This window comes from Eretmochelys imbricata, chromosome 2 (genome assembly GCF_965152235.1).
Source record: "Eretmochelys imbricata isolate rEreImb1 chromosome 2, rEreImb1.hap1, whole genome shotgun sequence".
NCBI lineage: Eukaryota > Metazoa > Chordata > Testudines > Cheloniidae > Eretmochelys > Eretmochelys imbricata.
The window spans coordinates 208096393-208168236 of NC_135573.1; the positions used below are offsets into that span (position 1 = coordinate 208096393).

A 71844-nucleotide genomic window follows, 5' to 3' on the forward strand; every position below is an offset into this window, starting at 1 on the left:
AATAGGTCCTGGGGGTCCCTGTGAGTGTTGGGGGGTTCCCCAGGAACAATAGGGCCTTGGGCAAATCCTGTGAGTGTTGGGGGGTTCCCCATAGAGAACAGAACCTTGGGGGAAACCTGTGAGTGTTAAAGGATTCCTTATAGACAATAGGACCGGGGGGGGGGTCCCTGTGACTGTTGGGGGGTTCCCCAGGAACAGTAGGGCCTTGGGAAATCCTGTGAGTGTTGGGTGGTTCCCTAAGGTGACCACCTTTCCAAAAGGCAAAAGCAAGATACATGCAGCAGCCCCTCTGTGTCCCCATCCCCTGTCCCTCCTCTTCCCCCAAAGTCCTGTCCCGAGGCCAGGCTGAAAGATGGAGCCAGGCTACGCTAAGAGCTGCTCAGGGAGCCAAGGCTGCTGTGTGGAGTCCCAGACCCTCCACCTGTCCTGGGTGGGAGGCCAGGGTGCCCAAGAACAGCCCCCAGCCTGTGTCCCCAGCCCCCAGGGCGCACCACCCAGGGCAGATGGAGAATATGGGAATCGGCACAGTTGCCCTGGCTCCCTGGTCAGCTCTCACTACTGCCCAGCTCCAGTTTCTGGCTGGGTTAGGGTTGGGGTCTTGGAGGGAAGAGAAGGAGCATGGGTGGGGCCTCACAGCAAGGGGGGGCTAAGGCCCACCTCATTTCCCACCCCCACCAGGAAGAAGCTGGCACCACCCCTGAGCCTCAAGCACATGTGGAGTGGCGCTGCAGGGAACCCGGGACAAATGCTGTCCTGGAGAGTCATTCAGCCCAGAACCAGGACTTGAAATGTACCTTTCGGGTCTGTCCCGCCTAATTAGGGACGGGTGGTCATCCCAGGGTTCCCCCGGGACAACAGGACCTTGGGGGGATCCTGTGAGTGTTGGGGGTTCCCCAGGGACAATAGGGCCTTCGGGGGACACTGAGTGTTTGGGGGGTTCCCCAGGGACAATAGGGCCTTGGGGGGGATCCTGTGAGTGTTGGGGGGTTCCCCAGGGACAACAGGGCCTTGGGGGGACACTGAGTGTTTGGGGGGTTCCCCAGGGACAATAGGGCCTTGGGGGGGATCCTGTGAGTGTTGGGGGGGTTCCCCAGGGAAAACAGGGCCTTGGTGGACTGAGTGTTGGGTTCCCCAGGCACAATAGGGGCTTGAACGGACACTGTGAGTGCTGTTGGCTTCCCTGGGGACAATAAGACCTTGGGGGGTGCCGGCTGCCCTGCTGAGGTTGGATTTCCCATGGACAATGGGAGCTGGAGGGGTCGGACTGGGGATTCCCCTGTGTGGGCGTGAGCGGGATGCTAATTCCATCGTGCCCTATTATTGAGGCCTCCCCAGAGTACTGGCCCCGCCCCCCGACAGGGCGGTGTGAACAAGTGACATGTGGACTGACTACCAGCTTCGACCCCTGCCTCCGCATTCCTTGCCTGCCCGTCAATAACAAATCTTCGATTCTGATTGGCCGTGGTGGCTTACGGAGCTGAAATCCGATTGGATTCTTCCACTAGGGAAGGCGGATCCAGTTTCCCAGGAAACGAGAGTTGCGTGGGTGGGGCGGCTGGGCGGGCCACGACGCGCGTGAGCCAAAGGGGCTCCAGGATGATGCGCCACAGGGGGCGCTGCCGAGGTTTTTAGCCCACCACATGGAGGGGGCAGGTCCCCAGCGGGCTGGGTGCTATGGGCTGTTGCTGTGGGACTGGCTGTCCGTCGTGGAGCCCAGGCTGAGTGCAGTGTGGGGTGGGGCATGGAAGCACGAGCCTGGGTATAGTGAGCTTGTGACCAGTCTTCACAATGGGGAGAAGTGAGCAAGTGGTAGCTTCCTGCATAGCACAGAAGTACCCTTCACACAGTTCCCCAGAAAGGACATGAGGGTTGGACACATTGGGTGGTTCAGCTAGGGTCCATTTCTGGTAAGTGGGGACTGGATTTTTCCCCCAGTGGGAATCCAGACTCATGAACTTTTATATGATCATTACAGACTTGTTGCACCAGTATCACTAGGAGGAGAATCAGGCCTCTATTTCTTATCTCTTTGCAAATTTCAAACCCACAAGTTGTTGGCAACAGCTATGATCATTGGTTCCTTTGCAAGGTGGTAGTGACTGAATCTCACGCTTCAGTATGGGGTCACAGTAGTGGTCAAGTAGGTCCTCATGCATGAATACCAGACAAGTACACACACCAAATCAGTATGCATACCAAGCATTCCCCATGTGTGTTACAGGAGAGTTTTTTGCTTTTCTTTGAAGATTACCATATCCACTACCATCTGAGGAAAGATATCAAACTATGAATCTGATCTGGCAGTTCCTACACTATGTTCCTAGTCCATAAGGCAGACAAAAATAATATATTGTAAAAGTTGTATAGATACAAGAGAAGCACTAATGTTTTTCACAAAGAAGAGTGAAATATTTGGTTCTTATTAACTTGCAGTAATGCTGAAATGAGAGAGGGCAGTTCAATAAAAATAAACCACACAATAACCCTGGTTAAATTGAAGTTAAGGTTGTAGGCATATGTCTGTGGTGTGAATGCATATTGCTTTTCAAGAACATTCGTGTTAAAACCCCTCAAAGAGTAGAAATCAGAATGCAGTTAAAATTGTACCTCTCAAAACAGGCATCCTAACTGCCCCTTAACAATGCCACTTTACCATATTCCCTGCGTTACATATAGAGTATCAAACATGGGGGCCATAGAACACAGGCTTAGTAATTCATGTCACACACACGTCTCAGTAAGCATGATGATTTGAGCACTAACTGTTACTCTTTCCTGTATGTTCTCTGATAGTATTGTTTGGGCAGAGACAGCTAGCTCTGTGTCTAGTGACACTTGGGTAATTGGTTACCATATGGAGTCAGAACCTAATCCTGTCAGATACTCAGTGCCTTCAGCAGCTCAGAAGAATTGGCCCTTAATGAAGGATGATTGATGGTTGCCTTGAGAACCCTGTTTGCCTAATTTGTGAAAATCTTGTATGTGTACTGTGTAGTCATAACATCAGAGCAGGGAGCAAAGGTTAGGGGATATCTTCCCCTCACACTTCTTTGTGAATTCCTGATATCTGAGTTGGGGAGCCCTACTAATGTACGCTTCCTTAGGAGAGCAGCCCATCTCCTGTGAAGCTTAGGAGGTGCGCAAGAATCTGGCTTTGCCTGGATAAGTGCCTCTGCTGAGCCTTCTAACATTTCCAGGAACCCCACAAAGTCTCCTTGGGGTCTTATGCTTGTCCCGTGAGCCTGAGAGAGAACATTGATGGGGTAGAAAGAGCAGAGTTGACAAGCTGAGGAGCAGCATAGTGCTGCTGGAGAAGGTGGGGAAGCAGCACATAGTTGGCTTATGTAACATGCAAAGCTCCTGCTGTATTCAGCAGCAGAAGTTCCCTCTGACAAACAATGGGAGATTTGTCGGGTGGAGAAGGTGAAGAAACTCTAATGCTTTCCAACCCCCATGTCCTCTCCACCCCTGCCTGAGCTGCTCCTTTCCAGCCTGGATCCCTTTGCTCCCCAGAGTTCCCCCATTCCTCATAGCAAGAAACACCCACTTCCCCTCATGTCTGCCACAGCCCCAACTCCTCTGATCCCTACCTACGGACATGGTCTCCTTCAAGTTCTCACATGCTGCATATCTCCTCTCTCTTCCCCATGTCCCGTTTCAGATGCCTTCTTCCCTTGTGAACTGTACACCCAGTGGTTGGGGGGTTTCCAAGAGCGTGCAGATGGGGAAAGGGTGTGCAGAAGGTGGAAGAGGGGAAACACTAGTGTCTTCCAGCCTTCTGCACCCAATGAATCTTCTGTTGTTAGTTGGAGAGAGTCCTGCTAATGTAAACCAGAGGAGGGCTCATCAGATGTAGAAGGGAGGGAATGCTAGAGCTAACCCCATCTTGTCCTTTTGAACTTCTGCTGAGTGCCTCCACCCTGGCATTGGACTTGGGGTAAAGGGCATGGGAACATCAGGGGAGTGGGGATCTTTTGAGAGGCATGAGGGTTCTGCCAGGAGCAGTAGAGTTCAGGTAGGGAGAGGGCACTCATGTAGTTTATGATGCAGAAGGAGGGGGGGAAGGACTTGTGGCTTCTCAGAGGGGATTCCTGTGCTGTGAGCCAGAGGAGCTTCATTGGGTGGAGAAGGGAAGCAGAGGTGCTTACTCCCTGCCATCTTCTCCTGCATGCTTGAGTCGCTCCTTTGAAATCAGTGTTGTAGCACTTTACTCTCTGTAAATGACTGCACATGGTTCCAGGCAGTGGAGAATCCTGTATTAATTCTGTTACATCACCTTTCATCCCAAAATGCTTTCCACGCTCTATAGTCTACACAGTATGCACAGCATCACTGAAATGCAGGGTGCAAAATGCCTTCCACCCAGCACACTGAACAAAAGTGGGAGGAGGAAAAGCTTGGCAAGGGAGCACACTCTTTCTGTTGTGAAATGTGTCATGTGATCATTAATGTCTATACAGAGCAAGCAAGACTTTGGATTTTAAGGGTAAATCTGAAAAATAACGAGTGAATCTTTTCAGAGTCCATATTCCATGGGAAGATTTTCTTTTCCCTGCCATTTGGTTAAAATGTATTTCTAGCTATTGTTCATTAGTTGAATAAAGCCATGGTGCTATACTTCTGTCTCTAAACAATCTTTTTGTTCTTGTTTTACATTGTAATCTGATACAAGGGATCAGTTGCAGTATCAAAGTGGCCACTGTTTCCTCTGCTGAACGGTATCAAAGTTCAGCAGAAGCTACCCATGTTACTTGCTCAGACTGTATCCAGATGCACTGTCTGATTCTTTTGATGATTTAATCTTTTATCTATGTAGCTTCCCTGCAGGCCTCAACGTGCAAATATGAAGCATGGAGCTGTTACATGGCCTGCCATACTACTATAGAGAAAGGGAGGGAACAGACATATTATCGAAAACCTTAGAGTCTAATGAGACACTGACTCCACTGCAAATTCCTTCACGCCCAACTGTGTCCCAGGATAGGTAAGAAATAGCTACTAAAGGAAAATGTGTTTTGCTGAAAATTTTAAAGTATTGGTGCCAAACTCTGCTCCCACTTACACTAGTGCAACCCCATTGCTTTCAATGAAATTACAAAATTTGGCCTTAAGTATCTGTATCTATAAAATAGATTGCATAGGTTGAATTTTTGTGGCTTGCCATAAATTCTATAACACAAAACTGTCTTACCTCAGTCAATAATTTACAGAGACAAATTATGGGGCAAATTATACCCTTAGTTGGGGTGCCACACAAGACAGAATTTGGGTTTATAATTCTAGAAAATCATACATCTCAGCTGCTCATTATTTAGGACAGTGATCCTTTTTGGATCCACATTTCTCACCTTTATACATACAGTAGACCTGTAGTGGTCCTCATGTTCTCCACTGTTCCTCTACATAATATTTTATCTACAGAAATAGGAAACTAAATTATAGTTCCCATATCACTTAGAGCTTTGTGTTTTACTAGTTTTCATTGATTTTGTCCTTTGAAGGCTAGCATCCCATATTGAGTCTTCAGCAGGAGCATATCTGATGTAATTGGATCTGTCAGACTGTATGCTGAGTCACCTGATTGAGGTATCTTCCCTAGTCAAGGTGCTGGCTGTTTCACTATCATCGTGGCTTGCGTTGTGAACGTATAAAGTTATAGAAGGTTAGATGAATCTGCATATGAAATGTTATAATGGCTGATGACTTAAAATCTAGGAGAATTATAGGCCTTATCCAAATCCCATTGCACTCAGAGGAAAGACCCTCATTGATTGGACAGTGCCCCACAATAGGATGAGTTGGCTGGGCACAAAGGCCAAAAACTAAGGGCACAAAACACTATAAAAGCAAGTAACATTTACTGTTAAAAATAAGCACCATTTTTAGGCCCTTTCTGCAATACAAAACATTACAATGCTGAAGCATAGAAAAGAAACATGATCGTGACCCCAGCCATGTCATAATATGTCTTTTTCTGTGGATAGAGAAATGTTAGTGTTATGTCCTCACTAAGGGACCATGAGCCAAATTCTCTGTCGAGATAAATGTGCAGACTTCACTGAACTCAGTAGAGCTACACCCATTATATCAGAAAAGAAGTTGGCACCAGGTCTTAGCCTAGATATCAATCAGGGTTATAATACAGGGTTTTTTAAAATGATGCAAATAGGTATTTTATGACAAGGAAAAAAATCTTAGAAAATGGTTGTTCTCAACTATTTTAAATAATACATAATAAATAATCTGAACTTTAATCATTATTAGAAATCTGCACTCTTTACTGGGTTGAACTTCATGTATATCAATATATCTACTAAACGTCTATTGCAGCTGACAGGTTTCAGAGTAACAGCCGTGTTAGTCTGTATTCGCAAAAAGAAAAGGAGGACTTGTGGCACCTTAGAGACTAACCAATTTATTTGAGCATGAGCTTTCGTGAGCTAGAGCTCACTTCATGATGAAGTGAGCTGTAGCTCACGAAAGCTCATGCTCAAATAAATTGGTTAGTCTCTAAGGTGCCACAAGTCCTCCTTTTCTTATTGTAGCTGAGTAGTTTTAGTGTACTGTTATTTAAGGTTAATGTTTGTCACCAGTATTTGGGTTAATAAGCTGCCTCTAAATACTCTAAGGCTGTGTTTGTATGTTTACAGTAACTAATGGACAATTCATATAACCCTGGAAACCAGAGCCTGAAGATTTCCTTTTGTCGTCAAATAATCAGTTTCAGTAATGGTGTACTGGGCATTCAATAGGGTTAATTCCGTGTTGTTGTATAAATTCAGTGGATAGGTGGACACAAAGCAGGTCTTTATAGGCAGCGTGGCAGTGCTGTCTATAGTTAAGGTTGGCTGACACTTGCCATTGTAAGACCCTGTTCTCCAGTTGTTTATATCGTTGTCAAACTTGAACCATTTGGTCTAAAATGTTCCATGCCGAGGTGTCTTCCTCAGGCTGAATTTTTTTTGGGGGGGGGGGTCCAAATAAGGAAAAAATATGATGTTTTTCCCATGTTAAAATAATTATTTCAGCTACTTAATTGAGAAGCTCTATCACAGCCATGTTTTGGAGCAGGAACTTGAAATTTGGTAGGAGGGGTCACCCTGGTCCCGGAGATATGCCATTTGCTGTTACTATGGGGGGGAAAACACCAAATTTGGCCAAGTTATAAGCCTTTGAAAAGTTTTACTTTGCACATGCTCAGTAAAGACTTATTATAGGATGGCAGCTGAATTCTTGGAAGATTCTCTCTGTACTGGGCATGCTCTACCCTAGAGCAGTGGGGGCAGAGCAGGACTTTCCTGACAATTGCTCCTTCCAGCTGATGCAGGCTGCTGAGGTGTTGGGCATTGGAACTGAGAGCATCTCCTCTCTCCTTCTCCCCCTCCCTCTGGCACCATATTAGCCTGCATATTCAGATGCAGAGGAGACCAGGGGAGGTGGAAGGGTAACACAGCAGAGGGAGAAGAAATGGGCTGGGAGCTGCATGGGGCAAGGAAGACATGGAGCTGAGGGAAGGGAGACAGTGACTGACAGCCCATGAGGGGGGAACAGGGACTGGTAACCAGTGTGGAGTGGGGAAGACTGAAATTGGATGAGGAGGTGGGGCCATGTGTTGAGACTGGGAAAAGGAGTGTGGGACTGGGAGCATGGGAAAGACTGAAACTGGATGAGGAGATTGAAATTGGCTGGGCAAGGTGCCTGGGCGAGGAGCTGGGATAAGGAGTCTTTACTTACATGTTCACATACTATTTCTTCCACAGGATGCCTACTACTTTATTCCACCCTCCTTGGGTCCCGCACTGAGCACAGCTCGCTGACCCCCAAAGTCAGGCCCTGTGGATTTGCAATGGGCGTGTTGGACCTGGTGCAGGCATAAAAGTGTGGGGTCTCTGATTGCTCTTATGTACGCCTCTTGATTTTCATATTATAGCACAAACTGTATCCTGACGCGTATGCCCCTCATATGCCACTCAGTGTGTAAGTTATACTAGTTTTGCACACCCACTGGGACTGATTCTCCACTCCCTTTCACCAGTGTAAATTGGACGTAAAAGGCTGTCATTCTGATTTACACTGGGGTAAATGATGATGCAAGGCATACAGCACCGGAGAAGCATGCCCACTGAATTAGAAATCAATGTGAGTGACACCCAGGGCCAAGCCCCTAATCCTGCCTCAGACAGACTCACCACCAATACAGCTTCCTGCAGCATTTTTGTTTCCCTTGGAGATCTCAGTTTCAAGTTCTGATCAAGTCAGAACCTGTTTTGTTTATGAGATCTGATGAGCTCACATCCTATGGCCCAATATTCATAAACTGTTGGCATGAACGCCAGAAAACAAGAAAATTTTGCAGGCAAAAATATAGTTTAAATAAAGGATGCACTAGTAAACAGATGGCTGACTTGGCAACTTCATGTGATCAAAAGCAAGGAAAGTAGTTTTTAGTTCTAAGTATTATTCTTCCAGAACTTGACAATCAGAATTTAATATAATTCTAGAATCATGGAAGTTAAGGAGGGAAAATCCCTCTTAAGCTATCTAGTTCATTTCTCTGCTGGTGCAGGATTGTTTCCTACTCTACATCTTTTTAACAGTTTGTCCAGTATAGTTTTAGTTTGATATTCTCTTGCAGAGACACAGTTTTGTTTGTGTCCTTGAAAACCATAAATCCCATTGGATTGATATTGACTACAACTGTTCCTTTGTGTGAAAGATTGTAAACATTAGAAGCTTAACAAAGCCCTGTTAGGTCTTGGTGGGCAGTGAGATTCATGTACCATTGTGTGTGATGTTTGTCTTTTCTGTCTCGGGTTAAGTGGTTGTTCCACATCTTCGTAACAGGTAGATAGAAATCAGCATTTTCATGATTCATTAATGTTTCCTTGGGGTTCAGTTTACCACTTACTGATACAGCCAGCATACACAATGATTCGATATCTGGCTTCAAACCTTCAGGGGAAAAACAAAATCTTAAACAGAGCTGTTCAAAAATTAGATGCTAACATTCATTCAGCTATTAAATATAGAAAAATGTTCTGATAACCCACAGGGTTCTGATAAGCCCAGAGGGTTATTTTAATTTGTCCTGCAAGACAAACTCATTGCCTCATGAAGTTGCATCATGTTGTGACACAATGTCATGAAGGGATGACTTAGTATTGCAACACCATTATGGCATGACACAGATGAGAAATGCTGGGAAATAAGCGATGCTACAGAGCTGGGTTGCCAGGGAATGATGTGGGGTGAAGACCAAAGTACACGTTCTCTGTACTGATGGCCCTGGTCTCCCCCATCCCCACCCCTCCGGCAGGATCTATATGGATGCCTAGGAATCTTCCAGGTTTACAGTCAGCATCCCGTGGCCTTTCCTAATTGGATGATTTGAGAGAATTTCTGCAAGGCAATCCTTACAGAGATTTTTCTCCCTCAAAGCCTTCTTCCAGTTTAAATGTGCAAGAGGACAATTTGGCCCTTATATTACAAGGTACCATACACCCTACTGAACTTTCTGTGATTTCACTGTGATCCTGTGTACTTTGGGAAGAATATCAGTTCCCCTTAGAAAGCACTTTACATTTCAGATAAAATTTGAAGGAAGTTCTGTACAAACCATTCTCTATTTGGGAGTGCTGAGCTGTTTAAAAACTCTTTGCATGTATTTCCCACGTCTGTGAAGCACTGCTTGCTTTTTACTCATCCTGTGTTTATGTATTTTATTCCATCAACAAATAATAATACTGTGTTCTTATTACTTCTATAATAGTCTTGATCAGAATATTTCAATATAATTTATAAATAACCTCTGAGTTAAATCAGGATTATTATTACATGTTTTACAGGTGGATAAACCAAGGCACATAAAGATTAAGTGAGGTGCCTGTCATTCGCACTGGTGTAACTCCAGTGATTTTAGTGAAGTTATTTCTGAATCATACTGGTTTACGGCCAGGTCCACACTAGGAGCGCTTTGCTGGGGTACTGTTCCAATATATTATATCAGCAAAGTGCTGCTAGGGTGGACTCAGTTTATGCCAGCATAGTTTATTCCAGCTCCCTCCCACAACACCTCCCCCAGTGAAATAAGCTCTCCTGGCAAATGGGCAGTTTTGCCAGTATAACTGCATCTATGCTAAGGGCTTTTGTCAGCACGGCGACGTTGGTCACAATCAGGGTGGATAAAAATCAATTATTTTTCTTGAAAAAAACCCAAACATTTTAAACATCAGATTTTTAATTTAAATGGTTTTTTATTTAGTTATTTATATTATAAGAAGTTTTTCTTTTGAAAAAATAAACCTACTTAAAATGGCATCTGAATTTAACACAAAATATGTTAAGGCCTAAACTTATTCTAATCTCTTAAAACATTTAAATAAAAAATAAATATGCTGAATCTATACGCCTCTGTTCACAACTTTGATCTGAAGACTGCCTTTCTACATAAAGAAAGAATCAGGGGGAAAACATCTAACCTTTGAGATCAAGTTTTATTAATATGGCACAATAGGACAGCCTAAGTAACTTATGAAACTGTCTCATGGTCCAGAGACGTAGGGTACATCTACACTGCAATAACAGATCTATGGCATGGCTGCAGCTGGCCTGGGTCAGCTGACTCAGATGGGGTTTGGGCTGCACAGCCGAAAATTTGTAGTGTAGACGTTCAGGCTCAGGCTGGAGCCCAGGCTCTGAAACCCTGTGCGTGTGGTAGGTCTCTCAGAACCCGGGCTCCAGTCTGAGCCTGAACATCTACACTGCAGTGTCTAGCCGAACAGCCCAAGCACCATGCGTTCAAGCCAGCTGGCTGAGTTCGGACACTTGGTGCTGCAGGATTTTTATTGCAGTGGACATTAACGCCGACAAGTAGGAACTTAAGCTCCAGTCCCTTTCCCTTAGGCACATTTGAAAATTTCCCAGGCTGACCTGATATAATCAATTTTTTTCACTTACTACAGTTAATCCCTCTGTTTAATAAATCAATTATTTGTAAATGTGAAACATGTTTTGATAAGAGAAGTTCCTGTATCCAAAATATTTCGGGTTGTTTTGTTTAATAAAAATAAGTTTTCTGTGCTGTTGTTTGTGTTTAATTAAATTCCAGTTACCACCCTAATGCAGCTTGATGCAAATCCTGAGCAAAAAGTTCATTATCTAGTAAATAAGCAATATATCATTCACCATTTTCTAACATACTGAAAATATTAAGCTATATAATTGCTTAAATAAATGTATATTGTTATCGTATAACCTCCTAGGCAGCAAAAACATGTACAAAATCTAGTGTAAAGGGTGTATTTAGTTGTAAATCAACTTGTTTTAATGGTTATATCAACCAGTGAGAATGCACCATTCTTCAGAAAGTAATTGAAGTACAAATGGAAAAGTTGATTTAAATCCAGACTTTCCATTTGGTGATTTAATCATGATTTGAATCAATCCACCCTGGTCACAAATCATGCCTCTGACTAACATAGCTATGCCAGCAGAAGTCTGTAGTGTAGACATAGCCTTCATGAGAGAAGAATCATGTCCACCGGATTAGTGGCAGAGCTGGAAATAGGACCCAAGAGACCTGGCTCCTAGTCCTTTGCCCTGCCAACTCAACATAACATAAACTCAAAAGATGAAGATGGCTGGTCCTTCGCACAGCAGTATAACCAGTCATTTTTGAGTTCGGGAGGGATCTCTGGACTCCTACTCCCAGGGCCAGTACAATCATTTGTTTATTGCGGGAATTTTAGACGTATTTTTATGGGTCTGTTCAATGGACAGGTGTTGGAAGAAACCACCATACCTGGGAGAAACTGAGTCTACGTTTTCCCATCCTATCTCCCCATCAGTAAGAATGATAGGGTGGGCTTTATGCCTGCATTATTACCTGGGAAATTCCTGCCAGATGAAAAAAACAAGAGGGAAAGGAAGCGTGTAAAATGTTCACTCTTCTTGGTGCTGATCTTCATGAAACAAATGAAATAAACGACACACATAGTACTGCAGATCTGTTGGTGATATAGACACACTGAATTGTGCTAGAACTAGTCATCCATTCACAGAAACTTGTGACGTGTCTGATAGAGTTGTATGCCCTGGTGGGCTGCAGGTACTGAAAAGTGACATCTTTCACCCACTCTCTAGAGATGTAAGGGAAGATTTTCAAAAGCACAGTTGTACTTAGGCACCTAATTTGAAAGTCAGTGAGAATTAGATGCCTTGCTACCATTTGGCTTTTTGAAAATCCATCAGCATATGAGTTTGTGTAGTAGTATTTAGCACCTAGAAGAAAAGGCAGGTGAACCATGTTTCAGCAGCTCATACACTCAATGTACATTGCAGGAGGTCAGACATGCATGCAGCATATTGGCATATACATTCACCTATCTTCTTCCTTCAGCCAATCAAAATATATTGGACTTGCTTCTGCTCCCATTGATTCAACTGGAGCAGGCTCATTATGACAGCTTTGATCAAAAAGTTGAGTAGCTAATAGCCAGGAGAATAATAAATCCAATGTTTCCATTGTTAAGACATCCATGAAGGCATTCAAGGCTCAGTCACTGCTGCTATTTAAGAATATTATTTTTTTGTTTCAGATATGAGGAGTTAAGAGATTCATTTCAGTGGTGCAGGCTTCCCTGGGGAACCGAAAGAGAATATGGAGGAATTGCACAGGTTTCATTGCCAGAAGATCATAGACCAAAGAATGAGCCTCCTTGTTTGTTTGCTAAAGGACATCAACATTATAGTTATGGTGGAGATTCCTGGCCAAGGTAGGTTAGTTGCCTGCTTCACACATTCCAATTTTTTAAAGTGTTGTTACCTAGAAACAGCTAGTGGAATGCAATTTATTTGGACAGTCTGGACAGCAATGCAGATTGAGCTATGTAGATAATTTGCATTCTGGAGATAGACTTTAAGTTACCCCCACTTTGGACAATGCTCTAACCTGTAGTGTGCCTGAGTTGTACTGCCCATTATCACTTACAAATAAATTTGTTAGTCTCTGAGGTGCCACAAGTACTCCTTTTCTTTTTGTGAATACAGATTAACACGGCTGCTACTCTGAAACCAGGGTATTTATTAAAACTCTTGGCACTTTGGATCTCTTTGTGTAGTTTATTTTTTCCTATCGTTTGGTAATGGTGTAGTATTTATTAGCTATTGTCCTAAACTTCCTCTGTGACATTAGATAAGTCTCACTCATGGCCTGATTTTTCAGAAGCATTCAGAATCCACTAATCCCACTGAAGTCAATGGGAACTGTAGGCTCTTGGCATTTTTCTGAAGGCTGCTCTGACTTACACCCAGCTTCTCCCAACCCCAGGAGCCATTTTGGGAGCCGTTTCCATGGACATGCCTTCTGCACCCAGGGCTGAGAGAGCAGAGAATTCTACACCACTCTTCACCACACAGGAATTCCCTTTTATGCAAAATGAGTGTCCAGGTAGCTGGGGAAGCTTGCTTTCTGGCTGCTTTGCCAGAATGTGGCCCATTATCTGAAAATTGCCATTCAGCTCTGCCTAGTCAAATTGAATAAGAATATGTAGTGGTGCATTCCCTTGGCTCTGCTAGCCCCAGACTATTCTTCTTACCATTCTAAAAGGTAATTTCCTACAGGTATATTTGTGTGTACAATACAAAGGAGAGAGAGAGAGAGAGATCACAGGTGTCTCCAAAGATTGCATAACCTCCAAGAAGTGTGTGGTGAAGTTCATTGAGCTTAGTGCCTCCAACACAGGTAGCACCAGGTTCATCCAACACCAAAACAGAGGAAAAAAGAAAAATCTCTGAAAATTCTACTAAACCTAAGATAAATAAACTGCATTATCCACTCTGAATATCTCACTGACTTTCTGGATCTGCAGCACCAGCTGAGGAGCCTTGCAAACAGATATGACTTCAGAGATCTCATTCCTTTTGTAAAGGAATTATGAAATAATGTTCAGCGATGCTACTCGCTGCTAAATGAGGTGGGGAGGACAAAGAGGAGACAAGGCCATTGTCCTGTCCCCCCCCTCATGGAATCAATTTTCTTTATAGAAATTGACTTTATGGTGACAGGTCCTTGGAATGACTCCAAACAAGAATTTTTATTGCTCTTGGTTTTGTTTTGTTTTTAAATATATAAATCCTAGACTTATTCAGCATATAGACACACTGGGCCAGATCCTGGCCAATGCTTCATCCCATTCTGTTCTGCTCTGGCGGTGAAAAGGGGACAGAAGACTAGCTTTAACAGTAAACTGGTCAGCATAGCCACTTGATTTTAGCCTCCAGCATAAGAGGTGTTTCAGGAACGTACCAAGGTGGAAGGAGATCTCGTAATCGTAGGCCAGTTCAATGGCCCGTTGGGGGACATAACTGCAGGTGCTATTAGAGCATCCCTGGTTGCTCTGAATTACAGCAGGAGCCCAAGTAGTCCCCAAATACCCAAAAGAGCTACAATACATCTGGGGATTGGTCCTAAGATTGGAATATTCTCCCTAAACATTCATATCGTTATCCAAACAGAGAAGCAATGAAGCCTAAAGGTTAATTCTACATTGTCTGGAAAGTTTTATTTATGTCCTTTTATCTATATCCTTCTCCACATTGTAGGGGCCGAGCTTATTGGTTTCTGGCTGTTGAAGCAGCATCCCTTTGCAGGTACCTTAGCAGCTACCTTAGCAGGTTGATTCCAATTAAATTTACCAGGATTGTAGGTTAGAAGTGTATTATGTGCTTATTACAGTACAATTTAGTCTGGATCAGAAAGTGGAAAGTAGGAAAGATGCAAGGGAAGTACTTTAGAAATCTGTGACTGTGCCCATAGAGGGGTGAATGCCAGCACTGGAAGTATAAGAAGCCTGAATTTATTTGCGCACGCACATACTATGCAGCTTGTATTTAAAATATCAAACAAAATTATTTAGAGTCTGAGATAGTTGATTTTGGTAGTGGAGCTGTTGTCTGTTTGTGAACCCTATACAAAAGTACTTGGGTTCTTTTTTTTTAATTCCACATGTAGGGGTTGGTTTACTTGTTTGTTTTTGTAAATGAGTATACTTCTACTTTGGTATCTCCTATATATTTGTTTGGTCCACTGATAGGGAAGTATAGTGAACAGTACAAGTACTGTAAATCCAAAATCGGTGGTTATAACCAAAATGCTTCATTGCTTAATTTTCCCAACCCAATTTATAAAATTTCAGTAGAAAGTTTATGAAGGATAAAAAGTGGAAAAAGTATTTTTCCAGCACACTCCTGTCTAACACATCTCTGGCTTTTAAATATTCTGGGTGGTTCCTTATAATGAGGTTGATATATGAAATGGAGCACACCTTAAGGAAGATTTAAGTTTGAGAAACTGTGTATTGGCAGAGCTGGTTTTATGTGGAAAAAGAACTGAGGTAATGTGCAGTTTTGACCAGCAGATGTCAGTGTGCATTAATAATATAGGGACGACCATTTTTCAGAAGCATTGCATTATTTACAATTATTTATCCTCTTAGTGCTGGGGGATGCAGTTTCCAATGCAAAATGCTCAGTTGTCAACTGACTCAAAATGCATAGGAAGCCAAAATATCTTCCTCTACAGACAAAACTAATGACTCCCTGCAGATGCATTGAACCAAAGGTTATTCCGATCCCAAACACTGTATCTCATTAACTGAGTTATTCCACTCGGCTAGAATAGTTACAAAGGCTGTGTGAATCTAAAGATGCATCTTTGCAGCATAATACTTTTGAAGTGTAAGTAAGACAAAAAATGAAAAGTTCCAGGTCATCCTTACATTTTTATTTTAAAGTTGAAAAGGGAATTCACATCATGGAGATCGTCTATGTGCGGTGTTCTCATTGAAATCTGTGTTCGAGTCTAACATATCCCAGGACACTGAGTGCAACTTGGCCATTTATCAGAGAAAATGTAGAGGTAGTAGGGTGGGTGGGATGGCTAATGCAAGCATCACTACTCCGTAAGAGTCCTCCATGTGGGGTAGTCCACTGAATGGTGCTGAAAGCATTGCCTGAGGGGAGTATGCATCCTGGTCTCTGAGATGGATGTCAGGTGTCAGCAGTAGCTAGTAAATGAAAAGAAGGAAGGCAGTGATCCAATCCACATTGGTTTTGGAGAAGAGAGAGTGCAGAACACTCTGCATGTCATGGAGAGATTACTGGTGAGGCAAGGTGGGTGAGGTAATAGCTTGTTTAGGACAAACCTCTAATAAGAGATATTACCTCACCCACCTTGTCCCTCTAATATCCTGAGACCAACATGGCTACAACATCACTGCATGGAGAGATGACTGTCAACTTTCCAACAACCCCAAACATCATATTAAGTCAAGCAGAACACAGCAAAACATGCCTTGCCATTCTGAACTAACATTTTCCTCTCTCTTCTTCCAGGCCATGTCTCCTCTCCTTCTATGCAATTAAAGCCACAGCTTCCAGACTTTAAATAGTGGAGGACTCTGAAACAGACTCTAAAACTCCAAGTGATACCTCTGTGACAAGCTTAGCCTTTGCAGGTGGAGGTCAGAAGCCCCAAAGCTGTTCTAACTCCAGAAATAACATTATCAGTTAAAACTGATTACTCTGACTGCATGTTCTTCAATTTGGCTGTCCCCTTTGCTCTCCCTTTCTCTGTCCTGCCCCATGCTAGCTGCTGATAACCCACATCTGTTCCATCAGAGGCAGCTAAAATGCTGTCATCTCACTCAGCGGTCATGTGTCTTTTCAGCAGCAACAAAGATCACTGAGAAAGGTCCCGTTTTTCTGCATGCTAAGCGTCTGACTCTGCCAGCCCATTGACTTCAATGGAGGATGCTCGGCATCTTCTATGAAACGCTCAACCCCGCATAGGATCAGGCTCTAAGGGCTTGATCCTGTGCCCATTGAAATCATTGGCAACGCCGCTCGACACTTCTGAAAAGCAGGCCCTGTGTAACTTAAATGTTAAGGTCTGAGTCTGATAGTAAGTATCCACATTTCCAGTATCTCTGAATTTGGTGGTAAGGGCAGACTGTGGACTGCAGGCAAAAATTACATACCATGTCTACATTTCTTACAAGAAAATAAATCAATATGTGTTTCCTGGGATTTTAATAACCAATAAGTAAAATGTTATTTTGTGGGTTTTTTTCTCTCTCTCTTTTTGTAGAGGTCTTCCCATTGAACAGTATTATGATGTAACCCAGATGAAAAAAAGTGATGTCCGTATGAATGATGATCTGTAAGTTTCATTACAGCATAGACCAGATAATGTACTTAGTGTGACAAATGCAATGGCAAGCTAAATATTCATTCCTCCTTAATGACCTTGTGGATTAATGTTTATAATGAAATATGACCTTTGTATAAAATGTGGTTGGTGAGTGACTACAGAAAACACACAGTTTGGAAGGAAGTTCAGAATGAGATATCAGTGCCCCACTCAGTTTAGTATCTCTTAAGCAATGAGATTTGAATTGGTTTTATTGATTTGTCAACCTGTGTCACTCAGAAATACTCTCTCCTACTTGGCGGAGTCCCGATTAGCAGAGAATAGCACTGAGTTAACCATAACATCGTGTGTGCATCATATTAAAGTTTTCTCTGGTATCTTTAGGTGTATTTTAAGAGGGGGTTTGACTAAGATATTGTTTCCTTTTTTCACTGCTACTATTCAAAAGAGTAGCTAGCTTACTTGAGATTGAATGCTGCCAGTTAAACCTGCAGTACACCATTTTGCCACATGATGGCACCAACAAAACACTGAAACTTCCAGCTCAAAACCCAAAATGTTTAGGTTAATGTAACAGCAATTATGAGTTTAAACACTCAAAAGTCAGGAAATGAACAAGTTACGGTCCTCACAACATTAACTTAGCCATGTTGCATATCCTGTATGCTTAGTTATTTAGGGCTAAGGCTGTATTAACTTCCCCTGGTTATCTGGCCAATGAGGGGAACAGTACGTGATTCACCCTCACCCCTTCCTCAGCAGGATTGCCATCTCCGAGATTCAGAAAAATTAGCCCCTGGCCACGCCGCCACCACCAACAAAAAGGGTCCTAGTGCTAACAGTAGCTAATTATTACCCCACACCTGTGGCCACAGCCCTCTCTTTGGTCACCTAGACACACAGCTGCCCATTCCTCTGCCCGCATGAGCTTCTACACCCGCCCACTCACAGGAGCTTCAGTCCTTGAGGGAGCCCGACTACTGTCCCCTCTCAGTAGCCTCTGTCTCCTCTACCCCGTTCCTTATCCCTCCCTGATGATGAGCCTCGGTCCGTCTTGCTTCCTGGCCCCCAAGGTCAGGAGGAGCTGCTCCGGCTCAGCAGGTTGAGAGGCCGGCACACAGAGGCAGGTGCCAGCTGTGCTCCCAGCCAAGTGGTGTGCAGTAATTACAAAACCACTGCATGGCCACATGTGCATGTAGCGAACAGGGAATGCTGATCCCAAGGGGCAGGGGGAGCACACTAAATCTTTTCACTGGCAACTGGCAATGCCGTACAAAAACCAACCAGGCTGATTAAAAGCCAGCCAGATGGCAAGCAACCCTCCCCATCTATAGTGCCTGCCAAATTCCAAAGCATGCTATCCTCTTGGGCATTTTGTGTGAGCCACGAGGGCCGGAAGGGCAGCAAAACTACACAGCTGTCCTGTGTGAGGGTGAAGACAGGCCACAAAGAAACTGCACAGGGTGAATCTGCAACCCTGTGCCCCAGGGTGTAGGGCTGTGTGCCGGCTGCCTCCGTGGCACCACACAATAGGGATTTGAAAGTAGGCCAAGGGAGGGTGGGTTTGGTAAACTAAAAGAGTGTGTTGGCCAAAGCTCACCTTTACTGGGCCTTGACCGATAATGCAGCCTAAAGGTATTGGCTGTGCATCTCTTGCGAACTGTGACTGCAGGTCATGGGGCGAAATCCTTCCTTACAAGTTCTGCATATTACCCCCCCCACACACACACACACACACACAAAGCACATTTGCTTGAGCTTTGCACAAGTGACAAGGATTTGTCCTCAGCGTGGGGTTTTGTAATTGCTGGAGCATTTGGAAACTGGTATAATACAAGAATCTATGTACACTGAGTTCAGCCCTGCCAACCTTTGCACTATACCCCAGCAGGTATGCAAGAAATGCAGGATCAGGCCCAGTGGATTAAAGATAAATAAGAGTTTCAGCTTTAACTCTGTCTTTCTTTGGGCGGGTTTCAGATCGCCTCTCATTCACCTGGAATGTTCAGTAAGCTGACTTGGTTTTATTTTACACTTCATGGGCCTAATCCATTTCTGAGGTAACTCCATTGATTTCATGAGAATGACACCAGGCAAGAATTTGGCCTCTTGTATTTTGATGACCAGATGAATGCCTTGTAAATGGTAATTCATATTGGAGAGAACTCTGCCTGTGTAAAGGCTGGGACACCAGGTGAACTATGGGAGGGTTGTGGAGTGAAATACATCCCCAACCCAAGGCACAGAACAGCTACTCAGGCAACAGCTTCTTCCACCTCTTCCACTGTATCCTCATAATCCCAAATTCAGTCATTTCTACTCTGGCCCACCCCGAGTGCAGGCAGTGCAAGTTGCTCCCCTTACGTACTAGCCCCACTCTGCATGTTTGTTGGCCCATGATCCCTTTCCAGGGACTGCTGTTATGATCTGGGCAGGCTACATAAGGGGAGGAGGCATGTTGCCACAGGGACAGATCAATATCTGGCCCAGTGCATACTGAATAGAATCCTGCCGTGGCCCCGGAATGTTTTAGTTGAGAGTGCGTTGATAAATTTTCTTAATTATTTTTAAAATTAAAATGTAACCTGAAAGATAAGGCTTCCAGTGTTTCTATGCTCTTTTTAATATTCAGTCTCTGTTCATTGTTTCCATACGATCATATTCACTCATATTTCATCTTTGAAAGATTTTTTTTATGTTGTAAAGAAAGAGCAGATCTTTTTTTAAATGCCTAGACAATTTGTCACATTTATACTCACAGGTTTTTCAGAGCGAAGACATTTATGTAACTTTCAGTACTCTCCCCGCGGTATCAGACTGTAAGGTAGTGATAGCCTTGCGAAATCTGTGTTGAAAACCACTGGCTGAGTGCTGCTCTGGAGACTTACTAGGGAGCTCTTAATACTCAGTGTATTGACATTATCACTTGTGATGGCTCTTTTGAGCCATTACAGTCTCTCATGGAAAATGATTCACTGTGCATTTGCCGTAACTAGATGTCATGTACCATAATGGGATTACTGTGCGTTTGTCATAACCACAAATCCTTATGTAGTTTTCCATGACAATGAATGGCCTTGCATATACAGGAAGTGCCTTTCAAAACAAATGAACTGTGGGCCATATCTTCCCTCCCAGTTAAAAACATGCACAGGAGAACAAGGTAATCAGCCCCTCGCAGGAGCTTTGATGTGCCACCAAAGACCCACATTTATCCTCCCAATCCAAGAGGCCACCAGGGATGCTGTGCAAGGGGTGGGGCCACAAAAATCCATCTAGGCCTTTGTCAAGGTTCCTTCCCCACTCTGAACTCTAGGGTAAAGATGTGGGGACCTGCATGAAAACCTCCTAAGCTTACTTTTACCAGCTTAGGATAAAACTTCCCCAAGGTACAAATTAATTTTACCCTTTGCCCTTGGATTTCCACTGCCACCACCAAACTTTATCTGGGTTCCTGAAAAAAACGGAGTTTGGACACGTCTTTCCCCCCAAAATCCTCCCAATCCTTGCACCCTACTTCCTGGGGAAGGTTTGGTAAAAATCCCCACCAATTTGCATAGGTGACCACAGACCCAAACCCTTGGATCTTAGAACAATGAAAAAACATTCAGTTTCCTTACAAGAAGACTTTTAATAGAAGTAAAAAGAAATCACCTCTGTAAAATCAGGATGGTAGATACCTTAAACAGGGTAATTAGATTCTAACATAGAGAATCCCTCTAGGCAAAACTTTAAGTTACAAAAAAGACACACAGACAGGAATATTCATTCTATTCAACACAGCTATTTTCTCAGCCATGTAAAGAAATCATAATCTAACACATACCTAGCTAGATTACTTACTAAATTCTAAGACTCCATTCCTGTTCTGTCTCCGACAAAAGCATCACACAGGCAGACACAGACCCTTTGTTTTTTTCCCCCCTCCCAGCTTTTGAAAGTATCTTGTTTCCTCATTGGTCATTTTGGTCAGGTGCCAGCAAGGTTACCTTTAGCTTCTTAACCCTTTACACGTGAGAGGACTTTTCCCTCTGGCCAGGAGGGATTTTAAAGGGTTTACCCTTCCCTTTATATTTATGACAGCCTTGTAGAAAATCCTTCTCCTTGTGCCAGTGATCTGGGGCCCACTAGAAAATGGTGTGTCCAACTGCACTCCTCTCTGGTCCTGCCCTCACAGCAGTGTCAGCCTCACAGGCTTGTAGTTGTCGCACCATTGGCTGCCAGGCATTACCTGTGATCCATCCCAAAGGGTCACTGAGTGCATAGGATGAGTAAATGCCATTTCTAATCTATTAAGATTTTTCACACAGACTTAGTGTGCAGGAGTGGTGGAATGCACCACTTAGAGCGGCCATTCCTCAGGTCCATCCCCCCCCACCACAACCTGACACCTTCCTACCACACTCAGCTTACTGCCTCCAGGCAGCCCATTTTCTACAGAGGTGCTCAAAGTGCACTAGAGTGTTTGGGGGGAGGCATCCCAAGAAGCTGCCTTCAAGCTGTGTCCCCCCAGCAGTATTTCTGAACTGTTAAGCCGCCACCCCATGGTGCACCATACAGTGAAGGGAGCTGAAGGAACTATTGTTTCCAAAAACTGCAAAAGTACACAAAGCCAATACTTTGAATAGACTAATTGTGTCTGAAAAGAAACCATGTCTGTGCCCTGATGTACAAAAAATGGTGTGGCTGCTACTAGCTGATTGCCCCCCCCCCCCCCCCGTATGCTCATTGCTGCACACATATGACAGCAACCATCTTGATCAACCAGGGACTGGACTGAGGACTTCCAGAACTAGAAAGCAAAGTCTTTTTACAGCCTGAGTTAGGCCTAGTAGCTGGGGGCTGTAACAGACCCATAGCTGCTGTGGCCTGCGCAAATTAGGAGGGGAACTGTAACACGCACTGACCAATGGATTGCACAAACATATGGTATCCCAAGGCATATACAATCTAATATGATCTGAAAGCAAAACTTCTGTTTTGCACTTTTATAACATAAAAAAGGAAAAATAATTTACACCAAAATTTCAGACCAGAGTAAATTTTAGGCTGACTATAAACTCCACAAACACACAAATATAAGTAAAAGCTGACAGTCCCATAACTATCATTCCTCTATTATAAGTGTGAGTAAATAGGCACACTGTACTTTTCTTTACAGATTGCATTTAATATTCTGATACAGCTGGTTAGTTTGAAGGACTATAACGTGTGACATATATATAAGGCCAAATTCTGTTCCTGTTTACAGCTGTGTAAATCTGTTATAATGCTTGTGAATTTTAGCATAAACCCAAACCAACTCCAGTGAAGATATTGATGTAACTGTGACAGCCAAATTTGGCCCAATTACTATTCCCTTCTCCTCTCTTTTAAAGGCTTAGGCCCACATTTTCAAAAATATCCACTAATTTTGAGTGCCATCAGTGTTTGGTTCCCCAATTTGAGATTTGAAAAATGAAGGCACCCCAAATTAGTGGACACTTCTGAAAATGTGGGGTTCAGGCTTTTTTGACTGTTTATGTTCTCAGGCCCTAAAAGCTTCTATAAAGTACGTTCTGGTATTGAAAGTGTAAGTTTACTGCTACTTTCTTACTACCTAGAGTTTAGATATTCCAGTGCTGAGTGCTATAGAAACATCTACAAATAAATAATCCTCCCTCCCCAAAGCACATATGGGACTGAATCTCCTCTTGCTTACATGGGAGTAAATCAGAAATAGCTCCTTTGAAGTCAGTGGAGTTACACTCATGTAATACCAGTGCACCTGAAAGGAGAATCAAGCCCTATGCTGGTATTTACACAATTCCATCTGCCTGTGGCCAGAAAATTAATTTATTTAACTGAAAAGGTGGAAAACCAAATATAGGTATTAGTAGGATGAATAAACTTTTAAAAATTGCATTTGTGTAAATGCAGTTATTTCTGTAACTGCTTAGTTTTCCAAGGCAGGCACAGTGTCAGGCTCTGAGTTGTAACTAACAAGCATGTCCTGAAAATCCAGGTGGTTACAAAAATAACAGTATGTAAATGATTGTCAGAATTTGACATTTGTTGAAGTCCTATGATCTCTGTAAATATCACACATAAAAAAGAAAAGCAATTATCTTTGTTCATTTTAGTGGAGGCACGAGTTAGCTTGTGATGAAATTTTGTGAGATATCACATCACACAGTGATTATACAGGGAAAGATTAAGAATGAGCTCTCAGAACTGGATACTCTCATAAAAAACCAACCTTCCACACAAACTTCCTCGTGGCTGGATTTTACTAAAACTAGACAAGCCATTTACAACGCACACTTTGCTTCTCTACAAAAGAAAAAGGACACTAAACTTTCTAAACTACTACATGCTACAAGGGGCCACAGCAATGGTTCCCTCAACCCACCTAGCAATATTGTTAACCTATCCAACTATACTCTCAGCCCAGCAGAAGCAGCTGTTCTATCTCGGGGCCTCTCCTTCTGCCCCTCCACCCCCATGAACATGATACAGTTCTGTGGTGACCTAGAATCCTATTTTCGACGTCTCCGACTCAAGGAATATTTCCAAAATACCTCTGAACAACATACTAATCCACAGAGGTCTCCCTACCAACACTACAGAAAGAAGGATTCTAGGTGGACTCCTCCTGAAGGTCGAAACAGCAGACTGGACTTCTACATAGAGTGCTTCCGCCGACGTGCACGGGCTGAAATTGTGGAAAAGCAGCATCACTTGCCCCATAACCTCAGCCATGCGGAACGCAATGCCATCCACAGCCTCAGAAACAACTCTGACATCATAATCAAAAAGGCTGACAAAGGAGGTGCTGTTGTCATCATGAATAGGTCGGAATATGAACAAGAGGCTGCTCGGCAGCTCTCCAACACGAGTTTCTACAAGCCATTACCCTATGATCCCACTGAGAGTTACCAAAAGCAACTACAGCATATGCTCAAGAAACTTCCTGAAAAAGCACAAGATCAAATCCGCACAGACACACCCCTGGAACCCCGACCTGGGATATTCTATCTACTACCCAAGATCCATAAACCTGGAAATCCTGGACGCCCCATCATCTCAGGCATTGGCACCCTGACAGCAGGATTGTCTGGCTATGTAGACTCCCTCCTCAGGCCCTACGCTACCAGCACTCCCAGCTACCTTCGAGACACCACTGACTTCCTGAGGAAACTTCAATCCATCGGTGATCTTCCTGATAACACCATCCTGGCCACTATGGATGTAGAAGCCCTCTACACCAACATTCCACACAAAGATGGACTACAAGCCGTCAGGAACACTATCCCCGATAATGTCACGGCTAACCTGGTGGCTGAACTTTGTGACTTTGTCCTTACCCATAACTATTTCACATTTGGGGACAATGTATACCTTCAGATCAGCGGCACTGCTATGGGTACCCGCATGGCCCCACAGTATGCCAACATTTTTATGGCTGATTTAGAACAACGCTTCCTCAGCTCTCGTCCCCTAAAGCCCCTACTCTACTTGCGCTATATTGATGACATCTTCATCATCTGGACCCATGGAAAAGAAGCCCTTGAGGAATTCCACCATGATTTCAACAATTTCCATCCCACCATCAACCTCAGCCTGGTCCAGTCCACACAAGAGATCCACTTCCTGGACACTACAGTGCTAATAAACAATGGTCACATAAACACCACCCTATACCGGAAACCTACTGACCGCTATTCCTACCTGCATGCCTCCAGCTTTCACCCTGACCACACCACACGATCCATCGTCTACAGCCAAGCTCTGCGATACAACCGCATTTGCTCCAACCCCTCAGACAGAGACAAACACCTACAAGATCTCTGTCAAGCTTTCTTACAACTACAATACCCACCTGCGGAAGTAAAGAAACAGATTGATAGAGCCAGAAAAGTTCCCAGAAGTTACCTACTACAGGACAGGCCTAACAAAGAAAATAACAGAACGCCACTAGCCGTCACCTTCAGCCCCCAACTAAAACCCCTCCAACGCATTATTAAGGATCTACAACCTATCCTAAAGGATGACCCAACACTCTCACAAATCTTGGGAGACAGGCCAGTCCTTGCCTACAGACAGCCCCGCAACCTGAAGCAAATACTCACCAACAACCACATACCACACAACAGAACCACTAACCCAGGAACTTATCCTTGCAACAAAGCCCGTTGCCAATTGTGCACACATATATATTCAGGGGACACCATCACAGGGCCTAATAACATCAGCCACACTATCAGAGGCTCGTTCACCTGCACATCCACCAATGTGATTTATGCCAACATGTGCCAGCAATGCCCCTCTGCCATGTACATTGGTCAAACTGGACAGTCTCTACGTAAAAGAATAAATGGACACAAATCAGATGTCAAGAATTATAACATTCATAAACCAGTCGGAGAACACTTCAATCTCTCTGGTCACGCAATCACAGACATGAAGGTCGCTATCTTAAAACAAAAAAACTTCAAATCCAGACTCCAGCGAGAAACTGCTGAATTGGAATTCATTTGCAAATTGGATACTATTAATTTAGGCTTAAATAGAGACTGGGAGTGGCTAAGTCATTATGCAAGGTAGCCTATTTCCTCTTGTTTTTTCCTCCCCCCCCCCCAGATGTTCTGGTTTAACTTGGATTTAAACTTGGAGAGTGGTCAGTTTGGACGAGCTATTACCAGCAGGAGAGTGAGTCTGTGTGTGTATGGGGGTGGGTTTTTGGAGGGGGGTGAGGGAGTGAGAGAACCTGGATTTGTGCAGGAAATGGCCTAACTTCATTATCATGCACATTGTGTAAAGAGTTGTCACCTTGGATGGGCTATCACCAGCAGGAGAGTGAATTTGTGTGGGGGGGTGGAGGGTGAGAAAACCTGGATTTGTGCTGAAAATGGCCTAACCTGACGATTACTTTATATAAGCTATTACCAGCAGGACAGTGGGGTGGGAGGAGGTATTGTTTCATATTCTCTGTGTATATATAAAGTCTGCTGCAGTTTCCACGGTATGTATCTGATGAAGTGAGCTGTAGCTCACGAAAGCTCATGCTCAAATAAATTGGTTAGTCTCTAAGGTGCCACAAGTACTCCTTTTCTTTTTGCGAATACAGACTAACACGGCTGTTACTCTGAAACCAGTGATTATACTGAGTGTTACTGTGTGACACGACCCTCTCCCTACATTTTGTTTAGTGATCAAAAGTGTAATCGCCTTAAAGAGATCCATAACTGACTGTGCCTGGTATTTAAGATATGAAACAGAACTAACAAGGAGATGAATTGTACAGGTTTAACAGGAATCCGAGATTATTTCAAAAGGGAAAATATGGAAACTCAGGGTTTTAATGATTGGCTGTCCTTCTAGGGCAAGGAGAAAGCCCTAAAAAGAGTTTTGTTTGCCCAGAGAGAAGTAATCCCTCCAGAAGCCCCCCTAGATACACATGCCCATGTGTATGAATGCACCTCAAGGAATGCCCATAATATTCCAGTGTTCCTCTTCAGAGATCAGCAGCCCTGTGCAAAAGCCAAATGCATATACTTTAGATCCTATACTGCCTGACAGACAGCTCTTCATTTAAATAAACAATAATTCATACTAATACCTTATATCGTGCTCTTATACAGTGCTTTTTTATCAGTAGATCTCAAAGCACTCTACAAAGGAAGTCAGTTTCTTATCCCTATTTTACAGATGGGGAAACTGAGGCACAGAGCAGTGACATGACTTGCCCAAGGTCACCCTGCAGGCCAGAGGCTGGAATAGAACCTGGCTATGGGTGCCCCCATAATGACTGATGTGAAGTAATGAAATAGCTCTGGGACAGTTCGGTAGACTTATAGCCACCGCAGTAATACTATTGTCCACACCTGGGGCTTCTCACCTCCAGCGGATCCGCACCCGGAGTCCGGTCAGCTGATGTGCTCCTGGCAGTGGGTGGAGAGCCAGGACCCCAGGGGGCAGCAGGGCTGACATTGGGGAGCCCAGGTGGCAGTCCAGGCTGGAAGTCTGTGTAGCAGCACAGCTCAGAGCGGAGACCGCGCAGCAGCCGGGCTGGGGAGCTGGGAGCCAGCTTTCTTGTCAGTTTTATGGCGCTCTATAGAGACACTGCATTGCCCTACGTACACGGACATAAGCCCTATTTCTCTCTTGGAGGTGGAGTTACTATGTCGCACGGCATTTACATCAGCGGGAGCAAGGCTGTAGCGTAGACACTGACATAGGTTGACATAAGCTGCCTTATGTCGGCCTAACTCTATAGTGTAGACAAGTGTTTCCCAAACTTGGGACGCCGCTTGTTCAGGGAAAGCCCCTGGTGGGCCGGGCTGGTTTGTTTACCTGCCACATCCGCAGGTTTGGCCGATCGCGGCTCCCACGGGCCGTGGTTCACCGCTGCAGGCCAATGGGGGCTGCAGGAAATGGCATGGACCGAGGGACATACCGGCCGCCGCTTCCCGCAGCCCCCATTGGCCTGGAGCGGTGAACAGCAGCCATTGGGAGCCGCGATTGGCCGAACCTGCGGACACGACAGGTAAACAAACCGGCCCGGCCCGCCAGTGGCTTTCCCTGAACAAGCGGCATCCCAAGTTTGGGAAACATCCTCCACCTTACTGCTTTTTTAAAAAAATAAGTCTCTACCGTGAAGAATAAAAAATTTATCATTGAAAAATGATTATATAATTCCTCTACTAATCCTGTGAATAGAGAGGATATATTTTCAGATTCTTCTGTTTTGCATTACTGATAAAAAGGCTTCCGTTTTTTAAAAGTACTATCGAGTGATGTTTACTAAGGTAGGGCTCGTGACAAGGAAGTATTAGAGGTGATTTTTTTTTCCTGTTTCTTCTAAACTGACACACCCCCACCGCCCATTGAGCTTTCATATTTTGGCACCTAAACATGTAAAGGACTTTCACACCCAGAGACTGATATCAGTGAGAGTATTATCTGTGTTTATTACACATTAATTTGTCTCTAATGTTTGTTGATTGTACTGATTTAGATAAAAAGGAGAGAGAGAGAATCACAATGAATATGGATCACTCCAAATTAGTCACCTAATATTTTCTTTTCTCTAATACAGGCTTCCTGAACCTCCAGCTAATTCAATCGAGTAAGTTTATATCATTTATATTGTACCTTTTTCTTTATGCCTTAAAAGAAAGGCAGTTCCTCTATTTTATATCCGCACTGATATAATTTAGGTACTCTGGCAATAGATAAGGGAAAAGTTAGCACTAGGAAAAAAAGAGAGATCTCACTACAGAATGAACACATACAATGGTAAATTTATTAGTGCTTGTCCAAAGCACCCCACCCTCTTAGCAGGTGTTGATCTTGCTGGCTGATGGCTAAGGTCTACATGCATTTTGCTGATTCACTCTTGCTAGTGCCATGTGATACTTTCTCTGGGTTATGAATGATCTTGTTACACCTTTGTTTTAGCATGAGATTTGTTTGTGTTAAACTGAGTAACAGCTCCCTGCCACCACAGCTTGTTAGCCTGCCAAACAAACTCCTTAGGGCCTTTCCCAGCCCTCTTTGCCTTGCGGCTAACACCTGATACACCCTAGCGCCCAAGCCCCCTTGGAAGAGCCTGTCACTGACAGAAATACCAAGTCTGCTGTCTCCAAAGAGACAGAATACCCAGCCTGTTGGTTCAGCTGAGCATTCGCACCTTACTCTAACATAACAACATTGAGATGAATTGATAATAAAACAAGAAAAAGTTTAATAATAAAGAACAGAGATTTAAGTGACACTAAGCAAAGATAATAGAAACAGAAATGGTAACAAATAAAAGAAAAGTTTAACTCACTTCTAAGAGACTACATATAACCTTAGCAGGCTCCAACTGTTGTCGAAAGCAGTTTTCTCACCTACAGCCATGTCAGGGTTCCCTCCCCACTCTGAACTCTAGGGTACAGATGTGGGGACCTGCATGAAAGACCCCCTAAGCTTATTTCTACTAGCTTAAGTTAAAAACTTCCCCAAGGCACAAATTCCTTTTGTCCTTGGACAGTATGCTGCCACCACCAAGGGATTTAAACAAGCATTCAGGGAGGGCCACTTGGAGCCCTATCTCCCCCAAAATATCCTCCCAAGCCCTTACACCCCCTTTCCTGGGGAGGCTTGAGAATAATATCCTCACCAATTGGTTACAAAGTGAGCACAGACCCATCCCTTGAGTCAATACGACACTGAAAAAATCAATCAGGTTTTTAAAAGAAGAATTTTATTTAAAGAAAAGGTGAAAGAATCACCTCTATAAAATCAGGATGAAAGATAACTTTACAGGGTAACAAAAGATTCACAAACACAGAGAAGCTCCCTCTAAACTTAGTTCAAAGTTACAAAAGACAGGAAAAAACCTCCTTCTAGCAAAGGGAAAATTCACAAACTAAAATCAAAAGATAATCTAACACACCTTGCCTTATTTACTTACTCTTTTTGCAATATTGAGACTCATTTTAGGATGATTTTAGGAGGAGTTTTCTGACCTGATGCTTCTCTGCTTCCCCAGAGAACACACAAAGAGCACAACAAAGCCTTCCCCCACCCCCGGATTTGAAAGTATCTTCTTTCCCCATTGGTCCTTTCCCCATTTGGTCAGGTGCCAACCAGGTTGTTTGAACTTCTTAACCCCTTACAGGTAAGAAGGAATTCTAGGCTACCCTTAGCTGTATGGTTATGACAAGCCACTTCTCAGTGTCACCAGCCCACGTGTCTGGGATCCATCGTTCACAGATGCAAAGAGCATTGACCTCTTTATTCCCTCAGGGATGGATCCAAAATGTCTTTTAGCTTCCCCTTAAATTCCTCAAAGTTTATTGTTTTTGTCAGTAAAGTCAGGATGAACCCCTGGGGTTCAGACTCCAGTGTCTTCCCATCCTGATTTCACATCCTCGTGTTAATTGGCTCCTCCTGCATGCCTCCCATGCAAATTAACTGACCCTTGTCTCTGACATCACCATGCTCAATTTACATTAGAGACAGGGAGATAACTAGCCTCCCTCTTGTCTGGAAGAAAACCTGTTTCTCTGTTTGTTTGGTTACAGGTGTTAAAGCATAATATCAGTAAATATCCATAATGCCTTAGATAGTGTCAAGACACACATTTCACAATGATATGAATGACCACTGTGTCACCAGCTTTCATTTAATATCTTACACGACATACTTTATAGATAAATATCATGACAGCAATGTGTTGGTCAGGGTTGATAGAAGTTGCTGTTACATGACATTGAACCCTTTGCCAGTGGGCATGGAAAGGCTTTTATGGTCACACCTCATTACCCCACCTAGATATATGGGCAGGGAGGAGGGGAAGCTCCTGTTTAGTGAAGGAAGTATCTAGGGTATGGACATAGTAGACTAGGTAAAGCCAAGCTTGGTCAGAAAGTCTAAGCCAGCATTTCTCAAATGCAGCCACTGTGGCCACATGCAGCCACCAGGGACTTTTCTTGTGGCCACAGCCTCCTGGGCAGTGATTGGATGGGGTGTGGGGAGGAAAGCAGCAGCCCCTCCCGTAGAGTCCCCAGCAGGGGTTGGGCCCAGCCCCGCTCTGGAGAGACAAACTCTGGAGGAACAGGCAGCCAGTGAGTTCCCCATCTTCCTGGAGGCAGTGAGGTCAAATTTCAGCCCAGGGGTGGTGGACTGCAGGCTCCGGCCACGGGGCTTTCGGCTCTGGCTATGTGGTGGTGGGCTCCGTCCCCCGGCTGAAGGGCTTCAAGCTTGGGCCTCAGATCCCAGACTATGGCCATGGGGCTTCGGGCTCCAACCCCCAGGCACTGGGCTCCAGGCTCCAGCCATGGGCTTACCCCCCCCCCCCCCGCCATTGCCCCTGGCCTCTGTTGCTGCCCGACCCACCTCCCCATCCAAGGCTTAATTTATCCCCAGACTTCCGGGGCTGAGTAAATCTGCTGTGAAAAGTGATATTTGTATGTTTGTTAATATCACTTTTTACAACAGACTTAGTAGCTAGCTGGGAAGCCATGGAAAGTGATATTAACATACAAACAATGAGGAGTCCGGTGGCACCTTAAAGACTAACAGATAGAAGATAAAAGGTGCCGCGGGACTCCTTATTGTTTTTGTGGATACAGACTAACATGGCTACCCCTCTGATACTTGGCACCATGCATTAACATACAGGTATCACTTTTCACAGCAGCAGACTTACTAGCTATCAAGTTTTTTAAAAAGCAACCAAAAAAGCAAAAGAAACAGCAACAAAAAATACAAGAACATACAAAGCACCTTATTTGTTTAGGTCCATTAAAGAATAGAGACAACTATACATTATTTTTATTATTAAGTCTGAAAATAAAAAAACCTTACATAAATAAATTATGATTTGGACAAGGGCAGGTGCATATTTATTTGTTTTTCCTGAAGTTAATTAAGTATTTTAGGAAAAATTGTGGGAGCGGCCATCAGCAAGAGTTGGTGACTGCACTCTGAGGCCACCAAATATTTGTTGTGAGAACCCGTGGCCAAGCTATTGTTTGTTAGCTTATTGTTGATATTTTAGTTAGTGGAGTACAGCCCCAGAAAAGGGGTGAGGTTGGCCTATACATATTGTGTAGGCTGTGTTTTTTAAAGCAGTTTGGAAAAGGTGTTTGCTCACAATAAGGTGCGTAAACTTTCATGTTAGAGTTTTCTAGAGAACCCAGATCATGCAATTCCCTCATATTGAAATAGAATCCCAGTGATTGTTTCCCTCAGGATAGATCCCTGGATCCCTGTTATTTCTCTTGTCACAATGTTTTAGGATTTTTTATCTAGGTCTTTGATTTCTTCACCATTCAATAACTGAAAGCTGAAAATAGCAGCCCCAGCAATATGAGAAACACTCAGTGAAATCCCAGTTCTTGGTGTCCAGAGTGGCACTCTCTTTTAGCACCCTCCACCCAGAAAAAACGTTTTCTTTGGGCCAGATTTTGAGTTTAGATGCACAGGCCTGGTACCCATTAGCTTCAGCGGGATCTGTGCTAGAAGCTGAGGCTAGAATTTGCCCCTCTTTTTCACCTAAAAGTAAACATTAGTAAATGTGACTCATTATGTACAAAGTCCATGCACTTAAAATATTTGATCTTTGAGTTTAGAAGTCATAAGTTCGTTTATTGCCAAAGATCATTATAGCCTGTAAGGAAGCTGCACCGCCTCATTCCTCCTGCTTTATTTTTATTTTTTTTTTTATGTAAGTTGCTCCAAGTCTTTAGAACACATGTTATTTACTAGCTTTCTTCTGCTTGCTAATGTGTCTGATCTTTTCTGCAGTACTGAGTTAAAATTAATATTAGAGGACCTGTTCAGTTTGTATTTGACTTTTTATTTTACATCGATAAAATAGTTTCCAGTTACCATAGTTGAATTGTAGCGTTAAGATGTAAAGCCCCCAAAGCAGTTAAGCACTTTGGGGTTGCCTCTATATTGACCAGTGCCCTGATCCAGCAAAGTGACTTCAGTGGGTCTACTCATGCTTAACTTCAAGTGCCGGTCTTAAGGGCTTTGCTGGAGTGGGGCCTCCTAGACAACGGTACTGTAAGGGGGGAAAGCGATAGTGTTCTCCCAACAAGAGGCAGTCAGCAAAACTACAGTCCCCTTTTTTCCACACACAGACCTAAGTCTAGAAAAAGAACCTTGATCTCACACATGCCAGAGCAGTGCATTACTACTATGCTAGGCCACTAGGCAGGCCTTGTCTTCCCTTCTACTCTCCTCTTTTCCATCCTTCTTTTGGCTGTCTGACAGTACCTCAGTTGATTTCAGTGTTCCTACGTTAGATGGCATCTCCCGTCACGAGCCTTCACTCTTCTTACACACTTCTTATGGCCTGTATTTGCTTTTCTGAAGCTTGCACTTCTTACGTGTGAGGCAGGTGCCTGCTATTTCTATTGCGATTGGTTTCTCCTCTCTTTGTTTTCCTTCCCTCCATACCTTTTTCTGTCACTGCTCCTTGTGTCGGGTTTTTGTCTTGTCCCGCTGTCCCCCCCCCCATGCCAGTTCTTGAGTCTGTAGGAAAATACTTTCCCTGACAGTTTCTCACATGAGTTCTTCAGTCTTTTACTCGCCCTCTTGTGGGTACCTGTCTCCGCAGAGCCTCCCGTCGTGTGCCATTATAGAGACAGGAGCACCTTTGAACAGAGAGGGCGGCTGTAAAGTTTATGTGTTCATGAGCGTGAAAGGGTAGTGCTACTGTGCAGGCTGAAGCTGTGGGCGGCCTCCCCAAGGAAGGCAGTGTAGGCCCAGTTAGAGTTCTAGGTAGCATGAAGATTATGTTGGTAGGGACCTCTTACAAACTTCTGATCTGGATCTGGGCTCTGATTTCAAACACCAAAGTCTTGATTTGGGTCCATCTCTAATTAGCAAGTAGAGATCAGCTATTAGTCTTGGTCTTCATGCTTCCTCAATTGCAGAGCTGGTCCTAAGGACATGCTAACTATACAATCTTATTTGATGCCCCTTTGCCTGTAGTGGCATCTCCATGGCCCAAATGCTGGCCCCAAGTGTTGCAACTACAAAGAAAAATTATCTTTTTTACATAGGAAGAAGGGGAAGGAACAAAGAGCCACAGAGGTATGGGGGGGAACAGTGGGAAGTCTTGGTGAGTTAAGGGCAGGAGAGGTTAAAGAAACTAAAGGACCCCCTCCTCTTTGCTTCTCATGCCTCCTCTCAGCTGAGCAATTATTGCATCTCCTTACAAGTGTCTGACAAGCAATGACCCAATATCTGTTTTAAACACAGAAGATCAAATTCCTCCCAGGTGTAACTCCAATGACTTCAGCAGAATTATTCCAGGGATGAATTTGGCCCAGTTGGATATACAATATATTGTTTTACTATTAAGACAAATCTATATTTATTTAAAGTAAGGTAACTTTGTTTCTTTCTGCTCTTCTTTCCATCTAAATTCAATCCAAGACAATTATCCCTGCCATTTCCAGTCGCACACCCCTACCAGACACACATCTCCAGGTATGCCACATTCCCAAACTTTAAATCACCAGAGGATCAAGACACTGGCATCCAAGCAAGCAACCATCGACTTTTTCATGCCAACGTCCCTACAAAGGCTTATGATGTGATTGTTTTGAGAAAGACCAAAGGTAAAACAGCACTTGGCATTTGTTTGGTGTTCTCAAATGTTTGTGATTTGGTTGAAATGAAGCCAGTGTGTGAAAATAATAGCGACAGAGCTAAGCAGCTTGGCTTAAGCTGGAGCATTGCATGCTGGTGCCAAGCATGCTGCCATCATGGCTCTCGATTTCCTACAAAGGTGAAGCATAAAATTTAGTGTACAATCTTCTCCCGTCATGGGAATAATTATTGGTAGTTACAGGCAGTGAATGGGGCTAGAAAAAGCTATGGCAGAGATCAAAAGTTTGCAAATCCTGGGCCAAATAAATTCATCCCTGTAGTAGCTCCATTGACCATGATAGTTACACTATGGAAGAGACCCAGATGTTTACAAATGGCAGAATGTGCAGTGAGAGGTCACAGGGTACAAAAACATGTGGCAAACTTTTCCAGGCCCCTTGCAGTCTGAGGACTTGTCTACACTTGCAGCACAGCTGTGCCACTGTAGTGCTTAGTGAAGACGCTACCTAAGCCAACAGGGGAGCTTCTCCCATTGCCGTAGTATTCCACTTCCCCGAGAAGCAGTAGCTGCTATGTTGACAGGAGAAGCCCTCCCATCGACACGGTGCTGTCTGCACCAGGGGTTCAGCTGGTATAACTACATCGCTCGGAAGTGTGGATGAGTGACATAGATATACCGACATCAGTTTGTAGTGTAGACCAGGGCTGAGCTGAAATCCCCACACTCACTGTTTGCGGATGACTCCTGTATGTTTAAACAGTCACTGAACTGTTTATATTTTACCCCACCAAGGTGAAATTATTTCTAACAGCAAACTAATGCTGCTCAGAGAAGCAGTAAATTACTGTTACTCATTACTCACATTGAGTAGCATCTTACTCCACAATGGTCCCAATAGGATTCAATGCGAGTAAGGGGCTCAGAATCTGGCCCAGGGCTCTGGTAAAATGTAGTACTCTGGCTTTGCCCCCGTTTCTCCAGATCACAATCTCTTTGTTGAAGTGTGTATCCTTTTTGCAGCTCTCCTGTCTGGGTTAACTAGCACACGTGTTGTCATTAGCACCCCATGGCATTTAGGTGTGGGGGCAGGATGGACATTTCTTTTCCAGAATAGCAGGACTCTTGGTGCCGTTGCCAGCTTCTCTGCTCCATGTCTGTGCGAGCCAAGCACAGTTTGGCACTCTCTGTTTAAAAGAGGAGCAGCATTTTCTGGAGTGATAAGAAGCTGATGACATTAAGCAGCAGGTCAATTTGCATTAATCAGCCACCTTCCCTAGTCACTGTCACTGTGCTGAACAGTGATGTTTAAGAGGGTTGTATGATATGGGGCTACTTTGGTCAGCCATAAACAAAACCTTTTCACAAAAAGCGTATAACATTGGAAGTACTTTTTTTGACCTCTCTTCCGCTTTTTACAGTTCTCCATTCAAACTAAACAATGCTAATCAGATGTGTGGAGGTGGGTTTGCAAAACCTATTTTCGCTCAACAGGGGATCATTGGAAGCCGGGGTCTATTCCCAACAAAGTTTATTGGGTTAAGAATTACTTTAGAAGCAGCAAATGACTGCTCTTCAAAAATTCTTTGACTTTATTCGTTGTTCCCTCTGTATGATCTTACTTATATGGGCAAGCTGGGACAAAAACTTATTTACTGCAGTTTGCTTTTAGTTGGGGAGATGGAAATCTAGATTGAGGACTCAGGTAACCTAGACTGAGCTTGGGTGGCTTTTATCACTTTTACGATATAAAGAATACTTTGGGTGATTGTAGCGGGGCGGTTACCCTGCTCCTAGGATAAAAGGAGTGAGAACAGCTGAGGGAGGCTGGCTAGGTAGCTGGCCACAGCTGGCCTTGGTAAGAGGGCTGTGAGAGTCTCACTCCAGCCCTGCAGTGAGAAGGACCTAGCTGCCTGGGAGAGACAGGGTACCTTCAATAGAGCAGTGCTGGGGAAAGGGCAGGCTGAGCTGGGGAGTTCAAGCCTGGCTACCTCCCAGGCTGCGGCCTGGCAGGAAAGCCTAAGGAGGTACTGGGGCTGCAGGGAGACAGCTGCGGGCTAGAAAGATAGCAGGTCCAACCCCCTTGCCAATGATGAGTGGCCATTATAGACTGCAGTTTTCCCAGAGAAAGGGAGCTAGATGACAACTGGCAGTAGCCACTGAGGCAAGGTGGGCATCCTGGGAGGAGAGACCCAGATAAGGGGGCCTGAAGTGCCCGAAGTATAAGTGGTGGAGAGTGATGAGGAAGCAGATACCGGTAGGGAAAAACCAGCCTGCAGGAGGCGCTCCGAGGCTGGAAAGAGCTAATTCCCAGACAACCAGCAGGAGGTGCCGCGTCGGTGAGTCGGCGGCTTGCTACAGTGATATTCGCAAAGGTATTAGGCACCAAACTCCCATTGACTTGACTTGATTTCTGGGGGAGTTGGGTGCAGGAAGGCCACACAGCAGAGCCGGGATCAGAACGAAGGGCTCGTCTATTCCTGCAGCGATGCAGCTGCGCCACTGTAGCGCTTAGTGAAGATGCTACCTATGCCGACGGGAGAGCTTTTCCCGTCACCGTAAATACTCCCCCTCCCCGAGAGGCAGTAGTTATTTTGACGGGAAAAGCTCTCCCATCGACACAGTGTCACTCCCACCCCGGGAGTTCAGTCAGTATAACTGTATCACTCCATACCCCTGAGTGATGTCATTATAGCGACATGAATTTGTAGCATAGACCAGGGCTCAGTTGCTCCAGGCCTGTGCTCAGTCAATTAGGCTACTGCATTGATCAGTGGCATTCAGTTCCACCTCTGGGTGAGGTTTTATGGGCAGAGGCCCAACGTTCTAATTCACCAGTTCTTATTTATCCTGTAGTGTTTTGTTTGTACTTGTAAAACTATACAGGGAGAATGCAGCGAGAGTCTTGCCAAATTGGTGTCAATTTGCATTAAACAAGAGCCCTTGCAATAAAACCCAACCCAGAGAGGATTTGTGTACAAACCTCAGCCACCAATGAACTTTTCTCCCTTCTTCTGTCCCTGGCTCTGCCTGATGGATATTATACTATAGCCTGTTATTTTTTTCTCAACCATTTAGGTAATCCATATAGACATGAAGTCATCAACATTCCATCAGACTCCCAGAAGGAGGCCTTGCATTGGCCAGGACAACATGCATACTTTCATGTAGGTAACTGTTCCTGTGATTAGGAAAATTTACATTTTTTATCAAACAAAACCAAACCCTTGTAAAACTGATTTAGAAGAAATTAAGATGCCTGACTGCATTTCAAATTAATTTCAGTTACAAACCCATTCAAGCCCTGAATAGAGCACAGTGTAGTCAAAACAAACAGCCGTCATTTTAGGAGAGATTTTTCATTCACCAAAAAAACATGTAAATAAGATCAGAAGCTAAGAGAGGCTGTCAGGCTAAAGGCTCTTTTTGATTTAAGGGATAAAAATCCAGTGCCCAATCTAGTACCCAGAGACATGTAGGAGGAGGAATTTCTCATGCTAGATTAACAAAATGGCCACTGAGCCACTCCTCTGCAGCCCCTCATGACTGGAGGATCTGTGTAGCAACAGATACTCTTTTGCCTTGCCCTGGTCCTGTCCTCATGCTGCCATACAGGGAGCCTCTCCCAGCAGAGCTCATCTCCATGCTGTGCAAGAAGAGCACCTCCCCTACACAGATCTCTGAATCCAGCTCTGCCTTACACAGCTGAAGCACACTGGTTCCATTGCGGGGGGGTCCTGCGTGAACACAGAATGAGTAGATGGATTTGCCCCTAAACATTAAGGCTCAGGAACAGCGGAGGCTCCCTCAGGGGCCACAGGTGCCCGAACCATGGCCCTGCCCCCACCCCACCCCACCCCACCCCCACACTACCTCTTCTCCCCAAAGCTACACCCCAACACCACCCCTTCTCCCCAAGCCTCCGCGCTCACACCGCCCCTTCTCCTTGAGCACACACTAGGGTTGCCAACCTTACAGGATTGTCCTGGAGTCTCCAGGAATTAAAGATTAATCTTTAATTAAAGATTATGTCATGTGATGAAATCTCCAGGAATTCGTCCAACCAAAATTGGCAACCCTAGGCCACACCCTTGTGCCACCTCTTTCCCCCAAGACCCAGCCCCCCACTCACTCCTCTCCACCTCGTTGCTTGTCCTTACAGATGGTAAAAAATGGAAGGGGCTCAGCCCTCCCACTTTTAAAAGTGACGAGGTCATGGCCCCCTGACCTGTCCTGTTCCAGCACTTGTGTTAAGGCTTCTGCTACTGTTTGTCTTCAGATGAATAGAAAGACCAGGTCTCTGCTCAGCCTAAGTTAGATGAAAGACATACATGAGACAAGATGAAGAGTATAGGAAGGCCAGTGGTAAACAAAAGGAGGATATAGATACAGCTTTTGGGGATGCAGTTTCCTATGGATATTGAGAGATACAAGCCTGTTGACTTGACAATCCCTATGAAGCACCCTGTTAATATGAATGCGTATGAATGGTATGTAGAGTCCAGCCTCCTGTGTCCTTGAAAATATGAGAGCAAGGAAGAGCCTCACATGAAGATTTTAAATCGAAGTGTATTGTTTCAGATGAATTATGCAGATGTTAAATATTCTAATTAGACTGTAATGCAGGGCTGAATTCCAGTGGTGCAGAACTACGCTCATGAGTAATTCCATCAGAAACTTAACAGAAAGATTGCTGGATGAAGTGTGGAAAATTGTTCACAAGAGTAAGGGGTGCGTAGGCCCTTTCTAGAAATAAATTTATGTTCAACTCACCCATGCTGCCACTTAATGTTTCCTAAAAAGACCATATTTTCCGATCTTTTTCATATCAGAACTTTAAAATACATACAGATACCCCATGTCTTAAAGACACCTCACCTAGATGCAGCAAGATTTTTATACTTTACCTATTTTATTTTTTCCCGCCAGTTTCCTAAATTTGTTGAGGGAAGCAGTCAGATATACTATCCAAAGCCACCAAAGACTGTGGCTCCGAACGCTACATGCAACCCACTGGAACCTAATCTCTCTTCAAGGACAACTAACATGCTGCGAAACGTAGAGAGGGCCCAGTGGATAACAACATATAACCATGATTTCACAGGTATGCATTATTTTTAATAGAAACCAATAGAGATAAAGAAGAAAAAATAACATGATGTCAGCAGAAGGGTTTAGCCAATGGATTTAGTTTTCCATTTTTGAGTCCTATTTCAAGATTTGGAGTATTTTTAAAAAGCAGCTGCATATATGATAAATGTTACACAGGGTAACAGTTATTTGAGTTTTTCCACACACGTGACTAAATATTTCTTCTCATTTGTCTAACCAAAGCAGACTAGAAAATAAAATATGTTTCCATTAAGGTAGAGGTCCCATGAACCCCCTTGTACTGGATGATTACAACATGAAGTTAATTGGCAGAGTAACTGGAGAATTAGGGGAAGACGTGGAACTGGTAAGTACTGCAATCACTAAGAACCTCATCCTGCAACCAGACATAGCGTTCACGAACAGGAGTAGACCCAGATATGACTTGCAGTAGTAGCCCCAGTAATGTGTGTTTACAAGATCAGATTTACTCTAAACTGGAGATAAATTATTCATAAGTTAAAATCAGTGGTCATCTATTTTGTAGACAGAAGTTGTATAATGTATCAAAGATGTGTTCAATTACTAATTTTCTTGATTGTGACTCTCGGCTTAGTTGAATTTTCTCTCTCATCTTTCAAAGCTGTCACCAGCACATGGCAAAACTTTACAGTACCTTTTGCCTCTAAAAACATTAGTAATGCCACCCTTAAAATCAGAAGGGAGGTCTCTTGTGAGTGGTGCACCATTGCAAAGGCTGAAATGCATTGGGTCAGATCCTCAGCTAGTGTAAATCAGCATAGCTCCATTGAAGCCACCAGCTGAGGATCTGGCCTATGGCCTTTATCAGACTCGGTCTTTCCTGATAACATGTAGATTTAGCTTCCATTTGGTAAAAGTCCATGTAGCATCACATGTTATTGTTTGTCTACCAAGAAGAATCAGCTGAGGTTTTTGAGATAGTTTTCCATTCTGCTACTTTCATGTAAGTAATTTGCCTTTTTATTTTAAGGTGAATCAAGAATGTACAATTCCTTCAAAGTTCTCTGATTCTATTTTAAAGTGCAGTTCTATTCTGCGAAGGGTAAAATGGCTTTGGGAGGTTCCATGTTTATTGTCTCAATAATTTTAATATTAAATGTGCTCAGGATACAAGTAAAAATGTGTTTTCATAACTGCCAGCCATGCAAACTAAACATCAGATATGAAAATCAAGCTGAATTGCTCTCTTCTCATGCATCATTACCTATAATAAATGTTCTGCAGGCCAATTTATGCCCTCAGTGACACACATGCAGTCCCATTGTCTTCAGTGACTTTGCACAGGTGTAATTGATTGGAACTAGGTAAAGTATTCTGTTGATAATGCACAAGAAGGAACCAATTCCAATTCACTGTCCCACAGCTGTGCTGGCTCTGCAGTGCTAGCAAGAGTAAAGAAGTTATTCAAACTCCTTTTGTCACTAAAAGATCCAGATGATTTTGAATGCACACACGAAGCGGATCTATTGAGTGAGACGGTACCATTTTTTACAAAGTCAATTTTAAGAGTAGAAACAGATAACATTTCAAAAGCATTTAAGTTACTTGGGCTCCTAAATCCCATTTTTAAAAGTGACTCAGTCACTAAGGGTATGTCTACACTACGAAATTAGGTCGAATTTATAGAAGTCGGTTTTTTAGAAATCGTTTTTATATAGTCGATTGTGTGTCCCCACACAAAATGCTCTAAGTGCATTAAGTGCATTAACTCGGCGGAGTGTGTCCACAGTACCGAGGCTACCGTCGACTTCTGGAGTGTTGCCCTGTGGGTAGCTATCCCACAGTTCCCACAGTCTCCACTGCCCATTGGAATTCTGGGTTGAGATCCCAATGCCTGATGGGGCAAAAAACATGGTCGCGGGTGGTTCTGGGTACGTCATCAGGCCCTCCCTCTGTGAAAGCAATGGCAGACAATTGTTTTGCACCTTTTTTCCTCAGTTACCTGTGCAGACGCCATACTATGGCAAGCATGGAGCCCGCTCAGCTCACTGTCACCATATGTCTCCTGGGTGCTGGCAGACGTGGTACTGCATTGCTACACAGCACCAGCAACCCATTGCCTTGTGGCAGCAGACGGTGCAATAGGCCTGAAAACCATCCTCATCGTGTCTGAGGTGCTCCTGGCCGCCTCGGTAAGGTCAGTCAGGAGCACCTGGGCAGATATGGGCGCAGGGACTAAATTAGGAGTGACTCAACCAGGTCATTCTCTTTAGTCCTGCAGGCAGTCCTATTGTACCATCTTATGGTGAGCAGGCAGGAGATGAGGATGGCTAGCAGTCCTATGGCAACATCTTCTGCTGCACAGCCAGGAGATGTGGATGGCTTGCAGTCCTACTTCACCATCTGCTGCCAGCCAAAGATGTAAAAGATAGATGGAGTGGATCAAAACAAGAAATAGACCAGATTTGTTTTGTATTCATTTGTTCTCCACCCCCGTCCCTCCCTCCCTCTGTGAAATCAACGGCAGACAATCGTTTTGGTGAGGTCTGTCAGGGGCACCTTGAAAACTTTAATGGAGATTCAGTACTCCCTGAAATACCACAGGCATTGAGCATTGGCCTGCTAAACCCAGGGTTTTGAGTTCAATCCTTGAGGGGGCCATTCTGCATGACAGTTGGTTTTTTTTCTCCTTGATGAAAAACCACCCCCTTTGTTGACTTTAATTCCCTGTAAGCTATGTCGTCAGTCGCCCCTCCCTCCGTCAGACCAATGGCAGACAGTCGTTCCGCGCCTTTTTTCTGTGCAGACGCCATACCACACCAAGCCTGGAGCCCGCTCAGATCACTTGGGCAAATAGGAGCACATTGAACACCACGCGCATTATCCAGCAGTATATGCAGCACCAGAACCTGGCAAAGTGAAACCGGGCAAGTAGGCGACGTCAGTGTGGTGTCGAGAGTGATGAGGACATGGACACAGACTTCTCTCAAGCACGGGCCCTGGCAATGTGGGCATCATGGTGCTAATGGGGCAGGTTCATGTGGTGGAACACCGATTCTGGGCCTGGGAAACAAGCACAGACTGGTGGGACCGCATAGTATTGCAGGTCTGGGACGATTCCCAGTGGCTGCGAAACTTTCGCATGTGTAAGGGCACTTTCATGGAACTTTGTGACTTGCTTTCCCCTGCCCTGAAGCGCATGAATACCAAGACGAGAGCAGCCCTCACAGTTGAGAAGCGAGTGGCAATAGCCCTCTGGAAGCTTGCAACACCAGACAGCTACCGGTCAGGCGGGAATCAATTTGGAGTGGGCAAATCTACTGTGGGGGCTGCTGTGATGCAAGTAGCCAACGCAATCAAAGATCTGCTGATATCAAGGGTAGTGACCGGGGGAAACGTGCAGGTCATAGTGGATGGCTTTGCTGCAATGGATTCCCTAACTGTGGTTGGGCCATAGACGGAACCCATATTCCTATCTTGGCACTGGAGCACCAAGCCGGCGAGTACATAAACCGCAAGGGGTACTTTTCAATAGTGCTGCGAGCACTGGTGGATCACAAGGGACATTTCACCAACATCAACACAGGATGGCCGGGAAAGGTACATGACGCTCGCATCTTTAGGAACTCTGGTCTGTTCCAAAAGCTGCAGGAAGGGACTTTATTCCCAGACCAGAAAATAACCGTTGGGGATGTTGAAATGCCTATAGTTATCCTTGGGGACCCAGCCTACCCCTTAATGCCATGGCTCATGAAGCCATACACAGGCAGCCTGGACAGTAGTCAGGAGCTGTTCAACTACAGGCTGAGCAAGTGCAGAATGGTGGTAGAATGTGCACTTGGACGTTTAAAAGCGCGCTGGTGCAGTTTACTGACTCGGTTAGACCTCAGCAAAACCAATATTCCCACTGTTATTACTGCTTGCTGTGTACTTCACAATATCTGTGAAAGTAAGGGGGAGACGTTTATGGTGGGGTGGGAGGTTGAGGCAAATTGCCTGGCTGCTGGTTACGCGCAGCCCGACACCAGGGCGGTTAGAAGAGCACAGGAGGGTGCGGTGCGCATCAGAGAAGCTTTGAAGACCAGTTTCATGACTGGCCAGGCTACAGTGTGAAAGTTCTGTTTGTTTCTCCTTGATGAAACCTCCTGCCCCTTGGTTCACGCTACTTCCCTGTAAGCTAACCGCCCTCCCCTTCTCCCTTCGATCACCACTTGCAGAGACAATAAAGTCATTGTTGCTTCACATTCATGCATTCTTTATTAATTCATCACACAAATAGGGGGATAACTGCCAAGGTAGCCTGGGAGGGATGGTGAAGGAGAGAAGCACCGGGAGGGGTGGTGGAGGAGGGAAGGACAAGGCCACACAGCACTTTAAAAGTTTAAAACTTATTGAATGCCAGCCTTCTGTTGCTTGGGCAATCCTCTGGGGTGGAGTGGCTGGGTGGCCGGAGGCCCCACCACCGCGTTCTTGGGCGTCTGGATGAGGAGGCTATGGAACTTGGGGAGGAGGGCGGTTGGTTACACAGGGGCTGTAGTGGCTGTCTGTGCTCCAGCTGCTTTTCCTGCAGCTCAACCATATGCTGGAGCATATTACTTTGATCCTCCAGCAGCCTCAGCATTGAATCCTGAGTCCTCCCATCACACTGCCGCCACCTTTCAGCTTCAGTCCTCTCTTCAGCCTGCCACGTACTCTCTTCAGCCCACCACCTCTCCTCCCGGTCATTTTGTGCTTTCCTGCACTCTGACATTGTCTGCCTCCACGCATTCGTCTGTGCTCTGTTAGTGTGGGAGGACAGCATGAGCTCAGAGAACATTTCATCACGAGTGCGTTTTTTTCGCCTTCTAATCTTCACTAGCCTCTGGGAAGGAGAAGATCCTGTGATCCTTGAAACACATGCAGCTGGTGGAGGGGGAAAAAAAGGGACAGTGGTATTTAAAAAGACACATTTTATAGAACAATGGGTACACTCTTTCACGGTAAATCTTGCCGTTAACATTACATTCAAAGCACATGTGCTTTCATTCCAAGGTCGCATTTTGCCTCCCCCCACCACGTGGGTAGCCCCTCACCCCTTCCCCGTGGCTAACAGCAGGGAACATTTCTGTTCAGCCACAGGCAAACAGCCCAGCAGGAACGGGCACCTCTGAATGTCCCCTTAAGAAAACCACCCTATTTCAACCAGGTGACCATGAATGATATCACTCTCCTGAGGATAACACAGAGAGATAAAGAACGGATGTTGTTTGAATGCCAGCAAACATACACTGCAATGCTTTGTTCTACAATGATTCCAGAGTACGTGCTACTGGTCTGGAGTGGTAAAGTATCCTACCATGGTGGACGGAATAAGGCTGCCCTCCCCGCAAAGGCTTTGGGCGTACATCCAGGAGAGCTGCAAATGCCAGTGCAAATTAATCATTAAACATGCTTTCTTTTAAACCATGTATACTATTTTAAAAGGTACACTCACCAGAGGTCCCTTCTCCACCTGACAGGTCCGGGAGGCAGCCTTGGGTGGGTTCGGGGGGTACTGGCTCCAGGTCCAGGGTGAGAAACAGTTCCTGGCTGTCAGGAAAACCGGTTTCTCCACTTGCTTGCTGTGAGCTATCTACAACTTCATCATCATCATCTTCCTCGTCCCCAAAACCTGCTTCCGTGTTGCCTCCCTCTCCATTGAAGGAGTCAAACAACATGGCTGGGGTAGTGGTGGCTGAACCCCCTAAAATGGCATGCAGCTCATCATAGAAGCAGCATGTTTGGGGCTCTGACCTGGAGCGGCCATTTGCCTCTCTGGTTTTCTGGTAGGCTTGCCTCAGAATCCTTAAGTTTCACGCAGCACTGCTTCAGGTCCCTGTTATGGCTTCTGTCCTTCATGCCCTGGGAGATTCTGACAAATGTTTTGGCATTTCGAAAACTGGAATGGAGTTCCGATAGCACGGATTCCTCTCCCCATACAGCGATCAGATCCTGTACCTCCCGTTCAGTCCATGCTGGAGCTTTTTTGCAATTCTGGGACTCCATCATGGTCACCTCTGCTGATGAGCTCTGCACGGTCACCTCTGCTGATGAGCTCTGCACTCACCTGCAGCTTGCCACACTGGCCAAACAGGAAATTGAAATTCAAAAGTTCGCTGGCCTTTTCCTGTCTACCTGGCCAGTGCATCTGAGTTGAGAGTGCTGTCCAGAGCGGTCACAATGGAGAACTCTGGGATAGCTCCCAGAGGGCAATACCGTCTAATGGCATCCACAGTACCCCAAATTCGACCGGCAAGGCCGATTTCAGCGCTAATCCCCTTGTCGGGGGCCCTTTAAGAGCCCTTTAAGTTGAAAAAAAGGGCTTCGTCATGTGGACGAGTGCAGGGTTAAATTGATTCAACGCTGCTAAATTCGACCAACTCCTAGTGTAGACCAGGGCTAAGTGAAAGTCAATGGGACTTAAATGTCTAAGTGGCTATGTCACTTTTAAAAATGGTACTTTTAGATAAAGCATATGTCTATACTGCATCTGGAAGTGTAATTACGAGGTAAGGCAGACATACACAAACTAGTCTTGACTGAGCTAGCATGCCAAAAATAACAGTGTCACTGCAGCAGTGCAGGAAGCAGGACAGGTTAGTCACCTGCATAAATGCTTAGGGCTCAGACAGGATAATATTTAAGGAGTGAAGACATATCCTTAGATGCTTTTGAAAATGTTTAGGGTTGTCAGATAATTGCAGTTACTTCAAACAATTAACTCAAAACAAATGAACTCAATTAAAATATTAATTGCAATTAATTGAAGTTTTAATCGCACTGTTAATAACAGAATACCAATTTAGATTTATTATAAATATTTTGGATGTTTTTCTACATTTTCAAATATATTGATTTCAATTACAACACAGAATACAAAGTGTACAGTGATCACTTTGTATTATTTTTTAATTTCAAATATTTGCACTTTAAAAAAGATAACCAAAAAAATAGTATTTTTCAGTTCACCTCATACAGATACTGTAATGCAATCTCTTTATCATGAAAATAAAAGGAGTACTTGTGGCACCTTAGAGACTAACCAATTTATTTGAGCATAAGCTTTCGTTAGTCTCTAAGGTGCCACAAGTACTCCTTTTATTTTTGCGAATACAGACTAACACGGCTGTTATCTGAAACCTGTTATCATGAAAATGCAACTTACAAATTAGAATAACTATTTTTTTGCATAACTGTACTCAAAACAAAACAATGTAAAACTTTAGAGTCTACGAGTCCACTTAGTCCTACCTCTTGTTCAGCCAATCGCTAAGACAAAAAGTTTGTTTACATTTACAGGAAATAATCCTTTCTGCTACTTATTAACATTGTCACCTGAAAGTGAGAACAGACATTCACATAGCACTGTTGTAGCTGGCATTGCAAGGTATTCACGTGCCAGATATGCTTAACATTCGTATGCCCCTTCATGCTTCGACTTGTAGATTGCACTGTCTTTTGTTTTTCTTTTTTTTACAGTGCAAATAGTTGTAATCAATAAATAATAATAATTTTACCCCATATCTTAAACAGAAAAGATGCTGAGTTCTCTTAAAGGTGACCTGGAAAAAAATAGTTTGTGCCCTTTTTCTGCTTCTTTATGATGTATAAAGGAGGCTTGAAAAGTGTATTTTCAACAACTTGCTTCTAGACGAGAAAATCCAAAATGGCAGCTCTCATTAATTCAAACACAGGTCAGTTTTCCTTGCCCTCTGGCCTCAGAACTTGTGTCCACTCTGGGCCAGACCTGTTTGTCCCAACAACATTAGTACTTTAAAATAAATAGCAGAAATAAAACATTTGGGTTATTTGAGTAATTTTTAGACTGCAAGCTGTACCAGGCAGGGATGGTCATTTACTCTGTTTGTACAGTGTCTAGCATAATGGGGCTTTGACTTAGTTGAGGCTCCTTGGTGCTACCGCAATACAAATAATTAATAATGACGATAGATCAGTGGTTCTCCAAACTATGGTCTGCAGAGAGCTGGCTGGCCATATGGTTTTAATGATCCTCATTGTTTCCAACTGCTAAATTACATTAAAAGAAGCTAAACAATATACATTAACATAAGTATTTGTTGGTATTGCAACGTGGATGTCATAAGATCACAAATAGGAGGGATGGTAACCACAGAAAGTGGGAGAAGCCACCTCCCATTTGTGTCCTGTACATAGATGCTGGGCACAATAGATTTATTGTCCTCTCCCAAGGAAAAGGTCTGAGTTTAGCCTTCCAATATGCTCTGGGCAGGGGTGGGATCATAGTCTAGGCTCCTCGCCTAGCCCACCAGAGTTGGCGTGTCTACAGGAGGGCACTAACTGCTCACTTTCAAAGGGTGAAGCAGTGGTCATATTCCCCCTGACTCTGTGCCCATGTCTGGCAGCACGCCTCCGCACCACCCCAAGTATGGGGCTGTGGATGAAGACTCACACTTGAACCCTTTTGGCAGAGTAAGCCAATGATCAGGACCACCAGCCACGACACTTTTCCTTTGTTAAATGCACAGGTTTAGATGCCAACCCTAATCCTTTTTTTTGCCTCCCACAGAAAGAAACATTTCTGCCTAGTCTCTCACAAGTGAGACCCCTAGAAGGGCGCATTGCACGTTTCCTCCAAAGTCGGCGTCCCCACGAATCAGTTTTACAAGAACAGGATTCCTCAGATGTCCGCGTGCCTCCAGTTTTGTACACAGTTCATGCTGTCATACCCAGTTACTCAGACGTGATACTTAGCAATAGGAAAACAGCGACAAATCTGGATCAGCAATGTAAACATACAGAAAACGAAGCCAAGAAAAGGGAGGAGGACTCACTGCAGACTCTTCATCTGCCTCAAGCATGTTACCAGAGGGATGAGAGTCAGGATAACAGACGTATAGTAAACAAATTTCAGAAAATCACAGATACATGGCAAATGGAAGCTTTGTACAGAAGGCAGCTTGCAGTCAGACCTGACTCTGACCCTTCTCCCACACCGTCTTGGAATTCCCTTTACTATGAAGATTTGAAACCTAGCCATTTAGACCAATACATTGTATGGCACAACCCAGTTAGTCTTTGTAAGCCAGGTGTACCAAAGAATCAAACTGGTGGAGAAGGTGGACATTTTCAACCTGAGTGCAATGATCAAGAGGAAACCCAATATGCTTTGAATTTGGATGGCAACCCACCTAACATGGCACTGCCTGAATGGATTCCTAATTCTGGGGTGCCTCGACCTCAGACATCATTACTCGAGCTTCAGGATTCCTTTTCTAAAACAGGAGCACACAAACGTTTTCATAATTCTATTAAAGGAGAAGCAAAAGACCTCAGGGATAATATTCATGAAGGGAGGAGGCACACATTCTATGGCTTCAATTCATTTTATTTCTATAACTGACATGTGCCTTTGTCCCTTTAAATTAAAAAAAAAAAGACCCAATCGATCCCTCTTCTTATATTTATGATCTGATGTTTTGTGGCTTATATTTTGGGCTATTTTCCTCTGTTTTACTGGTAAAGTAATGAAAAGAACATCCACAGTCTGAGACACAAAACCTTTTGTTTAAAAAACAAAGGTGATGGAACACAAAAAATAAATTGTAGTGAATCCCCAGGGATGGACTGCATTCACCCAACGGTTGTGAAGGAGCCCTAGAATTAATAGGTAAGCCACTAAGCCAAATGTGTAATTTGCCATTAAGTACAACCACCAAAGGACTGCAAGGAGCCACTAGAGTAGCTGTTTTTAAAATAAGGTCTAAGGATGATTATGGGAATTAGCTCAGTGGTTGGAAAAATAGTTGAGAAAACTATAAAGGACTTTTGAGTATATGATAGAAATAGAGCAGCACTGTTGTGAGAAGGCTGGATTGTGCTTCTCTACCTGTTTAGGAATCCTTGACAATGTTAACAAATTAGAGGCTAATTGCAAACCACTAGACAGAATGTACTTAAACATTCTGAAGGCTTTTGATAGAGGCCCCCGTTAAAAATGAGAAACTATTAAGGAAACTTAGTGTGAAGCCCTATTGCAGGTTAAGAACTGGCGATGAAATTAGGACACAAAATGTAAGACTAACAAGCTATTCTGACTGCCGAGAGAGGTTAATAGTGGGATATTCCAGTGCTGATCCCTGGGTTAAGCATGGTCTTAGTGAATTTATTAAGGAGCTAGGAGGCAGATTGGGATTAGTAAAGTGCCAACATTTGCTAATGACACAACCCTATATAGGTTTTTAATTAGTTATTTAAACCAGGGATTATTAAATTAGGCCCCCAGGAGGACATGAAGGAGGTGGGAGATGCCACAAGGCTTTCTTCACTTTTGTCTGCTGAACTGTTCCATTGAAGGAGCAGGAATTGCCTCTTCACTCCCCACAGATTAGTGGGATATAGAATCATATCCACACTGAATACATGGCCCTGGCAGTCCCTTCCCACTCCCTGACTTCATGACCCCAGTGGGGGGCTTCCTGCAGCTAGCAGCTGCCTTGGACTTTCCTTAGGCACTGGGTGGGGATTGAAAGATAATCTAGCCAGGGATTTATAATATCTATGTGTGGGAACTCCATGGGGCCGACTGGAAGAGGGATTGTGTTTCCCAGTCCTGCCCCATTCCCTGCACAGATCCCCAGACCCACAGAGAGCTCTCTGACTCTCTAGACATCAGGGAAATGATGCAATGCCAGCAGCTGAGCCCCCTTTGTCCATGGGAGTGGGAGACCAGCATACAATGCATCTTCTGTCTATATGTGGACAAAATCAGGTCCTTGGTTATTAAGACGAGGGGTGATTAAATTAGCTGTTAAGACTAAGGATGAGTGTGAGGAATTCCTGTAGGATATAACACAATATTAACAGGACAACACAAAGGCAAATTAAATTTAACTGAGACACGTCATGCAAGTGGTACAATTTAAACAACTCCTGGACACTAATGGGTTCTAAATTAGTTGTAACCTGTCAGAGAGAAGATTTCAAAATCAGTGGCAACTTCTACGCAATGGGAAGCTGCATTCAAAAGAGATGGTAAACCACCGGGAATACAGAATGTTATGTTATCATAAAAATATTCAGTCTACTGCATTCAATTTTGTTCACAGTTCATAAGCAACATCTTAGAAATAAGGAAGGTCCAGAGAAGGGCAAGGAATATAAGACTTGAAAGGGTTATTTACATACTAGGAGAGATTTTAAAAGACCAGGACTATTCATTTGGAAAGAGAACTAGTTTGTTAAGAGACATAACATATTTCATATAGAAAAGGCCTATCAGCCATTCCTATAATATATTCTCAGTCCTATAATGAGAAACCACAAGACCTTTTGCTCAGTGAAATTAATCAGATCAAAAGAAGCACATTGTAAACTGTGTACTAATTTACTTGTTTAACTTACTGCTCAGGATACTATTAACACAAAGAGCTTAGCAAATTCAAAAAAGGATTAGACACAAATCCTAGGAACATAAGAACAGCATCTGCAGTTCTAGTAAATTGAATAAACATTCTAAGTGCTATCAGCCTTACGCTTCAGGATATAAGCTGATCACGGGCAGATTTAAAAGCCCACTAAAGCATCCAGCATTGACCACTGCAAGAGACAGGACTGGACCATAGATCTCTTCTGATATAGCAGTTCCCACATTACTAGACTCACAAGACAAAATGAGCAGTTAATTTTGTAGCCATGATATTGAAACATGACTCTGAAACTATCTGCCAGGCAGGTAGTTTGATCACAAATGTCTTATTATGGACTAGATCTACAAACTGCCACTTTAGGTGCCTACACCCAACATTTAGGCACCACTGAGATCCACAAAAACAACCCCCTAAGCTGCCACCTAACCATGGAGGTGCTTAAATTTCTGCTGGTAGGCAAGCGCAAAGCTGCCAAAGTCCTGATGCCACCAAGCTACTGGCTGCTCAGGGCCCTACCTCACACCTAAACCCCAACAGGATTTTCAAACTCTCTCACGTGCAGGGCCCCATCTGGTAGATGTGCTCTGAGCACACATAACCCATCTGAAGTTAGTTGAGGGAGACCAGGTCAGGTAGTAAGAGAGAGAGTGTGTGTATGTATATGCCCAATAGTTAGGGCATTCATCTAGCGGATTCATTACTCCTGAGGGCATTCTGCACCAAAAAATTTTAAAATTCTGCGCACAGTATTTTAAAATTCTGCAAGTTTTATTTGTCAATAAATAAATGCAGAGGCTCCAGCATGGCAGTGGGGAGCACGGGCCACTGACTGCATGAAGGTTGGAGATCACCCTGCAGCCTCCCCACCCCGGGGATGCAGACTCGGTGGTGAGGCTGCATCCAATCCTGACACAGCACAAGGCCTGGGCCTGCCCCTCTGTGCCATGTGCACCAGGTGTGGGGCAGGCAGGCTCAACCAAGCAGGATCCAAGTGTGGAGGAGTTCAGTGTGGGGGGATTCAGGTGTGGGGTGAACAGATTCTGTGTGGGACAATCTGGGTGCAAGCAGCTCAACAGGGAGTCTAGGTGTGAGGGGATCTGGAGGCTCGTGGGGTGGGGGGGGGTTCCAAGTGCAGAGGCAATGGGACTCTGCCAGGGCTTCCAGGTAAAAATGGTTAGGGGTCTCAGCAGGGGGTCTGGGTGCTGGGGGAGTGGGTTTGCTGTCTAGGTGCAGATCTTTGGGGGTCAGTGGTGTGGGGGTCTGGATGTGGGAGCTCAGGGTGGTGCAGGGGGGTAGGAATCATCAGGGTGGTGATTTGAGTGCAGGGAGCTCAGTGGGGAGTGGTCTGGGTGCAAGCGTGGCAGTCTGGAGGTGGGGGTCTAGGTGCAGGGGGTTCCAGATGCAGGAGTTGAGATTCAGTGGGGGTGGGGTTCAGGTATGGAGGGCTAGGGGAGTTCTAGGTGTATGGGCTGAGGCTTGGCAGGGGTGTCTGGGTATGGGAGGTCCAGATGCATGGGGTTTGGGCGGATGTGGGTGCAGCTCCCCATACAGTGACTTCCCTGTGCAGCTGAGGAGCGATGGGGGCGGGAAGCCGGGGAGGATGCTGAACTTCCTGCAGCTGGGGGAAGTTTCTGGGGGTGGGTCTGACACAGCCGCAGCCACTCCTTGCAGGGGAAGAGGAAGTTCCATCCTCTCCTGCCTCCAGCCCAACCAGGACTAGCAGCTGATCCCAGCTCAGGGAAGGAGCCACTGGCTGGGGTGTCCACAGCCCTGCGGTGATTTACTTCTCTGGCAGCTGCTCCGGGTGCCTGAAACGATGTACCTGCTCTGCTAGGAAGTGAAGCATGACTGCTCTTGCAGCTTCCCATTGCTTCCCTGTCAGAAAGTCATTTTTCTCCAGGAAAGCAAATAAATCTGCAGGGTGGGGCATGAATTCTGCACACGCACAGAATTTCCGCAGGAGTAATTCATGTTTGAATCCGCAGGCTAGAGCAGGGAGTTGAACCCAGCTCTCCCACGTCCCAGGAGAACACCCATCTATTGGTTATAGTGAGCCAGTTTGCTCTTGCTCATTCCAGTGCTAGGGTATGGGCTATCTAAGCAGATGAACTTCCAGGAGAGGCCTCACAGCTGTGCATCTTGAGTGGTGGGAGGTGCCTAACAGCCTAGGCATTTTCTACTGGCTGGCAGAGGCATCTCCCTGCTCAGCTTGCTGGCTTCAATAAATCCCTTTCTTAAACACCTAATTCTCCCCTGTACGATGCTTGGTGAGTCTGGCTGCTTAACTTGGGGCTGAGGATTTCACTGAGCGGCAGGCCCTAAGGAGTTGGATGTTGCAATGCTTTATGGATCTAGCCCCAAATCCTGGAATTAACATACAGCAAGTGACTGGACTGTATCCACCATCTCACATGGTCAGTCTCCAGCTCCAAGCCCTTTGTATACATGACACAGGGAGTCCCTATGGAGCTCTACAGGGCACAGGGTGTATGGACACCAGCACAAAGTCTCCAAATTCTGCACCACCCCTCTTTCTGCAGCAGACCAGCACTACTTCTGCTGGGTTGTGGCCCTCCATGGTAGGAGACAGGACTTTGTCCTACATATGTCATCAGGGCTGCTTCACAGAAAATTCTTCAAAGGTCAACTTCAGGTTTCTCTTTTTTTTTTAATGACTCTTAATGTGCGTCGTAGCACCATCCTTGTGCTCTTATTTTAAGAAATGCCCTGATGCCTTGGCCAGTTTAATAAAAGAACTGCAAAGGCTTTATAGATTACATAAGATTAAAATATCATGACATAAGGAGACCAAACCATATAAATCTTACAAAGTAGACTTAATTTGAAGCTTTTCTTGGGTAGGTTGATGCCCTGGAGAATAATTTGACAGCCAACCTCTTCTGCTACAACTACTTACAATGCTATAACTTAGATTTACTTTAGAACATGCTACCAAATGATAACAGAGTGACAGGATAATAATCTCTGACCATAACAGAGCTGCAGAGGCACTTAATCACAGCAGGAGACAGTCTGAACAGCCTATTCCCAATTAGTTTATCCATTAGCAAAAATGATTAAAAAGTAGACTGAAAAAGTGGCAGATCTGACCAGCTATACAGAAAGATAGGCCAACTGCAATTAGCACAGTTGTACTGTGCCCTCTGATGGATGGAATCTGACCTGCTCAAGCACTGGTGTTTATTATTTGTTAGTATTTGTATTACCGTAGAGCGCAGGATCACCAGTCATGTACCAGGACCCTATTGTGCTAGGTGCTGTACAAACAGAAAACTCTAAGACCAACCCCAAGTTTTTAAAAATCTTGCGTCAGACCCCAAAATATCATGACTGGTACTGAAATCATGACATTTTAAAAATATTAATGTGGATTCTCTTTATTTGCCCTCTGAGTTTTTGAGTCTCTAGAGTTCATGTTTCCAAGCTTTTCTCCACAGCCATGAGAAAAAACATACTTTCTTTTTTTTTAGATGAAAACAGAGGTTCTCAGAAAAATCAATAGATTCCAGGACCTGGAGATTTAAGAAAGACACCACATAGCGAGAGACTCACAATAAAATTATGTGAGTTGGCTATTGAAAAGCTGCACTCTGCAGAGCTCAGAGGATGGATGCACTTTTCTGTGTGTTATTTAATCATAAGCCGGCCTCTTCACAGAAGCAGGGTTGGTTTTTTTTTCAGTAAAGTATCTGTGATACTCCTAGGAGTTATTTTTAAGCAGAAGCAACACTTACCTATTTTTCCCATTGATCACATACTGAGCTAGGAACTACTCAGTACCCTAGCGTGAGATAGGGAGACATTTATAAAAAAAAAATTACCATTACGTTAGGAAGGGGGTCCTCAGCTAGAAAAAAAAAAGTGACTATTCAACAGATTGATATTTAACACTTTCCAGGGTTGAGTTTTTTACTACCAACTTTCAGATGTCACAATCCTCCTCTTTCAAAATGGCTGAAGTTTTAGTCACATTCATTAATAAATAAGTATCAGAAACAAAGTGCCCAATTTCCATACATACTGTATTTCATATATATAACATTCTGTATACATTACCTACCTAGGCACTTCTACAGCCCTTATCACCATACTATCTGAGCACCTCACTGATGATAACGAATATCTCCGAGAGGTAGAGAAGTATACTTATCTCCATTTTACAGGTGGTGACCCAAGGCTCAGAGATGAAGTGACTTGCCCAAGATCTCACACACACAGGCTGTAGCAGAGCTGAGAACTAAATCCAGATTGCTTGAGTCCCATCCTAATTCCACAAAACTATACCTCCTCTCTTAGCTACATATTCTCTGTTTAAAAAAAACTCTGACTGTGAATATATTTCTCCCTTTTTTAAATTAGTAACTGGACCTAACCTTCTGTACATATTTATTTGATTTCACTATTTTCCCTTCAAAAAAAATGAATTTAATAAAAAAAAATTTTGTTTCAAAATTTTTGTACATCATTCTTGCATAATGGTTTGAGGTGTTAGAAAAACAGTCAGAGTCCTTTTTTAGGAGTATTTCAGTTGTACCTAGAATGTGAAAATAGTTGAAAAATTAAAATGATAAATTCATAAACAAATGCCATACTGATGCTAAAATTCAGACAATGGGAACAAATGAATACTACATTGTAAATGTACTCGGATTAATTTTAACCCACTCCTACAACTCAGAGACACACAGATTCTGGCAGGGAAAGCCACCACTTTATTCTCTTCAGCTCTGGAAAATAATACACAGTGTACACATTAAATTCTTGTAAGCACGCTACATACTATGTGCAGGATTTGCATTTAATGCTGTCTGATGTTTCTCCAGCAATCAGTCCTCTCAATTCCCACATATCTAATCCAACAATTTACCACTGAAGCATTATCCAAAGTTCTTACTAAAAACACACTATACAGGGTCAGAAAGCAATGATATTCTGTTTCAATTTCTTACCTTGATATTTTTACTAAATTTACAGCATTAACAAAAGTATTGTAAAGTTTGCAGGCATCGAACAAAGGGCTACATAGTTTTCATTAATCATATTTAGGGTCTGATGTTTGCAAGTGAAATATACCTATTTCTACTATATTTACCTTGGGATTTTTTAACTCCTCCCGTTTTTCTCTTACATACAAGTGGCTTGTCTCTTTTAGGCCTGTTTCCTAAAGCATACGCTTAACTTTATTACTGAGAGTAGTCCATTGAAATCAATCCAAAAACTTGTAGGCACAACATGCACACACGCTTTATGTGATGCACACACCCTTTAACCAGTGACTCCAGCACTGGTATACTCAACTGCTGAATACTGCACACCAGTCTGAGCAGGCAGTTCATATACTAGATCTCTGGATGCACATGTAAGGGGGCTGTTGGCCACTTACTGAAACTTGAGGGGATCTTTTTTGGTTGGTCTTCACCCAATACCAGGAGAAAGGGTGCAAAAGAAATCAGGATCCTAAGACTGACAATCCCCAGGGCCAGTGGGGAAAGAGCAATGTTCCAAGTCAGCCAGACTGACAGAGCAGGCAGGCCAATGAAGGAGTCAACAGCCTGGGGCCCGTCCTCCCTTTGAGCTGGAGCTGCCTGAGCCAGAGTTGGGCAGAGATAAGGAGAGAGCAGCAGCCAGAGCTGAGCTAGAAGCAAAGCAGCCACTGAGGAGAGAGCAGCAGCCCAAAGAGAGAGAAGACAGAGCTGGGCTGGAGCCAGAACAGCAGCAGCAGCATTGAGGCAGAGCGGAGCTGAAGCAGCCTGGAACTGGGGAGCTGGAGCATTGGAGACCAGCCATGCTGACAGTGAGCCAAGTCGGAGCTTCAACGAGGAGCTGCGGGGCCAGAGCCAGGATAGCGGATGCTGGCCGTGCCACAACTAATACCAGGGCTAAGCACTGTGAGCAGCTGGGGAGAGCAAGGTGGGACCCTGGGCAGCAATTGCTCAGCAGAGGGAGACATCACCAGACAAGAGGGCCTCGACATGACAGGAGGGCCAATGCTGGGGGAGAAGGGTCCTGCCACCTAGAACCTGATGCCATGTAGCCACCCCCAGGGCAGGTGTCTTACCTGCAGTATGACTGCAGTGCAACCAGGTCCTGGGAAGGAGGCCTGGGACCTGTGCAGAACAGACTGTGAACTTTTCTTAAATTGCAGAGATTTCTTCCTTTAACCTTTTCCATTTGTCCCTTATTTTGCTTACTGATGTTGTTTAATAAATTGTACTTGGTTTAAACAATGTACTGATCAGTGGGTGAGGGAAGTAGCGGGTAAGAAGAAAGTATCCCAGAGTGGGGACATCCTAGCTCTTGTCCTAAGTGACCATGACGAGATTGAGGGTTAAGCCTTCCAGGAATCCTGGGCCAGCCTTACCGGGATTATGAGGACTCTGCCATATGGGAAAATAGAAGATAAGTCCTTAAAGTCAGAAAGGCATCTGGGTAAAGGGACTTGGGGCAAGGACTCAGATCCTTTCACTATCCAATTCCACCAGGGGAGTACAGAAGCCAAAACAGTTCTCCACAAATTGCAGGACCATCTTCCCACTTACACACAGCCTAATGCAGCAATGAGAATCATAACTGGAACATTAACATCAACACCTATTCAGTGGTTGCCCACTCTGGCATACATACCACCAAACAAAAACCAAACAAGATACAGCTTGTGAGTATAACCAAACCATGGCCAATTTGAACTTATCATTTTATGAGGTCTTCTGCACTCTTTTTGAGATCAGGCTAACGCTCTTAAAGCATCTTCATTCAAACTCGAGGCACATTGGAAACAATTCTGGGATAATGCTATTTTCCTAACCAACCAGCATTACCAACCCCATAAAATAACTTTCAGGCTTCAACCTACCCCCAGAAACAATGCTCTGCATTGGACTGTTTCAGAACAGCATATGGCAGATGCTGTCATCTCTTATGCCAATAAGAGACAGTTGTGCCAGCACCACACAATGAGGATTGCTCAACTCTGTGACTCAGCAAGGCCCTCGAGAACATGCCTGGGACAGTTTCTTTCCAAGGACATGGACTAAGAGTATAAAATAACGGACAGTGGCATCATGAGATGACCTCTCTCGTCACCTGCCTACGCTGACGGCAAAAAGACCGCTGGGGAGATAAAGACTTTGAACTCAGGACACTGGTCCCAGGATAAGAAGGAAATTCAGCCTGCGTATTAAGAACTACAACCTACCTGCAACATCCAGTGAGGTAAGAAAAGCTGTTTGATTCAACTTTTGCTTAGTCTAAAGTTTAGGATTTAGAATGCATTTACTTTTTATTTTCTTATGGTAACTAAGTAAGACCTTTTATGCTTACCATTTATAATCACTTAAAAATCTCTCTTTCTGTAGTTAATAAATGTAATTTAATGTTTTATCCTTACCAGTGAGTTTGTCTAAAGTGCTTGGGGAATCTGTTCAAGTTAGAAAAGCTGGTACATGTCCACTTTACTTTGGCGAAGTGGCATACTAATAAATAAGCTTGCACTGTTCAAAAGGTCTGGAACAGTGTAAGATGGTATATTTCTAGGGTGTAAGGCTGGGGGCTTGAGAAATTTGCTGTGTAGTTCAAGGGTGGCTTAGAGGGTATTCATGCAACTTAGCTGGGTGTGCCTCTGAATGCTGGTGACTGAGCGGTAACAGCGCCTGGAGGGGTTTCCTGCTTGTCACTGGCAAAGCATTGTGAGAGACAGCCCAGGCTGGAGAGTTAAGGGGGCACAGTGGTCCCACAATTCCAGGTGGTACCCCAGGGATCCCATCACAAAAATACAGCATGCATGTAACATGGCCATGTTAGTTTAATTATATGAATCTTAAGTTTCTGCATCTCCATCATTGCCAACCTCTACCATTCTTGAGTTTGGTTTTGGTGTTATACTTTGATGATTTCCAGACTGTATTTAAACTCCTGAAGGTCCTCCTGTCTTTACTGACTTTGTTCCAGATGTCCTGGCTTGTTCCACTGTCCTGGCTGATGGTGCTGCCCAAGTACGTTTCTACACTGATAAGAACAGAATCCTCTATCCGTGCTGGTGATGGTGAGGCAATATTAAAGGTTATGATATCTGTCTTATTACGATTGATTTTCAGTCCAATTTGCTGGCTGAATGTGTTGAGTCGAGTTTTTTCTTGTATATGGTGTTGGATATGTAATAGGAGAGCGAGATCATCTGTGAAGTCCAGGTCTTCAAGGGATGAGAAGGGTGTCCATTTAATGCCTCATGTCATGTCTTCTGTTGTACGCTGCATTAGCCAGTCAATGGCAATGTTGAAGAGGATTGCAGACATGACACACCCCGATGTACTCCTGTTTTGACTTCAAAACTGAGCTCACTGTAGTCAATCCTGCATGTAAAGTTGAAATAAAAGCTTTTGATGATGTTGATTATATGGAGAGGGATTCCATATGCCCGCAGAATGCACCATAGGCTGACCCTGTGAATACTATCAAAAGCCTTCTCAAAGTCTATGAAGTTTATGTAGAACTGCCGTTGCCATTCTAAGCATTGTTCTATTATGTTTCATAGAGTGAAGATCTGGTCTGTGCATCCATGCCTGCATACTTTCAACATTACTTTATAGTGCAGAATGCTAGGGAATGAGAAAGTATGACATGTCCAAACTGTCTTCATTCCATACAACCTGCCTCAGAAAAATCCCCCGTATCTTTTGGCCCAGAACAATCTCAAACCAAGATCTGTTGACACAGTGCAGCCAAGAGGATATGAACACCATAATTGACAGAAGGCATTGGAGATGGATTGGCCATGTGCTTTGGCTGAAAACTGATTCCATCACCAGAACAGCAATAAGATGAACACCCAAAGGCAAGCAAAAATGAGGCTGCCCAAAAACAACATGGCAAAGAGCTTTGGAAGCTGAGCTGAAAAACCTGGGGCACAGCTGGGGAACCATTGAAAGACTTGCCAGAAACAGACAGAAGCGAAGGAGATTCGTCACTGCCCTAAACACCAGAAGCGTAATGGGAACATGATGATGACGACCATTCAAAAATTATGACTTAGGACCCAATATACCACTAGGTTCAGGGGCGTCCCCAGGCCTCCGCTGGGGGGAGGGGCGGGCAGGAGCAGGCTTGCGGGGCAGGACGGAAACCGCCGCCCAGCATGAGCCAGCGGAGCGGAGCGGGTTGCGGCCGGGTTGCTCCACTTCCTGCTGCCTGGTGAATGCAAGGCAAGCTCGATCCCGCACTCACGGGGCAGCAGGAAGTAGAGTGACCTGGCCCCAGCCTGCTCTGCTCTTCTCCCCTGGCTCCCAGCCTTGGACTTGAAAGACAAGGGGAACTGCCCCCCAGCACTCACTGGTGGTGTAGCTGGAAGCCAGCGGCACGGTGAGTGCAGAAGGCCTGACCCCTGCTGCAGTCCTTAGGGGAAGGGCTGGAGTGGGGGCAGGGCTGGGCTGCGGCGGAGCAGGGGCAGGAAGAGAGGGGGTGGGGGCGGAGCAGGGCGGGGGCTTTGGGGAAGGAGTGGAGTGGGGTTGGGGGGGAGCAGGGGCGGGAGCCATGGGGAAGAGGTGGAGCAAAGGCTGGAGCAGCACACAGCTGCCCCAAATTTCCTGGTGCCCTATGCAACTGCATACTTTGTGTATGGGTAAGGCTGGCCCTGACTAGGTTGGTTTTTAAAATCATGATTTTAAAAAAATTAGATCAATTTTATTTGCATTCTGGCTGGTTTTGAATATTTAAGATCCACATGGGTCATGTTTTCAAGGTTTTTGTCACAATTAGAGCTGCAAGACTTTTTTTAAATTAAAATTGAGATTCTCACATAATCACGATTCCAGAGCTTCCCTCAAGAGATACACCAAATACGAAGTGGGTATTCACCCATAAAGCTCATGCTCCAATACGTCTGTTAGTCCATAAGGTGCCACAGGACTCTTTGCCGCTTTTACAGATCCAGACTAACACGGCTACCCCTCTGATACCAAATACCACAAAAACTGCAGTAAAACCCCAAGACTTGGCAACACTGCTTATGACCTTTTAGTTTAATTTTTCAACCTTCATGTTGAAATTGTATTGACAATGGTTTTGCTTTTAATTTCCTTGGTCCTTAAAAGAGGAAAGGGCTAAAAACACCCTCTAAGCTGCTTTAAGAACTTATAGTGGCATAAAGTCTTAAGCTGCTCTAAGTCTCTGAAGTGGCCTGGTGCCCACTGACATCCATTCAAAAGTGCTCTCTTCTTTGTCTGCCTAGGGTACAGTCCTCACTTATATACAGTGTGTTTTGGCTTCCAAGCATAGGTATGACATGCTCTTTGGCGAACATTACATACTGAGTTTCAAGGTTAAGCTGTTTCTGAGTTGTGTTTAGAAGAGTGGCAATATTTTTATTTTTATCGTAGAAACTCTTTTTAAACAGTTTTTCTTTAACTCAAAACAACTGAAGCAATTTTTGTTAAAATCCTTTAAAAAATTCCTCTCAGCATAACACCAGAGTTTCACAGGTATGTGCCAGGGATCAGCATGTGAAAATGAATGCCATGATTCTCCTCTGTCTTGCCCCATGTGTGACCATTCAGACCTGTGCAGAGCAAGTGTGAAAAACTGCAGTTCTGATTTAGGCTATGTCCACACTTAAACCATTAAACTGGAGCTGCGCCAGTGTAACGTGTCAGTGTTGATGCTAACTATGATAGGAAGCACCCCGTCATCACACCTTGAGAGCCGCAGCTACACTGGTCTAACTTTTCAGAGTAGCCAAGCCCTGAGCAGCCTTTTGCACTGATGTAAAACACAGTCTGGGTCCACACATAGAGTTGCACTGGTTTAACCACAGCCGTGATTTTAACCCAACACAGTGAAATCAGCGCAACTTTTGTGTGTGGACACCGACATCGATGTCAGCTGGCCTGGCCGCACGCTAACCCAGCATACTCCCTTTTAGACCCAGGGAAGCCCTCCCACACAGGGATCTGCCTGGGCTGGGCTCAACCAGCTCACCAAACCCAATGCACGTTGGCAAGGAGACAAGCCCCGGCCTGGACATCACCTGCTCTCCGGCTCGGGTCCCTGGCCGGGGAGCACGCGGTGCAAGTGACCAGCCCTGACCCACCGCCGCATGGGGCAGCCCGCTCCGCAGCCGGGCGGGCGCTGGGGGCTCGCAGCAAGGGGCGCTCCGTTTGGCCCCCGCGCGAGGAGGGATTCTCGGCTCGCATCGCTGCTTAGGCTCCTCCCCCGGGGCCCGCGGGAAGAGGCAGCTCGTGACTTTACCGAGGCAGAGGCTGAGGTCGCAGCCTCACCTTGCTCCGTTGACCTCTGCGTCTCACTATCGTACGCATGCGCAAAGGTCTTACCCTCCTAGTCGTACCTCTTACGTATTCTGACAGACTTCATGCGCCATTTCGTAGAGAAAAAGGCGGAGACCGGGTCTACTTGGAAGCCACCTACCCTGGTGTAAACGCTGTGTGACGTTTGTCCTGATGGACCTGTAGAGAAACAAATCAAAGTTTCCCACGGCGGCACCCGATTGGCCAGCGCTTCGAGTGGGTGGGCCGAGGGCCGATGCGGTTTGGTTGCAGTGGCACCGGCTACAAAGGGTCGGGTACGGCGTGTCCTTGGGCTCAGACAGCGAGCGTGGGGCAGAGACGATAGTGGTCGGAGGCGGAGAAGGCCGCCAGGTGGGTGCCGCGAGGAGGGTTCCCGTGGGGGAGGGGATTGCTGGTGCCCTAGTCTCCGTCGGGCCGGTGCGAGGCTCGGGCTGCCCGCGGGATGGGGAGCGGGTCCGGCCCGGGCCGCAGCGGCCGCTTCGCGCCATCCCGGCATCACGCCGACCTTGGCTCTTCCCGCGCCCCCTGCCCGGGTCCGCCTCCCGCATTGCACCCGGCTGCCCCCCCCCCCCATGACTGGCCCGGTGACAGAGCCGTTTCCATTTGGGCCCGACCCCTGGCTGGGGCGCCGCGGGCCGGGACCCTTTAGTGCCACGCGTGGTGCCGGACACGCTGCGGGCCCCGGGGCTGGGCTGGGAGCGGTTCCATGGCAGCGCCTTACGGCCCCTTCGGCGTTCCCTGCGCTGGGCGCTTGCCAGGGCCCCGGTGGCACAGGTCCCTGGGCGCTCTGTCGCTCCTCGGGGCCAGACAGAGCTCTGCGGGCAGCTGTTTTCTAGTCAGAACTAGCTTTGTCGCTTCTAAGCCCTGCAACTAAAAGAAGTGTTGTCAAGCCCTGCTCATTTTCTTGTTGGGTGTGCAAAATTATATCTGAGGATTTTTAGACGGCTGGGTGCTATCCACAACGGCCTCGCCTAAGAATATACATGTGCTTTCCTGTCTCTTCTAAAGTCCATCCAAAAAGACCTGACCTTGGGGTTGTTTCATTTTCAGCATTGAAAATGGGAGACATTGAGAAGGGTAAGAAGATCTTTGTTCAGAAATGTGCGCAGTGCCACACAGTTGAAAAGGGAGGCAAGCACAAGACTGGACCTAACCTGAATGGCCTAATTGGACGGAAGACTGGCCAAGCTGAGAACTTCTCTTACACTGAAGCAAACAAGAATAAAGGTAAACTAAAGTGTTACTCTTCCAAGTTACATGGAAGGTGTAGAATGGTAACTGAGCAATAGACAGGTAACTGAGCAATTTCAGAGTAGCAGCCGTGTTAGCCTGTATCCTCCTTTTCTTTTAGACGGCATCTAATAGACAATAGATGACATCCAGCTGCTAATGGTAGTAGTTCTATTAGTATTTTATGTTTGATTTAATTTAAAATGTTTGCCTTTAGATAAGTGATTTTTGAGGAGAAGATTAATTAGTTCAAATATGTAATTGGCTCATCTTATAAATATATATTAACAACTTAAATTGTTTTTAGGAATCACCTGGAATGAGGAAACACTGATGGAATACTTGGAAAATCCTAAGAAGTACATCCCAGGAACAAAGATGATTTTTGCTGGCATAAAGAAGAAGACAGAGAGGGCAGACTTGATAGCATATCTCAAAGATGCCACTTCTAAGTAATAGTTATCTGCTGCCTTATTTATTTCACAACAGAGAAGGAAATGAAAGTGTCTCTGTGATGAGATTGGTTTTTAAATTTTCTATTTTTACATGCACTATATTAAACCTCTTAAAATCTGTCTCATCAGCTAGAGAATGTTGCTCATGGATGGTTGTTAAATAATACATTTATTTGGCAGTCGTAACTTATGGGAATACATGTAAATTGGATTGGGCTTGAATGAGTACAATCATGTTCTATGTGTTGTAGTCATTCCTGATCATGCAATTAAAAAAAGAAGTGTTTTTGTGCTTCCTTCATTCTAAAGAATACACGTAGACACTAGTCAATAGTCAATAGTGTGGCTGTTCTGACATAGGTCAGCTCTTCAAAAAAGAGAGGAGCAGTTTCTTGGCATTCTCCATCATGTCTCTCCCCAAAAAGAATAACGAACAAGGGAATTTGACTACAATATTTAATATAGCTATATGACTGAGTAGGGAGACAGCTGTTTTTGTGGGAACTAGCAATGCAGCTTTTTTTGATTTCATAGCCTGACAGGCAAACTGGACAGAGTCCCAGCTACTCCGATAGTGTCTGCTATCGGAAAGCCTTACCTGGCTTATGCAGATTATTCTGATTTCATGGTGCATGATACAACCCATGTCCTGTGTTCAAAAATGTCCTCTTCATAATCATTGAAATGCTCTGCTTCATAGGAACTTTTTAAAGGGATAGTTAACTTAAAACTGCTCAGAGCCTAATGACAGTCCTAGCTGTTAGATGTCTATTATGGCTTCTGAAAGAAGGACCCCCACTGTTGCGAAAAGGTTATTAACAAGTGCTCTGGGAGTTACCAAGGTACAACGTAAAAACAACTGCTTGAATCTGTGAGCAAGGACTCTTATCTAGCTAATATTTCTTATTACTATCTCTACCCAATTGGACAGAGGAAATTTCTGTTCAACAGGCGCAGGAATTGCACTTGCAGTATTGAAGAGGGAAATTAAGTCTTCTTCTCTGCCTCACTTTTGCAAATGCTGCTGTTTGCTCACTTCTGAAAACTTGATTTTGCAGTGTAAAATGGAATTTTTAGAAGGTTCAACTTTTTTCTCCATAGACAAAACTGAATTGTTAGGATAAATGTATTTATTGTGTACCACCATTCAGACACATGATGAGGTTAAGTGTGCTTGATACTACAAATTAAAAAACCTTCCCAGCATAATACTTCCTGAATGTCTGTGAAATTATTAACTAAGAAGTAATGAGGTCATAGCTCAAAGCTGTATGGCTGCACTGTGGTACTAGGCTTCCAGGAAGCAAGAGGGATAGAGGGATCAGCATGGGGAAAAAAAGTAAACCAGTGGTTTGGTATGAAAAAACTCCATGTGACGAGGTGTGGAAGGGGAAGTCTACCAGCCCATCACCTAGGCAGGGCAACATGTCTTTATTGGAAAGCTTTTTTTTTTTTTCTCCACAACAAAGTGATGATTTATTTTGCAGTATATTTTAATGTAATCTTCTGATGCTTTTCATTCCTTACAGTACATATTCAATTTCTGAATTTTCCCCTTGTAGTACCCCTTAACTTTATTTATATCTTACCATGATCCATTCTTTAGTTTTCATGGAAAACAGTTTAAGTAACAAATACTTAATAAAAAAAAAAATCTTGTCTTCCTAATGGTAAAGGAAATGCTAATAGCACTCAACAGCCTGGAAGGCTGTAGCTTCTCTGGCTGGCCTAAGGTAAGTGTCGTTACCTCTTAATGCTGGTGTAACTTCTGTAACTGCTAAAGAATTATTAAAACTTAAGGGAGCAGGAGGGGAAAGATCACTTTAGCCCTTTATGCACTCATGTACCAGCTAGTACTTTTATCATAAAGCGTGCAAATAAGACTTTGTGCTCAGTAAAGCAGCAATACTTAGTCAGACATAAAACAACTTCATCTAGAGCTACTGCAACATTAACACGTAACTTTAACACACATTAAATTTCATTTAGAATACCTGCACAGAAGAAATACCTACAGAGATTTATTTCTGTCTTACACAGTGGTGGCTCAGATACAGAGACATTGCCTAAATCTGCAAAGGTAGATGCCTAAATCCCAGTTTTAAGCTCCACTGCAATCTATAAAACTCCTGCTGAATTCTAAATGCCCCATTGATTATTTCATTATTTACCCACAGTTAAACAGGTAGTGGGCTGGGGGGAAAGAGGGAGTGAGCAAGTGAGAATAACTCAATAGGCCAGTGATTAGAGCACCCACCTGGGAGATGGAGAGCCTTGGTCCAGTGCCCATGCTACAATCCCTCTTTTGTTATTTAAGATGCAGTAAAACAGTTTCAACAGGAGAGACTCACATCAGAATATGCAATTGCTCAGTGACTAGAGCACCCACGGGAGAGGTGGAGGGAGATCCACATTTAAATTCTTTCTTCCCCTCAGCGGGGAATCGAATCCAGGTCTCCTGTATCCCAGGTGAATGCTCTAACCACTGGGTTAAAAGTTCAGGGCAACAGCACCTGCCACCGCCACCACCTTTTTCTTCTCTGGTAATTGGGTGTGGAGCAAGGCAGGGGTCTAACTCATTCGTGCAAGAAATGCCTTACATGCCTAAGCCACCTGGAGACAGTTGATTCCTATTTGTGGACTCTTAAGCAGAGATAAGCACCTCCCTGTAGCTCAGACTTAGAGCACTTCTACACTTTAAACAGAGCAGCGGTACAGCTGGTAGCGCACGAGTGAAGATGCTATGATACCGACAGGAGAGCTGCTCCTGTCAGAGTAGTTAATCCTCCTCTGCAAAAGGCAGTGGCTATGTCAATAGGAGAAGCCCTCCTGTGGACATAGCACTATCTACACTGGTTGGTATAACTGCGTTGCTCGGGGATGTGGATTTTTCACATCCCTGAACAATGTAATTACACTGATTATGTCTGTAATATAGACCTGGCCTTAGGCAATTGGCTCTGTGAGAGAGGCAGGGTTTAACACCCACACCCCTCTGACTGGCATCTCCCATTGGCTATCTTAGGCAGCTCCCCACTTAGCATGTTGCCTTTCATTGATCTCATTCTTAGGTGCCTAACACTTCCCGTGCATTGTAAAGAGAGCCTAGGCATCTAATTTGGCTCTATGGATCACAGGGTCGTCTTGTGATTTTCTATATGCCTAATAGGTGCCATGACACTCAGCATTGCAAATCACTTTGGGCATCCTACCTGTGGCGTTTAAGGCTAGACGGGCCCATTAGATCATTTAGTCTGACCTCGCATATCACAGGCCATTAAAATTCATCCAGTTACCCCTGTCTCAAGCCCAATAATTTGTTTGACTAAAGACTAATTTGCGTTTTGCTAAAGCACATTTTCCAAAACTCATCCAGTCTTGATTTGAAGACATCAAGAGATGGAAGAATCCACCACTTCGCTGAGTAGTTTGTTCCAAGAGTAACCACCTATATTGTTAAATTGTCTTCCTTCTAATTTGAATTTGTCTGGCTTTGAATTTCAGCTACTTGTTCTTATGTGTTTCTTCAGTAGAGTAAAGAGCCTTAAATACCTGGTATTTTCTCCACGTGAAGGTACTTATACATGGATCAAATCACCTCTCAATCTTCTTTTTAATAAGCTCCACAGGTTGAGCTCTTTAAATCTCTCGCTATAAAGCATTTTCTTGAGCCCTTGAATCATTTGTGTTCTTTTTCTGTACCCTCTCCAAATTGTCAGCATTCTTTGAAAAATGTGGACACGAGAATTGTATGTAGTATTCCATTATCGATCTCACCATTCCCTTATACAGAGGTAAAATCAACCCCTTACTCCTTCTCTCTACTCCCCTGTTTATACATCCCAGGATTGCATTAGCCCTTTTTGGTACAGCATCACTCTTGGAGCTCCTGTTAAGTTGCTTGTCCACTATGACCTCTAGATTCTTTTCAAAGTTGCTGCTTTCCAGGATACAGTCCCCTGTTCTGTAGGTATGTTTCTAGATGTATAACTTTGCATTTGGCTGTATTAAAAATAATTTTGTTTGAATGAGCCCAGTTTACCAAGCAATTCAGATTGCTTTATAGGACTACCCTGTTATCATCAGTATTTACTATTCTGCTAATCTTTGTATCATCTGCAAATTTTATCAGCAGGAATTTTAGATTTACTTCCAGATCATTGATGAAAATGTTGAATCGTATCAGGCCTAGTACTTTAAATCTCCTTGTTAAACAGGGAGATTCTTCTAATGGACAGTTGGGAGAGAGTATGAGAGCCAGTCCAAAAAAAAAAAAGATGGGAAAAGGAGAGGAAGAAGTAATAATTGAACTAAGAATATAGGATAGGAAAAAAATTGAATGAAGACAGGGAAGAGAGGCAGAAAAGACTAGTTTTTGTTCGTTTTTGTTGTGTGGTATGTGGTTGCTGATACCACACAACAAAAACACTAACCCAGGAACCTATCCTTGCAACAAAGCCCGATGCCAACTCTGTCCACATATCTATTCACGTGACACCATCACAGAACCTAATCACATCAGCCATGCTAACGGGCTCGTTCACCTGCACATCTACCAATATGATATATGCCATCATGTGCCAGCAATGCCCCTTTGTCATGTACATTGGCCAGACCGGACAGTTTCTATGCAAAAGAATAAATGGACACAAATCTGACATCAGGAATCATAACATTCAAAAACAGTAGGAGAACACTTCAACCTCTGGTCACACAGTAACAGACTTAAAGGTGGCAATTTTGCAACAGAAAAGCTTCAAAAACAGACTCCAATGAGAAACTGCTGAACTGGAATTAATTTGCAGACTCGATACTATTAACTTGGGCTTAAATAGAGACTGAGAGTGGCTGGGTCATGAGACAAATCGAATCTATTTCCCCATGTTAAGTATCCTCACACCTTCTTGTCAACTGTCTGAATGGGCCATCTTGATTATCACTGCAAAAGTTTTTTTTCTCCTGCTGATAATAGCTCATCTTAATTAATTAGCCTCTTAGAGTTGGTATGGCAACTTCCACCTTTTCATGTTCTCTGTATTTATATATATCTTCTTATATGTTCCATTCTATGCACCTGATGAAGTGGGCTGTAGTTCACGAAAGCTTATGCTCAAATAAATGTGTTAGTCTCTAAGGTGCCACAAGCACTCCTGTTCTTTTTCTGACAGCGGCCACAGTACCAGATGCTTAAGAGGAAGGTGCAAGCCACGGAAGGACTAGGGTATTTCCTTTTATCAGTGGGAAGCTTGTTGTCTTTTAATTTCATTGTATGTCCACTTGTTTTTGGATTATGAGAGAGGATGAGTAGAAGAGCCTGATTTACCATCTCAGTACCATTCATTGTTTTGTATAAAAATATCATGTCCCCTGTTGTTCATCTCTTCACTAAACTTAACAGCCCCAATCCTTTCGGTTTCTTCTCATAGCGAAGACTCTCAACAGCTAATTTTTTTTTTTTTCAGCTGCCTCTGAACCTCAGGTATTTCTGCTAGGTCTTTTTTGAGATCGGATGACTGGAAATGAGCACAATATTCCACATGATAATGTACCATTGATATATAATGAATTAAGGCTAAGATTAGGTCATGGAAGTCACGGATTCTGTGACTTCCAGAGACCTCCATGACATTTTCCGCTTCAGCCCTGGAGCAGTGGGGCTGGAGCAGTCGGCTGGTGGAGGCCCCAGAGCTCCGAGCTGCCACGGGCAGCGAGACCCAGAGCTGTGAGCTGTCGCCGGTCCTGCAGCTCCCAGCTGCCACATTCGGCAGGGGGACCCAGCAGCTCCCAGCTGCTGGTCCCAGAGCTCCAAGCCACCATGGGCAGTGAGGGGCCCCCGGAGCTGGCAGTGACAGTGAGTGCTGGACCCTCCCTTCCCCTCCCTCAGCAGGGCTCAAGCTCTCATTCCCCCCCCCCCATCAACCCCATTTTGTCATAGTAATTTTTAGTAAAAGTCAGGGACAGGTCATGGGCTTCTGTAAATTTTTGTTTATGGCCGGTGACTTGTCCCTGACTTTTACTAAAAATAACAGTGATTAAGAACAAAATCTTAACCTTAATTACAATATATTTAGTATTTGCATTCTGTTCTCCTTCCTTCAGTCATTTTGTTTGCTTTTTGCCCACAAATGCACAGCAGTTTTCACTGAGTCATCCATAATATCACCCACATTTTTTTCCCGCATGGTTAAGAACATAAGAATGACCATACTAGGTCAGACCAATGATCCATCTTCTGGCAGTGGCCAATTCCAGGTGCCCCAAAGTTAATTAATGGAGAACCAAGAAATGTGTATGAGTTCAAATTACTCCTTGCAATCTGCATTACTTCAGATTTGTCAACATTGAATATTATCTGCCATTGTGCTGCCTAATCACTGAGCTTTCATATGTTTCCTTAGGAGTTCTTCATAGTCTTCCTTGCTATTAACTAACCTAAACTTGTAAAATTTGCCACCTCGTTATGTACTCCTTTCCCCCAATCATTAATACATACATTAAACAACACTGGTCCTACTACAGAACTTTGGGTGCCCAATAGTTAAACTTTTGCTAGTTGAAATTTGATCATTTATTGCTACTTTTTTTTTTGTCTCTTAAGCACTCTATAATCCATGACAGAACTTTACTGTTCACTCCTTGATTGCTTAGTTACCTTATGAGGGACTTTGTCAACAGGCTTTTTTGATGGTCCAAGTATTTCAGCTGGTTCTTCTTTACCCACTACTTCTTGTTCAAACAAGAGAGGAGGGGGATTTTCTTTTACAGAAACTATGCAGCACTGTCCCTGATGTACTATGCTCATCAAGGTGTTCTTAATAATTTTATTTCTAATTATTGTCAGTTATTTTACCAATGATTGAAGTTAGATGCACTGTCTATAGATCTAAGATCCTCTCTTGCAGAATTTTTTAAAGAAAGTTTACACCATTTACTACTTTTCAGTCTTCCAGTATAGTCACTGAGTTATTGAGAGTACATATTTTTACTAGCAGCTCATCCACTTCATTTTTTAATTCCTTCAGATCTCTTGGATGTTATACCTTCTGGTCTTGGTGAATTGCTGCTCTTTAATTTATCAGCTCCATGTCACAGAGCTCCTCCTTTGACACTTCAGTCTCTGATAGTACCACATCTTAATTACGTCAAAAGAGTAGGTCTAAGGTAGAGAGAGCCCACAATTGCTCTGTGATGAAAACAGATTCAGAGAAAAAAATGATCTTATCTGCAACATTCTTAACCTTCTTAATTGACCCTTTTACTCTCTGGTAGTCCAGGGGATCCCCCTTTATTTTCCATTTCCATTTTATCTGCTATAGTTTACACTTCTTTCTGTTGGCTTAACTAGCAACAGATTTCTTTTGCTGTTTGGCTTGAATAACAACTTGCTATTTATACTTTTTTTTCCCTTGCTTCCGTTTTTTCATTTGTTCTGGTATGCTTTAATAGCCTCCATGTGGAGTCAAAAGATTTTAATTTCATTGTGTTTTGTCTTTTTGACTAGCTTTCTCATTGTTTGAATTCTTCTTTTTTGAAGCTTAGCAGAAGCTGGGAATGGGTGACAGAGGGTGGATGATTACCTGTTCTGTTCATGCCCTCTGAAGCACCTGACATTGGCCACTTTCGGAAGACAGGATACTGGGCTAGATGGACCTTTTTTCTGACCCAGGATGGCCATTCTTATGTTCCTGTGTTTTGGTACTATCAACACCCTTGGCTGGAGTGTTGAAGTTACTTATATCGTGGTCTCTACTATTTTGTGGCCCTATTATAATTACATCTTGAACCAACTATTGTATGTTGCATAGGACTACATTGGGAATAGCCCTCTCTCCTTGTGGGCTTTAGAACTAGCTGTTCTAAAATGCAATTGTTTAATATGTCAAGAAATTGCTTCTCTAATTTGACGGAAAGTTACATTTGATCAATTTGTTTGCACATAGTGACCACAAGGGGGAGCCAAAGTACTGAAAAAGCTACATGTGACAGTTATAACTGTTTCAGAGCAGCAGCCTGTTAGTCTGTATTCGCAAAAAGG

The 71844-nt window shown here is 44.2% G+C and overlaps 3 protein-coding genes across 3 annotated transcripts; 2 read left to right on the forward strand and 1 right to left on the reverse strand.

The window, feature by feature from the left end:
- The first annotated feature begins 4850 nt into the window (after window positions 1-4850).
- On the forward strand, window positions 4851-48783 carry SPMIP4 (sperm microtubule inner protein 4). Its single transcript, XM_077808741.1, has 9 exons — window positions 4851-4984; window positions 12597-12773; window positions 17147-17218; window positions 28290-28319; window positions 34136-34320; window positions 37389-37477; window positions 39240-39414; window positions 39677-39768; window positions 47950-48783. Exons 1-9 carry the CDS (start codon window positions 4851-4853, stop codon window positions 48781-48783), a joined length of 1788 nt encoding a protein of 595 aa, XP_077664867.1.
- Window positions 43743-45172, reverse strand: LOC144260655 (uncharacterized). Its single transcript, XM_077809338.1, has 2 exons — window positions 44857-45172; window positions 43743-44285 (listed from the first exon to the last, which is right to left on the reverse strand). Exons 1-2 carry the CDS (start codon window positions 45077-45079, stop codon window positions 43765-43767), a joined length of 744 nt encoding a protein of 247 aa, XP_077665464.1. The 5' UTR covers window positions 45080-45172; the 3' UTR covers window positions 43743-43764.
- A 13535-nt stretch (window positions 48784-62318) lies between the features above and the next one.
- CYCS (cytochrome c, somatic) lies at window positions 62319-64095 on the forward strand. The gene is made up of 3 exons (XM_077811360.1): window positions 62319-62475; window positions 63175-63351; window positions 63662-64095. The coding sequence occupies exons 2-3, from the start codon at window positions 63183-63185 to the stop codon at window positions 63808-63810; spliced, it is 318 nt and encodes a 105-aa protein (XP_077667486.1). The 5' UTR covers window positions 62319-62475; window positions 63175-63182; the 3' UTR covers window positions 63811-64095.
- The last annotated feature ends 7749 nt before the right edge of the window (window positions 64096-71844 follow it).

Excerpts from the sequence above, each read along its gene's own strand:
- LOC144260655 (XM_077809338.1), bottom strand. The coding sequence starts at position 45,079 with ATGTTGTTTGACTCCTTCAATGGAGAGGGAGGCAACACGGAAGCAGGT. Across the intron at positions 44,286-44,856 it reads AGGTGGAGAAGGGACCTCTG|CTGCATGTGTTTCAAGGATC; the intron begins GTGAGTGTACCT and ends CCCCTCCACCAG.
- CYCS (XM_077811360.1), top strand. The coding sequence starts at position 63,183 with ATGGGAGACATTGAGAAGGGTAAGAAGATCTTTGTTCAGAAATGTGCG. Across the intron at positions 63,352-63,661 it reads TGAAGCAAACAAGAATAAAG|GAATCACCTGGAATGAGGAA; the intron begins GTAAACTAAAGT and ends AATTGTTTTTAG.
- SPMIP4 (XM_077808741.1), top strand. The coding sequence starts at position 4,851 with ATGGAGCTGTTACATGGCCTGCCATACTACTATAGAGAAAGGGAGGGA. Across the intron at positions 37,478-39,239 it reads GACAACATGCATACTTTCAT|TTTCCTAAATTTGTTGAGGG; the intron begins GTAGGTAACTGT and ends TTTTCCCGCCAG. Across the intron at positions 39,415-39,676 it reads ATATAACCATGATTTCACAG|GTAGAGGTCCCATGAACCCC; the intron begins GTATGCATTATT and ends GTTTCCATTAAG.